General features: G+C 36.0%; 6 protein-coding genes across 8 annotated transcripts; 4 read left to right on the forward strand and 2 right to left on the reverse strand.

Moving 5' to 3' along the window:
* Positions 1-932: 932 nt before the first annotated feature.
* On the forward strand, positions 933-2,373 carry LOC111903980 (uncharacterized). Its single transcript, XM_023899756.3, has 4 exons — positions 933-1,283; positions 1,376-1,543; positions 1,626-1,861; positions 1,945-2,373. The coding sequence occupies exons 1-4, from the start codon at positions 996-998 to the stop codon at positions 2,192-2,194; spliced, it is 942 nt and encodes a 313-aa protein (XP_023755524.1). The 5' UTR covers positions 933-995; the 3' UTR covers positions 2,195-2,373.
* A 2,908-nt stretch (positions 2,374-5,281) lies between these two features.
* On the forward strand, positions 5,282-7,125 carry LOC111903981 (uncharacterized). The gene is made up of 4 exons (XM_023899757.3): positions 5,282-5,614; positions 5,902-6,069; positions 6,169-6,404; positions 6,767-7,125. The coding sequence occupies exons 1-4, from the start codon at positions 5,327-5,329 to the stop codon at positions 7,011-7,013; spliced, it is 939 nt and encodes a 312-aa protein (XP_023755525.1). The 5' UTR covers positions 5,282-5,326; the 3' UTR covers positions 7,014-7,125.
* Positions 7,126-8,961: 1,836 nt separating this feature from the next.
* On the reverse strand, positions 8,962-14,746 carry LOC111903982 (wings apart-like protein 1). The gene is made up of 13 exons (XM_023899758.3): positions 14,028-14,746; positions 13,703-13,802; positions 12,641-12,977; positions 12,422-12,534; positions 11,849-11,965; positions 11,685-11,769; positions 11,385-11,495; positions 10,840-11,294; positions 10,436-10,728; positions 10,174-10,321; positions 9,818-9,915; positions 9,653-9,734; positions 8,962-9,451 (listed from the first exon to the last, which is right to left on the reverse strand). Exons 1-13 carry the CDS (start codon positions 14,558-14,560, stop codon positions 9,368-9,370), a joined length of 2,556 nt encoding a protein of 851 aa, XP_023755526.1. The 5' UTR covers positions 14,561-14,746; the 3' UTR covers positions 8,962-9,367.
* Positions 14,747-31,576: 16,830 nt separating this feature from the next.
* Positions 31,577-38,385, forward strand: LOC111903983 (RNA polymerase II C-terminal domain phosphatase-like 1). 2 transcript variants are annotated; one of them, XM_023899760.3, is made up of 17 exons: positions 31,577-32,487; positions 33,493-33,966; positions 34,056-34,266; positions 34,545-34,702; positions 34,833-34,903; positions 35,056-35,158; positions 35,247-35,330; positions 35,425-36,009; positions 36,100-36,163; positions 36,242-36,372; positions 36,495-36,548; positions 36,654-36,750; positions 36,902-37,134; positions 37,218-37,304; positions 37,388-37,453; positions 37,564-37,640; positions 37,716-38,385. In XM_023899760.3, exons 1-17 carry the CDS (start codon positions 32,203-32,205, stop codon positions 37,822-37,824), a joined length of 2,889 nt encoding a protein of 962 aa, XP_023755528.1. In that variant the 5' UTR covers positions 31,577-32,202; the 3' UTR covers positions 37,825-38,385. The 2 variants fall into 2 exon arrangements, with proteins under 2 accessions (XP_023755528.1, XP_023755529.1); XM_023899761.3 differs by having other exon boundaries at positions 31,578-32,487; positions 36,917-37,134.
* A 2,875-nt stretch (positions 38,386-41,260) lies between these two features.
* Positions 41,261-43,653, forward strand: LOC111903984 (clathrin light chain 1). The gene is made up of 3 exons (XM_023899762.2): positions 41,261-41,749; positions 42,756-42,909; positions 43,045-43,653. Exons 1-3 carry the CDS (start codon positions 41,343-41,345, stop codon positions 43,459-43,461), a joined length of 978 nt encoding a protein of 325 aa, XP_023755530.1. The 5' UTR covers positions 41,261-41,342; the 3' UTR covers positions 43,462-43,653.
* A 7,617-nt stretch (positions 43,654-51,270) lies between these two features.
* Positions 51,271-54,130, reverse strand: LOC111903985 (cold-responsive protein kinase 1). Of its 2 annotated transcripts, XM_052765436.1 has the most exons (8): positions 53,877-54,130; positions 53,371-53,570; positions 53,143-53,251; positions 52,943-53,055; positions 52,631-52,841; positions 52,318-52,555; positions 52,034-52,184; positions 51,271-51,939 (listed from the first exon to the last, which is right to left on the reverse strand). In XM_052765436.1, the coding sequence occupies exons 3-8, from the start codon at positions 53,210-53,212 to the stop codon at positions 51,628-51,630; spliced, it is 1,095 nt and encodes a 364-aa protein (XP_052621396.1). In that variant the 5' UTR covers positions 53,213-53,251; positions 53,371-53,570; positions 53,877-54,130; the 3' UTR covers positions 51,271-51,627. The 2 variants fall into 2 exon arrangements, with proteins under 2 accessions (XP_052621396.1, XP_023755531.1); XM_023899763.3 differs by lacking the exon at positions 53,371-53,570.
* Between the last annotated feature and the right edge of the window lie 17,315 nt (positions 54,131-71,445).

Raw genomic sequence — 71,445 nt, forward strand, 5'->3', positions numbered from 1 at the left:
GTTGATGGCATTGATTTTGAATGAAAGTTTGTGAAGAATGTGAGACGTTTGGGTTTAGAGTGTTTCATTTTGTATTTTTTTTTTTTTTTGAGCTTTTGGGTTTGAGGAGGAAGCCATTTTTTTTAAAAAAAAAATGGTTTGAGTGATAATTTGAAGGTGGTGAAGTGGAATAAAATATGAATAGAAAAAAAAATTAAAAATGATATTTATATAAGGTAAAAAGGAGAATTTTTTGAATTTTTGATTTTTTTTTTTGAAAAAACGGTAACAAAACTCTCCTAACGTTCACATTTCCGTAACCCAATACACCCTCTCTCCTCAGTGAAAGCTAGTCAAGTTACTGAGCCGAACTCGGCAAGCTGAAGGGTCAGTGCGATGTTTGCCGAGTACGTTGAGGTGATTGCCGAGCTAGCCGAGTTCCATACCATCCATCCTAAGTATTTTCAAACAATTTCTTTCTGCTCTCCACATAAGAATAACTCACAAACATTTCTTCTTCAACAATAATTTTCAAAGAATATGTTTTCATGTTTTTATAATTTTACTAATTTCGAAGAATTTTTCATCACTTGTTCTATTGTTCTACGACTACAAGTTATAAATCCAAGACAATAAACCATCACTTATGTCTCTTATGTTACAACTTTTACCATTTGAAAGGTGAATGATCCATTTTTTATTATGATTTAATGCACGATTTACAAACACATGAAACAACTATATAATAATTATTACTGAATATATAAATAATAATATTATCAATATAACAATAAATAACTAAATAATATAATAATAAAACAAATAGTTATATTAATTTTAAAAAATAATAACTAAATACCTTAAACAACATGTAAAATATAAAAGTAATAAAACATTACACACATGTTATGGGTGTCAATATCGGTGGATAGGCTGTGCGATCAACGCCCGCCACTGTTGACTTTTTCTTGTTAAAATCGTCTACAAGTTCACCAACAGAACTCGAGCGAGCAACCATGGATCAGATAGTCCACAAGTCCGTGGAAGTCAACGGAGTGAAGCTCCACTTAGCCGAGATCGGAAGCCAGTCGTCGCCGGTGGTGGTGTTCCTCCACGGTTTCCCGGAGATATGGTACAGTTGGCGCCACCAGATGGTTGCCGTCGCCAATGCCGGATATAGAGCTATTGCTCCCGATTGTCGAGGCTACGGACTTTCAGATCCACCTCCAGACACCGAGAAATTCGGATTCTCCGATCTCGTCGACGATCTTCTCGCAATCCTTGATTCCCTTGGAATTGACAAGGTACATCAACTAATCAAATAAGTAGGTTATGAAATCGTACATTCACTGCTTTTGGATTTCAGCAATTTCAATGACAGTTTTTTTTTTTAAAGATTTCCATAATTGCTAAAGATGCCGGAACTAGACCTGCTAACCTGTTTACGCTGCGGTATCCTACAAGGGTAACCGGAATCATATCACTTGGAATACCACATTCGCCCTTCGGACCCCCTGCATTCCTCAAAGAGTTGCCGGAAGGTTTCTACATCAATAGATGGAGGGTACGTTATCACAAAACGATTCTCTAATAAGTATACATCCCAGAAGAGTTCTGGTGTTAAGCAACATTACTTTTTCTTTTAGGAATCAGGAAGAGCGGAAGCTGATTTTGGGCGTTTTGATGCAAAAACAGTTGTACGAAACATTTATATCTTGTTTTCCAGGACTGAAATTCCAATCGCCGATGAGAGCCAAGAGATTATGGATATAGTTGGCCCATCGACACCTCTGCCGCCGTGGTTCACGGAGGAGGATCTTTCGGTCTACGGAGCTCTGTATGAGAAATCCGGTTTTCTTAATCCACTCAAAGTTCCCTACAGGTAATTAATTTCCTATATAATACATGGATTATTTATAAAGTTGAAAAATAATGACAAAATATTATCGGGTTGTGTTTTTACAGGTCAATGGATGAAGAATATGACATAGCAGACCCGGTAATCAAGAATCCGATGTTGCTGATTGTAGGGGAGAAAGACTATTTCTTTAAGTTTCCAGGAGTGGAAGGCTTTGTGAAGAGTGGAATGGTTCAACATTTTGCGACGAATTTGGAGATAGAATATGTGCCTGAAGGAAGCCATTTTGTTCAAGAACAGTTTCCCGACAAGATTAATCAACTAATTCTCGCATTCCTGCATAAACATAGCTCGTGATAATCATGTGGGGTCTTCAGAGTTCAGATGCTAGATGTTTTAAACCCTATTTAAATAAAATGTATGATTAAATATCAATGTCTCATATGGAGTTATTGTTGGTTCATCAATCCAAGTATCTTGTATCATGTTATGTTGATACGTTCCACTTTGATAATTATGGGAAATTTTTCAGAAAAGCTCTTATATTTAACCTTTTATCTGAAAAGCCATTACCTTTTTTTCCAGAAAATTAATTCATTCATGTTTCTAAAAGGTTTCATAAAAAATTCATATTTAACAAAATTTTAAAAAACCATAATTTTTAAGAAAAAGAAACATTTTTTCCATAATGCAACCTTCTTTCTTTCCATGACCATGGAAAAAGTTTGTTACTAAGGTTATGTGTTGATTGTTAATTATACTCTTCAAAAATCTTTCACCCATTTTGTGCCATGTAACTTCCTCCTCCATTTTCACTTTCATTTTTCAACCATGCTATACATTTCTTTCAGCAATGTACAAATCCTAATGTATGGTATACAAGTTGAAAAGAAGAGAAAGGAGAGAGACGACAGTAGAGAAGAGGGGAAGTGAGAGGATAGTGACCATGGAGTCTCAACCATTGGTTCGTTTTTTTTACTAAAACTGAAAGCAAACCAAAATTCGGTTTTTGATTTTAGAAAAAACAAACTGTCGGTTTTTTAGTTTTGGTTGTTGGGAAAGTTGTTCAATATAAATGATTATTACATATGTCCAAAGTGATAACAAAATTACAATTACAATATCCAAGGAAAAAACAACAAAGAAACGGCAGAAACATTATATGTAAACCTGGTTACCCAAGGCCTGTTTTGACAAAATTTCTCTTAAAACAATTCTACCTATATACGTCTGTTTCCCTAGATACAAAAGTTGGGAGCAATTTGTACTATTAGACTTGACGAACCTTAACATAAATTCACCTCAAAAGAATGGTTCTTGAAGTTATATATAATGTGGGAAAAGGCTCTCAAATTTGTGTAAGATTTTTGGCCGTGTGTCTTGGAATGAGACTAAGGTTGTCTTTGGCGCGTCACAGTTAACTGATAAGCTAGCTTAGGGGTGTTTGGGATTATTTTTTAAGGTTAAAAGTCTTTTTTGTAAAATGATTTTTTGATTAATGACTTTTTCCAAAAGAAAATTTTTAAAATGTTTTTGTATTTGTTTTCCCAAAAGTTACAAAAAAACAGGATTTATAGTTTTTGGAAACTTTTTATTCTATACAAAAAGTTATTTTAAAACATCTTTTTCATTAGCCAAACATCTTTTGGCCATTTTTTGACTTTTTGAAAAAGTTAAAAGTCAAAAGTTGTTTTAAAAGCAATCTCAAACACCCTTTTATCTTTTGAACTTTTTTATGTTGTCGTGTTTAACAAGTCAAAAAGTAGCTTATAAGCTAACTTTTTGAAAAACTACTTAGACTAGCTTTTTATAAGCTTTTTTATAATTTTAAAAAATAACCTTTAATTAATTATAAAAACAAATACTCTTAAATGTCATTTCATATAATTATATATATTTCAGCTACCTTTTCAGCTAATTTTATCAAACATCATTTTTTATCATTTAGTTTTTCAACTATCAGTTAATCTTTCAACTAACAATTAGTTTCTCAGCTAGCTAGTACGTCAAACATCTTAACTCTCAATTTGTAGTGATTTACCCAAAATCGCCAAAAATTAATGGAAGTAAATACTTGTAATTCTACCTAATAAATAAAGAACTTGTCATATGTTATTTTCTTTTTTATTTGGACACATGGTATTTTTCTAAGCATTTTTTATTTAATGTATTTTCCACATGTTTATTTTTTATTTGATCCAGCAGATTTTATATATATATATATATATATATATATATATATATATATATATATATATATATATGACCCGATAAAACGAGTCTAAAATGTGCATTCAAAAGCTTTTTTGTGTTTGAAAAAAATTTTACCATAGGAAAAAAAAGACGTCTAAAAGTCACTCAAAATATTTATTATTTGAAAAAATTTCCTTTATAAAAAGATTTATAAAATTATATTTTGGTGGTTTTATAACATTAATTAACATTTCCTTCATTTGTTTGTCAAATTTGATCTCTATATTAATTAGCATTATATTTATACTTCAATGATATTTAGATATTGTTTTTTTATTAGTTAACAATTGGTTTAAAAAAAATAGTATATACTTTATAAAAGAATTATATAGTTTAAAAGTAGATGTCAAAAATTTTAAACATGAAAAATATTAAATATTATAAAACATTTCGGTTGCATAATATTTTATCATGTTGGTGGTTTTATAATTTTATATAGTTCGGGAAAAATATACTAGACAATGACAAATTATAAATTATATGAGGGAGTTTGCTATGTTTGACGTTGTAGTTGAAAAGTTAGTTTTTACCGCTAAAAACCTAATAAAAATGATGTTTTGTAAAACATTGTTGAAATATATAAAATAACATAAAAAAAATTTAAAAGCTAGATGTGGTATGGGAGCCTAAAAAAATATTTAATGTCATGGTTCTAAAAAACGTGTCATAGCACGCCTCAAGGCATGTCATGGTGCGAGACATGGTGTAGCCGTTACGAGAACATCCAAGTCGGGTTTGTTAAGCGTGACACTCAAATAACGTGTCAAGACGCGCCGTATCGCGTTATGATGCGAATTTTTTTTCAAGACACGGCTTTTTTTGTTTTTTCCTGATCGAACTTAAAATAATTGAGTTTTTGATAATTTTTTAAGATTAAATATTAATATAACACTTCTAAAAACTTGACATATTTGATCAAATTCAATAATTACATAATTTATTTTTTTTAATCTATATAAAAGAGTCATGTCTTGAAAAACTTCATGGTTCGTCATTGCTTAACTTTGACCTTACTGACAAATTTACGCCTCACGTTATTTAAAACTCTTTTTAATATAGATAAAAGATAAATTAATTAAATTTAAAAAAACTTTAAAAAATTTTAACAATTAATAAAACTTCAAAAAATTTTAACCATTAAAAAATATATCATTACCCACGGTGGTTAGCGACTTATGCTGACCTTTTTCTTGCTAAAGTCACCATTGAAGTTCACCAACAAAAAATCAATCAACAATGGATCAGATAGTGCACATGTTCGTGGAAGTCAACGGAGTGAAGCTTCACTTAGCCGAGATCGGAAACGAGTCGTCGCCAGTGGTGGTGTTCCTCCACGGTTTCCCAGAGATATGGTACAGTTGGCGCAACCAAATGATCGCCGTCGCCAATGCCGGTTATAGAGCTATTGCACCCGATTGGCGAGGCTATGGACTATCAGATCCACCTCCCGATACCGAGAAATTTGTATTCTCCGATCTCGTCGACGATCTTCTCGCAATCCTTGATTCGCTCAGAATTGATAAGGTGCGTCAATTAATTAATACATCTCACAGTAGGTTTTGAGCTTTTTACAAAACTTCATTGATTAATTTTTTATTCCAACGGGTTATATATCTCATCGTTGCACTTTCCTGCAAACGGCTGTGGTTCCATTGGGATAACTATTTCGTGCACTAATTACATATAAACTTTAGAGAGTTTTACTGTGATATAACTATTTCGTGCTCGATTTAGGTTATTGTTACAGACTTTTGCTCAAATACTCCCATAGATAATAAATTCGATGACAGTTCCTTTGGTGTTGCATATAGATTTTCTTAATCGCGAAAGACTTCGGGTTGAGACCAGCTTTTCTTTTTACACTGCGATACTCCACGAGGGTGACAGGACTTATATCACTTGGAGCACCACATAGGCCCTTCAGACCCCCTACGTTCCTCAAACAGATGCCCGAAGGTTTCTATATCAATAGATGGAGGGTATGTAATGTGTTACAAAATGATCTTATTTGTCACTTCAAATTTCTGTTTCTTATGTTATCATCACTGGTGTTGGAAACAATATTTTCTTTCTCGTAGGAACCAGGAAGAGCTGAAGCTGATTTTGGGCGTTTTGATGCAAAAACAGTGGTGCGAAACATATATATCTTGTTTTCTAGGAGTGAAATACCAATCGCCGATGAGAGCCAAGAAATTATGGATATAGTCGGCCCATCGACACCTCTGCCGCCGTGGTTCACGGAGGAGGATCTTTCGGTCTATGGAGCTCTGTATGAGAAATCTGGATTTCTTAATCCACTCAAAGTTCCTTACAGGTAATTAAAAATTTAACACAATGTCGTAACTCCTAGAGGAGAAAGGTAAATGGTATTTCTTTAACGATATATTTTCAATATTTTAGTGTAATAACATAACTTTTTTTTTATTTTATTTAATAAAACACAAATATGACTTAAATATCGATAATAGAAGTGTCAAGCAAAGTAAAGTAAAGGTATAAGCTTTTGAAACATGTAAAATTAACTACAACATAAAAGTCAAAAGTTTCAAAATCGGTTGCCAAACAAGCCGTTTGTTTTTTAATGTCTAAAACATGTATTATTTTAAAAAAATACCTGCATTATCTAGTTTTTGTAATTATATTTAATATATTAGTTTTTTTTTTTAAATAATTCAGGTCATTGGATGAAGTATACGACATAGCAGACGATGTAATCAAGAATCCCATGTTGTTGATAACAGGGGAGAAGGATTACTTTTTAAAGTTTCCAGGAATGAAAGATCTCATACAGAGTGAAATGGTTAGAGAATTTGCAACAGATTTAGAAATAGAATATGTGCCCGAAGGAAGCCATTTTCTTCAAGAACAATTTCCCGACAAGGTAAACCCGCTAATTCTCGGGTTCCTCCGTAAACATATGTAACTGTCCCATGAGATTGCTTCCTTTGTGTTGAATAAGAAAGTCCGTAACAGCAAGACAAATGTTTAATTTACTCGATATATTTTCAACAAAATTGTCCTAGTTTTGATAAGAATCATGTAAGGCGAGGTAATAAGTTGTCCCCTTCTACTCGAAGAGATGGTGTTTGCTTACGCAAGTGACCCCAAACATAAAAAAGAGAAAACAAGGATGTGAGTCGATACTGATAGAGTGTATAAAAACGGTATCTCACAATGGAAAAAAAAAAAAAAAAAAAAAAAAAAAGTTATTTACTAAAATGACTATAAAGGCTCGGATCATATTTGTAGGTAACCACCAAAATCTTACTTGTGCATAAACAACCACAATCATTGCAAAACAAACAAGGTTTGCTAACTCGGGAATATATGTTTGCCATGTAAATTTTCAAAATTGTTTTATGAGCGGAATTTACTCTTCATGTAGCACTTATACGTTTAATCGGTTACTTTTCGCGGTATTCATCTAAGCTAGTATATATAGACGATGGGATGAGGGAGAAAAAACCACTATAAAACAACACCACAAAATTTTGTAATGTTCATAAACGATGTCTTTTGATGAAGACAATGGAGACAATGCAGAGGAAGATGATGATATAACTTACTATAACTGGAAAAAAAATGATTTTTTTTAAATATATTGTGCACCCCAGGACAAAAAAAAATGCAACTATTAGCTCAAATAAATTAATCTATCTAATGAATATAAGTCCATTTAGTAGCCCAACGTATTCGATTAGTCCAATATGTAAATTAAGAAGGAGCTGGTGGAAACTTTAAATTTAAAGCCATTCTGGTACGGCAACAATTTAAAAAAAAAAGACCTTATTATTGATTCTTTTACCACATGTCGATTTTACTAGTTTGTTATATTTAAGGAAAGTGTATTATTAAAAAAAAAATCATATTATTTTTATCGGGAACTTTTTTATGTCATCCTTTGCAAAAGTTTCTACCTCTCTCTAATATATATGATTGATTATATCCAAGTAAGTTGACGACTGATCTTCACTTTTGTAGTGTTTCGTTGAATCACTAATAATCTAGTTGGTTTTGTATTAATAACCGAATTGAACCGGATCTGTATTGATTTAATCGGTCCGGTTTTCAGTTTGTTGTCTGTATAACATCCCTACTTAAAGATACACACTTTTATATGGACTGAAATAGGATCTTTGAGAGTTTTTAGCAATATAATTTGACTGTATGTTTGCATGGTTGAACGTTATGTCCGGAACAATAGTTATTATGATCCTTGGGTCTAAATGAGCTATGTACGATCTTAACAACAAAAAACACACAAATATGGTGGGTAATTTTTTATTTTTCTACCAAAGTCACACAAAAACATCAAATCAGAAAACATATTATCAATGTTTTAGTAACTTATGTTTTATTATTAGGCTGTTTAATTTAAAACTAAATAATTACACTATATAATTACTTACTCCTTTGTAAAATATTTTATGTTATAAAATTTGCTGAAATAAAACGAGAAACGTTTAATGTATTAACAACAATTTTAAATATCGTTTTTAATATTCGACTCATTTTAAAGCGCTCGATATATATCATTATCATGTACATAATTGCTTTTGAAATTTCCATCATAAAAAGATAATAAAAATGTTGGAGGGCTTGACTGAAAATGGACGTTGTCCCTTTTGGAAAAACACTATATATGTAGTTGAAACATTATAATAATATTAAAATACTACTTAATGTAGCCTTTTGTTTAATAATTTGATTAACCACTATTGCGCCATCATAACATTGGGATAACTCGGCGTTCAAAAAGAATACAACAAAATGAAATATACAAACATCAAATCATGTCTTGGTGACATAATATAAATAGAGAGGGGAATAAACTATAAATACACCTACAGAATAAGTATTATCATCAAGGGTTGGCTTTGAAAGGAGCTTCCTTTACATTAAACAGCACCACCACAGTTCACTAAATAAAGTGTAGATTAACAACAAACTACAATATGCAAAAACGCTTAAAAAATCTGTCTTAAATTCGACCCTTACAAGTATAACCCATGCATACAACACCACCAAGTTGGTGAAAACGCAGCTTACAAGAAAAAGAGGAAAAATATAAAAAAGACCCACGTAAAATGAATATTAGCAAAAAAAAAAATATGAAATAAAATAGAAGGAAAATATGTCAATGTGGTCAATAAGACTATAACATGATCCTATTCGTTTTCCTCTTGAAGAAGAGGAAGGTTGAAGCTGTACAAGATGTCCATCAATCAACATCTATTGTTCCTTCCCTACATGACTCAAATTACCTTTTCGACCTTTTCATAGCATCCTACATGATTCAATTACCTCAAGCACCGTTGAATGTGTCTCTTCTGAAATCATGTTCAATGACATGTGAAATTCCTAGCAAAAGAGAAGTGAAGTTAGTTCACAAGTTCATATTTTTGTCCATTAAGGGTATTTCTGTCCATGAAATAGTTCTTGTTTTTGGGTTTTTGAATTTGACAAAAGGCTTCCAGAAGATCATGCCAATTAAGGGTATTTTTGTCGATAAAAAGTTTCTTGTTTTTGAGCTTCTTGGTTATAAGGGCAAAAATGGCATACCACAAATCTCTCCAAGACAGGCACAAGGATAGCCAGCTTGCGGTTTGGAAGACATTCAGCAATGGCATTACGTATGCTTTTACTGTCACAAGTCAACAACAAGTGAGACAAAAAGTCAATGCTATTTATTTACTATAATAAAAGTAACTCATAAAGTCAACCAACCTTTCCGTTGATAGAAAGGCAAGAAGAAGGGCCGAGTATGCTTCCACAATCATTTTCTCTGCTTCTTTCTCTCCCTCCAGAACAGGATCCTCAACATTCTGAACAAAAATCAAATCAAGGGCATCTTAGTCATTTAGCTACTAAAAGTCAGTTTCAAACAGATTTTAAAGTATTTTTGTCCAGCTCATCTGCTTTAACTCAAGGGTATATTAGTATATATCAGTCGCTCTAGCTGAATATCAACATTTCCATTTTGGAGAATATTTCAAGTGCTAAAAGATTTTCTTTGATTCAAGGGTATTATGGTCATTTAGCTAAAAGCCAGAAACGAGAACCACAATAGCAATTGCACTCACCAAATTCGATTGTCTTCCTTCTTCAGCTGCCTCACCAGCCCCTTGATTGGCCAAAAAGATGGAACAAATCAGTGGAATTACATCCGTAATTTCATTTTCTTGACCATTTAACCCAGGCATCGATATACTCGCAGCTGCAAGTCGTGATCTGCACAAACATGCAAGGGTATTTCAGGCATTTTACCCACAATTACCGATATGGGTAAGAAAATGTTGCGCTATTATGCGAGTAAAGAAAAAAAAAATTAATTGAAATGAAGACCTGTTATGACCATCCTTCTCCACCAAATTAACAAGCAATCCAAGAATAGCAACAAGAAAATCCAATTCTTGATCAGTAAGTCGTTTATTTTTCTCCTCCTCCTCCTCATCATCATCATCATCATCATCAACCTCAACAAGAATCGACTTGTCTCTTGGATCACTCAAAGTGGGCAAAAACGACCCGAATGATGGAAAATGACCCGCTATCAAACCACACAATGTCTCCAATCCTCCACACCCTGCAATTTGCTGACACCCCACAGAGTTGTCGTTTGTTAGATTCATCAAAACCTGCAAAAAAAAAAAAGGTATTTTGGTCATTTAAATGCAAGAAATAGCAAAATCTACTTTCATTGATTTTTTTTATTTATTTAAGGGTTAAAATAGAAAAAGGAAATTTACCTTCACAGCAGTGAGAAGACAATCAGACAAAAGGTTAAATTTTTCCTCATCATCCAGTGGTGAACAAGAAACTTGAGGAGAGTCATCACGTTCCACATTGCTGGATTCTTGCTGACTCACCACCATAAGATCTTCATCTCCTTCAACAGCCGAACCACTTTTCTGACTTTGAGACACGTTTTTCTTCCCAGACATTATGTCCCATTTAGAAGGTTTATCTTCATCTTCAAAAAAGGCAAAAGGATCTTCTCCACCAAACCCAAACGGATCTTGGCTATCCTCAGATTCAATCATGATGGGCTTTGACTTTTTACCACTTGATGTAGAAGTCGAACCCGATTGTTTTTTATCTGGTTTTTGGTTTTTCTGGGATCTTGTAGAAATCTTTTGGGAAGGAAGATCCATACTGCAATTCTCTATGGAGGAACTGATATGTATGATCTCATTGCTGTCATCTGTGGATTAGAGAAACAAGTTCATACATGGGTATTTTGGTCATTTACTTAAAAGTTATCGGAGTCAAATGTCACAACAATGCAGAGTACCTTTGTCGTCAGCTACTGAAGGAAGATCAGAGCTATGGTCAGTGCCATTTGAGACACCAAGGTCGTTTTTAGCATCAGAATTAGAAGAAGAATTTTTTAGTAGAGAAACACCTGCAAATCAATGACAGAAGTGAAAGAAAAATGATTACAAGTTTACAACAATAATACCAAGCAAGATACAAAATGCTGTTTGTATGTATTAGTTTCATCAGTCAAGTGTCTAAATCGAGAAAATGGATAAAAAATAAATAAGGAAAGAAAAACAAGATTTGATCATTTGATCTATAGAAGGATAGATACCTGAAAGGATCTTAATGACGCTAAGAATAAGTTTTGTGAAAGAATGCTGATAACCCAAGTCTTCTTCTATATCAAGCAAATGTTTCTGTAACGTGAAAGAGCATGAATTCCAATTAATTATTTTCATAATTAAAGACTCGGGGAACACGTGTTATAAGAGTTACCTGATTATCATTACTAAGAAATGTAGCATTTTCCATAATTTTCAAACACTTCAATAGAAGCATCGGGCTTTCTAGGTTAAGAATATTTTGTGATTCTGAATATCGTTCTAGCCATTTCTGCAAATAATTATGAGATCATAAAGCATTAGTCTTCTCTTTTAATATGAAATACAAATAAAAATATCACTCTCTCCAAATATCCAAAATACCCTTCAATAATTATGAGATCCTGACTAATTATAAAATCTCCAAACTACCCTCAAATAATGAATAATATCGTGTTGACTACAAATCAATTTCAATGTTTTTCGTAACAGCAACCTGGGCAAATAGGTAATTTTACCATAAGGACTTTTAGGAAATGGAAACTTTTCAAATTTCATTGGACATCACATCCCAAAGTAGAAATTATTCCAAGTTGTTTTAAAAAATTGTTCCAAAATACCCTTTGCTAATGAAGTAAACCATCTGGACCTAAATCAATTTCTTTATAACACTGACTAAAACGGGCAAATTGGTAAAATTCTATCTTGATTCTTGAAAACTTTTGAAAAATGGCATACAAGATCATACCTCCATTACACCATGACATTCCCTTATGATGTCAATTACAGCATCAAGTCCTCCATATTCTCTTAACTTTTCCTTAAAGTTGCCCCCTGATTTTCTAACAGTTCCAGTTGTCTCTGAAAGAATACAAACAAGCATATAAGAAGAAAACAAATTATTTAGATAAACAGAAAATTACCATCCTATCCTTCGCTTCAATCAACTAATTCGTTTGCAAAATACCTTCAAGAGAAATAGTTGACAAACAAGCTTTCTCCATGGTTAATAAAGCAATCCATTTTGGATTCAACTCGGCCCTTTTTGCATCATTATCACTTCCCTCTCTTGGCTTCAACTCTTTGCAATTCACAAGGACTTCTTGAACTTTGTTCAAAATAGAAGAAGATGAAGATTCTTCCCCCTTATTGTCATTAAAATTAGAAGCATCCTTGCTTAAGGCTACAAGTTTGCTACCAAGAGTTGTAACTTTACTTTTAGTAGCATGTGCTGTAACTGGTTTCAGTAGTTTTAACAAAAAGCGGATGGAACTAGGTGAATCCAAAAGGTATTCATCTTGACCCTGAAATGAAATAAAGATTAGATACTCGGGGCTAATTTGGTAAATTATGTTTTAGTGTTGATCCATAATAGGATATAACTGAAGATAGTTAGATACCCACTATCGATGGAGGCCAACTTCTTGTTTTTGTGCTCAAATTATAGCATTGTATTTTCAATCTTTTTCTTATCCTTACATTTATACTTTGTAAAATCTTTATCTACTTATAGCAGTGAATATTGCTTTGTATATAGATGGCATTGCTATAATCGGGTAGGTTTTTCAAAGTACATGATGTTATAGGATATATATATAGAAGTAGGATGCTAAAATAAACAAATCAATGGAAGTAGATAGCTATTTCTTGTAATATGAAAAAAAAAAAATGAAAGCATAATGCTATAATAAAAATAGATTGCTATTTCTAGCATTTAACCCAACCTATAAGGAAAGAAAATATATCATAAGTTATACACTAAATATATACAAATCAATTACAGGCTTAAGCTTAAGTTTTCTCTTGCTTTACTTTTACTTAGGGTGCATATATTTATGTAAGAGGATGTTCAATGTTTATACACTAAATAAATATATTCAGATCAAAAGTTGCATCCCATTTTTAAGTTGAACCCCTAAAGAACCCAATACGGAGATTATGCACACAACTTACAGAAAAGTTACTATATTGAAAATAAAAATGGCAATTCATTAATTCATTAAAAAAAAGAGCATTATAAGCAGCTTACATCACTTGTCAAAACAAAAAATAAAGCCGCAGCAGCCAGGTTGCTAGGGGTATCATCAAAATTGAGCCCCAATACAGCATCAATAATTGTTTTTGCAGTCCTGTAATCAAAATTACTAAAATGTTAATTACGCACTACAAGTACAACTTAACAAAAGCATATATATATAATTTGAGAATCATCCAAGATTTGGCCTTAGTTGGATATATAAGCCATCAAGTATCAAATTTGCATAAATGTATCGTAATGTAAAGAGTTTTTAAACTAAAACACACACATCTGATTCTCAAATGGAGTTTCTTGATAAGAAAAAATAATTAATTACCCATGGGTTCTCAAGAGCCTCCGCTGCTGTATAGTACCACAAACCATCAACAAAGACAACAAACTCGCACGACGAATCCTCACCGGCTGCCCTCTTCTCAACCCATCTAAAGCAAAATTCACCTCGTCATCATGCTCCATCATCTCTCCAAATTCTTGTGTCTCCATTAACGTAGTTGTTTCGGTCAACATCATCAATGGTTTCTTCGCTTTTTTGCCCTTATCTTTCCTCTTTTCGTTCGCTTCAGTTTTTGGTTTCTTCGATCTTGGAGGTAGAACAGCCAATTTACGCGAATCCTGGGACGAATCGAAATTATATGGGTCGGAATCAAAAGACCAAGGATTCTTGATGGATTCTTGAGATGGAAACGCGAAACTGAAAATATCGCCGTTACTGTTGTCTAATTCTTGGGGGCTATCTTGAGATAAAGAATCGTCGAATCCGTCTACGTCGTCGAAAGTTAAACTGTTACTGCTTCTGCTGTTACTGTTGCTGTTGCTGCTGGTCCGGCGACCGTAGGTCCTCACGATCATCTTTTCTATTTCAATTCGAAACTCTCATGTGAAATTGGGAAGGATAGAAAGGCTGTAAATTGGAATTTTGAGGAAAGTGAGATGTGGGTTTATTTGAATTTGGGTTTTTCTGTTGGATTTTTGAACGATTTGTTCGGAGAAGGGAAGATCCCCTCTGGGTATGAGCTAAATCCTCTCAATTTGGGAGCTTTTGAAGGTTTACACGAAAGTTGTTCGTGGGTCGGCCCCTGATAGTTCTTGGGTCGGATCCTGACCGTCGGATAGTTTCGATAGTTTCTTGGTTACCGTTGATAGCCCACAAACATACTACCGGTCATAATTTGGTAACCGACCCGTTTCTAATCGGGTTGAAATTTGAAATATTTTAGGGTTTGAGGGATTGTTCGATGAAAAAGTATTGAAGACTGAAAGAGTAGATAGACATAGACTGGTCATTGACTCATTGTATTTTGATGAAATTCGCTTGTTCAATTTTAATGGGGATGTCTTAATAAATTATTAATAATGTTTTTTTCTTTATCGTTTATATTAAACTTAGATTAAAGTTGAAAGAAAATTATATAATTAATATAATTATTAAAAAATAAAAATATCATCTATACAAACAATTCGTCAAATATAAAACAAAAACACAATAAAAGTTTAACATCCCTATTCAAATAAAATAATAGTTTTATTTTTCTTTTGAAATATGACATCTTATTAGACCTCTTAATTAATACATATTTTATTATTCTTTTGTCATTTGTCACCATATTATGTCTTTTAATTAATAATGTCACTTGTCAACCTATTGATTTTTCATTTCAATTTTTAAATTTTCCACTTTAATTACATTAAAATAAAAATTATTAAATGGTATAATTTTACATATTTATTTAAATCAATTATTATAATTTTATATAACTAAAAAAATCTATTAATTAATAATTTATTTAAAATAACTGATTAATAATTTTGAGTTTTTTACTATAAAAATTTAATTAATTTTGTAGCTGTAATTTCCACGGGTTATAAACTAATATACTAATACAATCACATGTTGAAAATGAAAGACCTCGTCTTGACTATCAAGACAATGATAATCCATAAGTTTTAGTCTTGACAAAAAAAGGACCAAGGGTTGTTTAGTCAAAATTTATAGACTATGTTTATGTTTTTTTCCTTAACATCCTGATTATCTTTCATGCCAATGCATTTTATGGCAGCAAGACACGTCTCTAACGTCACACCTTAGAGAACGCCATCTCTTAAGTTTTTAGAACCTAAAGATAATCACAAAAATAATCATTCAAATGTTCAAATACTCCTTTTTACTCGACCATCGTGTTGCATTGTATTTTTTGTGAATAATATGGTACATATTAATACTTCTGGTTTACTTTAATGTTACATCATGTAAATATAGTCTAATACGTCATCGCAAGTGAATGGCGTGGAATAACTTACTTTAATGTTACATCATGTGAATATAGGGGCTGTTTGGTAGGATCTGAATTTTTAAGTGGTCTGAATTTCTAAGAGGGTCTAAATTTCTAAGATCTAAATTTTTAAATGTTGTTTGTTTAGAACCTCTGAATTGCAGTGTTGAATTATAAAAATGACCATTTATGTTATTTTTTGCTAAATTCAATATTTTTGCTTATAAAATAACCAAATCAAACATAACACTATCATTTTGTGATTATACCCCAACCAACTAATTGCAATAATACAAGAAAATCAAGATTTTATATCACAAATGACAAACCTGTTTCTTAATTGTCGCACCCAAAACAATCAAAACCTCCAATTCAAGAGCTTCAAAGATCTTCACAATTCTTTCAGCTATAAAAAGGGTACAATAGAGACTTGGGAGCTGATCCTTGACTGGTTTGACCTTTTATGGCTTTAAAGGAACTATTAGAGTTGTGGTTGGCAATGGGAGGGTAGTAGTTGAACCATATATTGTTTTAATGGCAGATAGTATTGGATTACTCTCTTCAACCTATCGAGGCACAATATAGCCAATTCCTGATGACAAGTTAATAGACAATGTATCAGAACAATAAGGAGTCATGATTTTTGATAAATTGAAGATGAATGAATGAAGTGAAAACAGAATATGGAAGCAATTTCAATAATTTCATAATGTAAAGAATAATAAATGAACTAACATCACATTATCTAAATGGTAGGAGTAACTTAAATAAAGTACAACTTCAGTTCATATATTCAGGAAAAAACAAGCTAATGTCGTGTGTATCCCTGTACAAACATTGAAGAAAACATCAGCTTACATCTAATTCTAGTTTCTTTTCTTGCAATTGTGCTGAAAAGACAACAATATCAAATTTTCAATTGATACCCTGATTTCAAAAAAAAAGGAAAAAAGGAAAACAATGGTCTGATTTCAGGAATGATACTCTAATTTCAAGGGAAAAACTATGAGACTCAATTTTCAAGAATTAAACTCGGATTCCAGAGCAAGAGAAAAAGAAAAACTTTACCTATACAAGATGTCGGAGGCGAAGTCGACGGCGTTGAAGATTGGATGCAGGCAACGAAATCAATTTTCAGAAGAAGAGAAACATACCTGCTGGGCAGCATTCGAAAACGAGTTCGAGTCGGAGGACGTGCGTCGGCGTTGGCGTTGCAGGGTGCAGCATCGTCGACGTTTTGGGTGGACGTGAGCCTCGTCGGAATCTTGGTGGTTAAGAGAAGCAGGCGTGAATGGGAGCACACACGAAGGGAAGGAAAGGCGATGAAGCGTTTGTCGGTCTTTCTTTAGGGCAAATTAGGTACACGTCATTTTTTTTTATTTTTCAGACCTTGTTCAATATCTGCAAAAAATAAGAGGTAATTATAACTTTAAAATGTAAAAAATAAGATGCAAACAACCGATCTGAATCTAAAATTTTAAGACATTGCCTCTTAATTTTGCAATTAAGAGGTAAACAAACGGGCCGATAGTCTAATACGTCATCGCAAGTGAATGGTGAAAATTTCTAAAATTCCAAATGCACCAAAACACTGTCATCACCACAGCATCCAAAGCTTTGCGGTGCCCTCGAGAGAAACGGATAGAATCTGCCCAAGTGATTCAAGTCTTGGTAGAAACTGAATTAGAAAGTTGAACCCCCCACCAAATCGCAACCCGATGCCAAATGACCATAAGATATGTGTATCCTATGAAAAGGTGATCGATCATCTTTATTGTCGTTGAACACACTTGGCACAAGATGGAATCTAAGGTAATATTCCTATGAGAAAGCATATCTCTAGTCAGAATAATATTCTAAAAAACCTCCATTAGAGAATATTACCCATAATTGGAATCTAGTTATTCCATTGTGTCTCCAAAACTCCCATTCATAACTAAGCGGTTGTCTAAAACATGTAGTTGACAGCACCGAGAACGTATCTACAAGATCAAGTAACCAACCCATCATGTCTGTAGTATCTCCCAACTGAACATCATGTATAGTAGCCATTATAGTATCCCATTGAGTCTACTCAATCCCCCCCCCCTCAGGGGGTAACATAAGGTGTCCAAATCCCATCCTTGATGTAACACCCGATTTCCTGATCATATCGATTTAAGGCTTCGATGAGTCAAAGGAATGGTTTTGGGGTAAAACCATGACTCACGACGTGACCATAAAGAGGTCACGACGTGAGTAGTGATCAACGAAGAGTTTGATTTAAACTGAGCTCACCACAACATAGGAGAAGTCGTCCCCAAAAATGGTGAAATTTCTAAAAATTCAAATGCACCAAAACATTGTCATCGCCATAACATCCAAAGCTTTGCGATGCCCTCGAGAGAAACAGATAGAATCTGCCCAAGCGATTCAAGTCTTGGTAGAAACTGAATTATAAATTTAAATCCCCTCAAAAGGCAAGTCAGACTTATGATGTGGGTTCGGGAGTAAGCTAAACATGCGTTGTGGGCTAGGAGGTAAGTCAGACTCATGTTGTGGACTCAGGGGTAATCCAGTATGTTAGTTGTGGACTCAGTATGCATGTTGTTATATGTTTGTGTGGTGGTACCTTAGGGGAACTCACTAAGTTTCGTGTTTACCGTTTCAATTTATTGTTTCAGGTACTTTAGATGATCGTGGCAAGCGAATACGTGATCGTCCACATCCCTCAGATTTTATGTTATCGAATTTTGAGACACTCTGATTTATGAATTCTATTTTGAGAACAATGTTTTGTAAACAAATGGTTTGATTTGGATGGTATCTGAAAACAATGATTTTACTTGGTTTAAAATGAAAAATCTTATCGGGATTTAGGGATGTTACAAGTTGGTATTAGAGCCCTGGTTTGAGTGAATTGGATGAACACTAGTGTGAATCCATACGCAAACTAAGGATATGGGAAATTTTTCGAATTACTTTTAGATTCTTTCAAATTATTTTCAAAATTAAATTCACATTGTTTTCAATATTAACCCATGAAGGATGAGATGTGTACGACCAGTCGGAGCAAGAAAGGATACCCTAAGTTACCACACTTTTACTTGTTTATGATGATTTTGATAGAATTGTATGCTAGTGATCGGCTATGGATCTTCAGGAATTGCATGATATAATTGTCTGATGTATGATTCCTGATATCCTAGGAAGACTTCTTATATGTTAGATGAAATTAACATCATTATTTTAACACCCGAATCTTGGTACATTTCGCTTTTGCCCTTCATTAATTAAAAGTTGCAAATTAGCCCTTGGAGTAATACGTGGGCGTACCACTTGGTTCGCTTAACGTACTATCTAAGAAGCCAGTATGCAGGGTGTACCACCTGGTACGCTTAGCGTACTAATACAAGATGGACTGGGACTTCGGGCGCATACACGGGGCGTATGCTTATGTATGTTGGGCGTACGTGCAGTTTCTAGAAACCCTAATTTAGGGTGTTACACCCTATATAAACATCTTTAACCCTTAGGGTCGACCTCGCTACTTATCCCTAAACCTCCATAAAACCCTAAAGCGTCCCTTGGCCTCCATTATTGTATTTTTGAGCTTTTAAAGAGAAATTGGTGTTATTTTGCTCATTCTTGAAGAAACTAGAAGAAAGTGGAAGTTCCTAACTTGGTGGGGAAACTTGAGATACAAGATCATTCATTACTTTGCAATATTCTAAAGGTATCAAGCATGAGTTTGGGCCCAATTTGGAAAATTGGGCCAAATATGGGACTTGAGTGATTACTTGGTTTTGGGCCTTTTGTATCAAATTTTTGGGCATGGGCCTTGGCCTAAACTAGGTAAAGGGTAGAGTGGCCTTTTACCCTGACTTTTGGGCTGATAGATAAGGATTGGAATCCAATTATTAATTGGATGATTATTTTGATTGTGATGGCGTGGAGATTATAGTGGGCCAGCAGTCAGAGACTTTCAGTGTGATTCAGTAGTGTGAGGTGAGTTTTCCTCACTGTACTTACGGGTCGATGGTACCAAGGCCAACCCTTTGGATTATATTTCTTGTTATGTGATTGTATGTTATCGTATTGTAGTGATATGTTAGATCAGTATCATGACATATAAGATGATGATATGCTTAGTGATCTATACATATGTTTGACTGGCTGTAGGTTGTTATATGATTATCTATTATATGTGTACATGTTTGGTTGGTGGCTGAAGCTTCACTGCTTTGTGTGTAGGCCAATAGGTCAGGGTATACCAACCCGATGGTTGAATGGGCCCGACGGTATTCCGCCCCGAGGATGATTGGACCCATAATATGTTGACATTCCAACCCCGATGGTTGAGGTCCCAAGGGTATTCGATCCCGAAGATGATTGGACTCATAGTATGTTGGCATTCCAACCCAATGGTTGATTGGAACCATAGTATGTTGGCATTCCAACCCGATGGTTGAGTGGTATGGGGTATTCCAACCCGATGGTTGATTGGACCTATAGTATGTTGTTATTGTATATGTGTTATTTTTTTGTGTGTTGGTACTTTGGGGTAACTCACTAAGCTTTGGGCTTACAATTTTGGGTTATGTTTATGGTACCTTAGATGATCGCGGGAAGGCGAAGGCGTGATTGTACACCTCTTCGTGTTTTGATTTATGATTTTGGGAAAACTCTGATGTTAAATATGCTTTGAAAACTAAATTGTAAACAATGATGTTTTGTGGAATAGTTTTAAAAAGTTTAAATTTTTCATGAATTTTGTGGATGTTACAATTATTATAGTTGCTTAGTGTATGCATGTTGTACACAGCAAATACTTTATAGCTTGAGAATGTTTTATTTAGCTTTATTTATTGTTCTTGTTTGATTAAGGGCTTAGGGTTGAGTCAAGTATTCGATTGTCTATGGGATCCAGCGTTATTGTAACATACACGTTCAGTTATCGTGTTTTGTTAGTTTAAAAATGAATATTATTAAACAGTATATGGTTTTGAGCATTGAGTTCTAACAAGATAGTTTTATGAGATTTGAAGTAAAACTATGTTTAGAAACATTCGGGAAGTATTGGAAGTCTTATGACATTCTGATCAAAAGTCAATTATCAGAATTAACGAAAATATAACATTTAAATTAGAAATAAGTAAAACTAATGTTATTGATAATTTTAAATTGTCTTGTTGGAAACGTTTCAACGAAAACCCCATCGAAATCTGAGTTATAACGAAGAAGTTATGACTTATTGAAGCTTCGCGGCAGAACGGGCACGACGCCCTATGACATAAAAAGTGAGTTTACGATAAACTACTTTTTTAGCATTTGTGATCTAAATGAAATTTGTAGTATTCGTTAAACTGAGAACTTTCATAAAACGAACATCCAAACATGGCTTTGTATGAGGAAGTTATGATTTTTCTAAAATTCGGCATAGCAATGTACAGCTCGAAATTCGAATTATAGATCGAGCAATTTTTAGCTGACACAACCTAAACGAGAATCGAAGATCTCGTCAATATTAGTACAACGGTAAAAGGACAGATGAAAACGAATGTCGGATGAAGAAGATATGAATTTTTAACGGACTTTTCCGGTCCCTGCCCGTTAAAAATATAACTTTAAAAATAAAGTCAAAATTAGCCGACGGAGTCTAAATGAAAGTTCTAGGGTATAATCTCGCCTATGCGTGGATATAAAAAACGTCAAAAACGGAGTCCGTATGCTAAAGATATGAATTTTTGAAGTTTTAAAAATAAAATTCGAGACTTATCCGAAGCCGTACGCCCCACGTACTCAGACTAGGTAAGAAGTTGACCACGTCGCCTCTTTCTTCGAACGGATGACACGTATCTTGCATGCAGACACGTAGGAAGCTCAAAGTCTGAACATGCACCACGTAGCTCCTTACGCCTCGCGTACCAGGGTACGCCCTGCGTACCGTGTACGCCCAACGTATCGAAGTTACGCCCCGCGTAATGCGAAGCTTCAGCCCACTATAAAGGGAATGCGAGGTTATCCGGGTTTAGGTTACAAATTCTCATACTTTTTCACTCTCTACTCCTTCTCTAGCTACTCTAAACCACCCTGAAGCCTAGAAAATCACCCCAACACCCGAAGCAAGTCCCGATGCACCGAAGACCCGAGAAAATAATCTTTTCAAGTTGAAACTCTGCCTGCACAAAGCCCAATTTTCAACTAAAATCCTCGAATTCATCAAAGAAAGTCATATCTAGAAACAAAGTGTTGCCCAAATCAGTATTTTATCATTCGGTTATTTCACAGTGAGTTCAATATAGGGACAATTGTATGTCATGTGTTATATGTGCAATGTGCTTTCCCGTGTTATTATGATAATGAAGTTATACCTTTGACCATGAAGTGAATGACTAAGCATCACTTTGGTATTGGTATGAAGCCTTTGGCCATGTAGAGCATGTCTCGTATCACTTTGGTATTCGCTTTGTGCCTTTGGCTATATAGAAAATGACCTGTATCACTTTGGTATTGGCAGAATGCTAGGTAGGGCTAAAAGCCTGTATATTTTAGCAAAATGATAATTCGAAATTGTATTTTCTATGCCACTTGGGCTGAAGTATTATTGATGTATATCATGTTGAAATTGATGCATTTCATTGATTGTAAATATTTGAATCAGATTATTGGTTGATATGGAAAGTCAGTCATATGATACTCATCTGCTTTATTGTTCTTTGTCCATCTTTGTTTGTCATATTGATATATATATATATATATATATATATATATATATATATATATATATATATATATATATATGGCATAACGTTATATTCTAACTGTTATTGAACTCACTAAGCGTCACCCGCTTATCCCTCTCAATGTTTAATTATTGCAGGTGATAAGCATCCAGAATAGTTATGTGCTGTTAGAAGATGTAGAATAGATAATATTATAACTTTTGTATTTAGTTATGTGTTGTTAGAAGATGTAGAATAGATAATATTATAACTTTTGTGTTTAGTGTATAAATTCCTAGGAAATTATGTAATATATAAAACTCTGTAAAAATTCTTAATAGTTGGTTTGTATCCAATCTTTTAGTAAATATCCAAACTTTTGTAAATCATATTATGAATATGCATGTAGCATGTTTGGAGTAATAATATAGTAAAGGTATTAGAGAAGTAGTGGTTCTTTCAGTCATGGTATCAGAGCAGTAGTTTAAGTGAACTAAATACTACGTATTGGTATTTAGACTTAAACCGTTGGAAGTTCAATATATGAACAGATTCATTGTAAGTATATGGATACAAACCATAGGAAAGAATTAAGTGGGGTATTGGGTAATGATAAGTCTTAATATTCTAAAGTACTAAGTTACTTCAAAAAATTTAGAGCATTAGTTTAAACAAGTTATGGATTTTGAGGATTTCTAGACTTAAACTTGGATTACTAAGTGATGATGGTACGATGTATGTCTAGTATACTATAGGTTGAATACCTAGATTAATATTAAAGAAGACACAAGCACTAGAATATTTTAGGAGATATGCCTTATATTCTAATATGTGCTAAATGATAAATAATGTAACACGCTTTAGGTAGCTTACATATATTGCTATTACTTGAAGAAGTTTAAGGTATGTTGCCGACCTTGGTTTGTAAGAGGAAATTTGATGTGTTTGAAGTACATTTGGACGCGATGAATGTTTTGGTGTAACCCGTGAAGTTGTTCCACCGCTGACCACATTGAAGCAGTGATTACTTACAAAGTTAGAAGAACTGAAGATAGTGATAAATACTTCGATGATATCGAGACTGGTATTGTGCAAGATTAAGAAGAATTAAATGGAGATCAAAGAAAAGGCTAACAAAGTTTTCAGACTCAATAGGCCAAGACCCTGCCAAACATTGTAATGTAGTATGCAGTACGAGTGGTATGGTAAAAGTTGATATGTAACCCTATACAAGATGCTCAAATTTAGTATTTAATAATACTGAGTGACAATTGACTTCTATCACATCCTTATGAAAGTTTCATAGTGTGTTAATCCGACTTTAACATACTTAATTAGGATGGTGAAATGATCCATTTAGTTAGGCTAGATAACTTACTAGTTAGAGTAAGGTAGAGTACATAGTTGAAGAAGATATACACTCATAGTGTTATATGAGAAGCGATATTGTTGTTAGGAATGACAGAGAACCAATTCGAAGCTTGTAGAATATGTTGAGATGCAGTTAAAATGCATACTTCCTAGGATAGATTCCTATTAAGTAGACTTAAAAGATACACCCATAAGAAGAAAATTTTCTCATATAAAGGAATGACGATGTCATGAAAGGATAATGAAATGAATAAATGTGCATGTTGACTTGCATGAGTTGGAAGATGATGCAGATAGTTAGAGACCATTTATCTCCACACTACTAGAGTAAATTATGGTATAGTGTGTCTTGTAGAGTAGACACTACCCGAGAAAGAATTTATATGAAGAATTTGGAAGTAAAATTCCTATCGACCTAGGAAAAGTATTAGGATATGATAGATTGAGCTTATGCATAAAAAATATTATAGAATGTGAATTTAAGAAATCCAAGATATGTTTGATAGAAACGTGAAATCCCTAGTTGAGTCTAGGAGAAATTGTTGTATGTACTTGTTTAAACACACTCATGTGTGAAAAGTTGCTTTGTGAAAACTTTTGAATGGTGACTTGGAAAACTACGAGACAATACTTGGGACGAGTATGAGTAGATGTGAATAGTAGTAGAGACATATACTAATGGAAGCACAAGACTCACACTTGGATCAGGGAAAGTCACAAGGCTACCAAGAAACTAGTAATTGATTCCGTTTTTGTTCGAGTATGTCATTGCCTTCGTTTCGGTGATGACTAAGAAAATGATTTTTGTTCGTACCTTGGTGGTCGTAAAGAATTGAGTCCGAATAATATAGATCTGCGAAGTGAATTGATTGGTTCAGAGAACCATGTCTTGTGTACATAGTGACGAAACTTCAGTCGAAAGATTGAAGAAGGAGATGGTCGAGGCAGTCGATAAAAGTATAACAACCTTCATTAAAGGATTAAGCAACCATTAGCTAGAAATGTTGCTAGTTATGAAGATATCATATCACATTAGAACATGAAGGGAGGTTTCTTCTATGATGGTGTTTGACTAATAGAAATAATAGTATGGTTCGTTGTGTGTCTTTTGCGTTATGAAATCAAAGATCATTAGAATATGACCATTCGAGTTTTTGTTGTAGCAAAAGTGAAGACCTTATCTTGGGTTGAGTCTATAAACCAAATTTAAGAAGGAGCGAGAGTCTGCAATGAGAATTGAGTTTTTTAACCTGGAGATTAGGACCGAAGGCTCAATAGGAAATGAAGAGCGAGTGTAGATTTGAGCACCGCCGTCAATTAAGAATTTTGAAGAGTTTCACCTATAGGATGCTCCATGGAGTTAACCCATGGATCGTGGAAATGAAGAATCATGTTACATTAGGGTTTACATGGTGTAACCCTAATGCAACACACTATATAAAGCTCATGTTCTCCCAAAAATCAACACACATGCATACTTGAGGGCTAGAGCCGATTTTTGAGTGTTAAGATTCTCTCCAAGTTTACTCCATAGCATTTGGTGTTGTGTGAAGAATTTGAGGCATCACACTTGGGGTGCTAGGCTCACAAGGTTTCAAGGAATCAAAAGCAACAACAAGCTATGTTATTTTATCTTACATTTAAGTTATAAATGTTCCCCATGTATGCTAGATAGGATCAAGAACATTGGAAATCAACTTTGCATGAATTTTAAACAAGCATAGATCCAAGGTTATTAGGGTTGCATGTACACTTAGGAAGTGTTAGAATGCTCAAAACCCATCAGTGGTATCAGAGCCTAGGTTTGTTTGTTTGTTATTTGTGCAAAAATTGTGTTAAAAATCGAAACAACTTGTTGTCTGATCAGTGAACTCGCCGAGTCCATGGGGGGGGGGGGGGGACTCGACGAGTCCAAGTGATAATTCATCCTACTCGTTGAGTAGGTTCATGAACTCGACGAGTAGGAGGCCCTGGCAGCAGATTTTCGACTTATGTTGCTGGAAATGGACTAGAAACATTACCCGAAACTGTTTTGGTACTTGAAAACCTGTTTTAAATGGTGTAATGTTTATGCTAATCCATTTACAATGACAATTATCAAATAATTACAAGTTTTAAGAGTAATTTATGATTCTTTAAATGTTCATATTCATGTTCTTGAACTTATGAAGATTAGATGATCATAGGAATTGTTTGTAACCTAATTGGTAGTTTAATTCATGATCATAATGTGTTTTAATGGAGTTCATAACCTGTCCTCAAGTTATGGAAAACCAAAGGTTACACTTTAATAAAATCCATTAAAAGAACACAAGAGTTATAAAATGAAGATTCTTCATTTTTAATGCTCAAATCAATCATAAGTTATGAGAAATGAAAAGTTTTGAAAGTTATCAAAACTTGCCCTCAAGTTTTGGAACAAGTAAAGTAATGATTAACACTTTAGTTCCAACCCTTAGAATTTTAAAAAGAATAAAATTCAACCATTATACTTTATAATATTATAATTTAATAATATATATATATATATATATATATGTATGTATGTATGTATGTATGTATGTATGTATGTATAAGATCAAGTCGTCTTACCGCTAGTACGCCTCATTCACGAAGCCGGTCTATAAGGGGGGAATAAGGTTGTTGCCTATAAAATGGCAACTTAATGGGTGTCCACTCTCACCCACCGCTTCCTTGATCGGTGGAGGGTCGTTAGCCGAACGGGTAGGACAAGGACTTATAAACTTTCATTAAAAGTATAATGAATATTATAAAGTAACTAAATGTTTTAATTATATTCTCAATCTTAGTTACTTTAGGAAAATGTGAATAAGGTGCTAATCCATGAAATTACACTTTACACTTTGTTTAAGTCGTTAGTGGAGCGTGTGTGGTTAACCGACACACTAACTTGGACTTAACAAGGTAGGTAAAGGGTGACTTAAGGTTTATCATAGTATCGATGGAACGTGTGTGCTTAACCGACACATCGATTGAGTGATAAACATTAAGGGTACCAAGTGATTTGCATGGTTACTTCACACCTCGTTTTGTGATCCTCGGTATCCCAGTCACAAAACTTTGAGGGCACACTCGAGATTGAAACATGCCTTTGAAAAGTTCATTGAATCTCAAAAGAATCTAGGAATTTCTAAGAACCAAATTAAAAACTTAATATTTTAATATTTCGTTTTTGGTGGAAATTGGTGAATCATCATTCACCTACCTTTCAAATATGTTATTACTTAGATTACGGCATACCTCTTCTAAGTATAATATATTGTGATTGGGTCCTAGCCTTAATATTACATTTGGGTGTTTTATTAAGGACTATATCTATATCTAAACTAATCTATTCTTTCTTCTCACTCAGATGTCTTCAAACAATGCTGCTTCTGGCTCTAATCCTAATGGCTCCTTTACCTTTATGAACTTGTGTGGGAAAGTCACTTTTGATGAATCCAACTTTAATGAATGGATCAGAAACATCGGGATGATTACCCGCTACTAGGACACAGAATATGTCCTCGATAAGGAGCTTAAGGAGATTGATGAGACCACTGCAACCCCCCAGGAAATCGCTGACTTCCAGGCACATGAAAGGGATGCTACCAAAGTGGCATGCATCATGTTAGCCACCATGGAAGCAGAACTCCAAAAGTCCTATGAGGACTTCTACCCTTCTGAAATGCACCAAGATTTGATGGAAATATACCATCAAAGTGCACGACAAGAGAGGTATGAAAACGTTTTAGCATGGAGAATTCCAAGAAAGGAGAGTTACCAATCCAAAGCAATACCAAGTTGAGTAAGACTCAAAGCTCGAGTACCAAAGCCGAGATAGCAGAGAGGAGCCAAGTACCTTATTCTTCCGCAATTGGCTCAATCATGTATGTTATGACGTGTACTCGCCCTGATGTGGCCTTTGCTTTGAGCATGGTCAGTCAAATATCAAGGGAACCCTGGTATAGCACATTGGACGACAGTAAAGAACATTCTTAAGTACCTACGAAGGACTAAGGAATGGTTCCTTATCCTCGGTGGGAGTGATGACTTAAGAGTGCAAGGGTACAGTGACGCTATTTTTCAGACCGACCGGGATAATTTCTGCTCGCAGTCGGGCTCGGTCTTTACTCTGAATGGAGGAGCAGTGACTTGGAAAAGTTCCAAGCAAGAGACCATAGCTAATTCAACATGCGAATAAGAGTACATAGCAACGAGCGAAGCGTCAAAAAAGGCAATGTGGCTAAAGAACTTCATTGGAGACCTTGGAGTTGTGCCTGCCATAAAAGATCCTATGGAGATTTTCTGCGATAACAAAGGTGCGTTTGCCTTGACCAAGGAACCAAGGGATCATGGCAGATCCAGACATATCGACATAAAATATCATTTTATTAGACATCGGGTATAAGAGGGACTTCTCGTAGTAAAGAAGGTATCGTCATAAGAGAACCCAGTAGATCCCCTTACGAAGGGACTAAGTAGGGTTAAACACTTGCAACACGCTAGGAGCATTGGGCTGAAGGATGATATTAGTTTTAGTGATTAGATGGCCTTTAGAAACTTATAATAGATAAATTGTAATTAGCATTTGATGATTAAATAAAGGAGTTTTATTTATAAGTAGAGTTACTGTCTTGTGTTAATTATTTACTATTGTTTCACTTTGCATGTTTTGATTTCCTAAATAATAAGATTATTTAAACTATCCACAACTGATCATACGTTGGAAGTAAGTATGAAATAAGATTGTCATGAATTGGCTTGTAGACTGTCTAAGCGTTTAGACATAACAAAGGTATGCTGCAACGTTCATGAGTGCTCTTGAAATATGATTTGAGTATTGGATTAAACCCGCTCTCACATGAATCGCTTCATGGAATTTAATCACGAGTGATTGTGAGACGATAATATCATATAATCTTTAAACCTAGATATATGAGTTGTTGTTTACGAGTTGGTTGTGCATTGATAATGCGTAAACGCATCAATAACTTGATGTTATAAAATGTATTGTTGTGTATGATTTGATGAGTAAATAGTATAAGCATATAAGTCAAAGTTTATTTGTTCCTTTTATCCTATGAGGTTAAAAGCGATATCTTGGGCCCTTCGATGATTTTGTTTTGACTTATGTGCCGGTCTTGGTCAGGACAAAGTTGATGTGTTCAATTAAGTTCTATATCAGACAAATCGGAAATTGGGAAACAAACTGATGGACAATAAGTATGACTGTGTTCCATGTAATTGTCCGCACGATATCTTGAGAACGGAGGATGATACGAACCCATCTCATACTAGGCCCGTATCATGCCATAAGCCCAAGTGTATAACTCACTCCCAAAATCCAGCTCGTAGGAGGAGGGGACACTTAGACTTATAAGCCACCAACTTATAATACTTTCGGCCGATGTGGGATCATAACAATACCCCACGCTTTGAAGAGCCAACGTACGCGTTGGTCATGGTTGGCACCCCCTTTTGGTCCAAGCCACCACTCCGAGTCATTGTTGGTCACAGCTACATTGGTCATGGTTGGCACCCCTCTTTTCAGGTCCAAGCCACCACTCCGTAGGCCACCACTCCAAGTGTTGGCACCCTGAAAGATGGGGAAGGCTCTGATACCAATTGATACGAACCCATCCCATACTAGGCCCGTATCATGCCATAAGCCCAAGTGTAAAACTCACTCCTAAAAGCCAGCTTGTAGGAGGAGGGGACACTTAAACTTATAAGCCACCAACTTATAGTACTTTTGGCCGATGTGGGATCATAACAGAGGACTATACGATCCCTTATTTAAAGGACGTGTCAGAGTTCGACAACGGATTTTGAGAGCTACGATTGCTAATCGGATTTTGAATTCGTACTTGCATTTATAGTTATTAGACTTATCCAATTGGGAGACTTTTGGATTAGGTGTCTAAGCCCATAACTATATTTGGTATGTATTTGACCCGATAGTAACATGATCATTTTGGGTTGCCTTCACCAAAGCACTTGACTGGATGAATAATGGAGAAAGAGGATAAATGTGATTGATTAATATATTATGTGAATAGTATATTAAAAGATAAATCATATTATTTAATTAATATTGGTCAATAATTAATTTTGTGGTCAAAAGAGATTAATTAAATTAAGGGGATTGATAATGTAATTACAAGATAATTGCAAAGTAGGCTGAAGATCTCTTGGATAAGAGGTGGATGAAATCTTCTGGAAGCCCATAAGGATTTCGTCCAAGGCTGGGTATTCTGGAAGATTCCTTCGGGCTGCTTACGGCCTAAGCAACCGGATTAGGTATCTGACTGAAACCCTAATTCCTCATCTATATAAGGACCCCCTTGGCATATGATTTTCGGCTACACTTGAAACCCTAGAAGGATCACCAACCGATTTTTATTATGTTGATTTCAATTTTGTATACTAAATTTAGGGTTTACAAGCTTTGGATGATTATTGCATGTACAATTAGAATAACCTAGATTCAAAGCTTTAGGGTTTGCATATGCACCATAGTATTGTTGTTTTGCTCAAAACCCAACAACAATACACAAATGAAATTAAAAAAATACACAAAACTCCTTTAATAGTTATATTTATGATTCATGATTCAAATAATCTATAATTTTGAAAAATAGATGATGCAACCTACCAAACTTTGCTAAACTCAGACGAAGAAAAAACCAAGATGAATAAAGAACTCCTATTGTTCAACACACTAACAAAAAACATCATATTTATAGCGAACACCATGGGATTCAAAAATTAGACCTAAATCAATTCGACATAGGAGATTGACATCTGATTCGTGATAATTAGCACATGACCTTGTCGTCGCCTCTGTTGGTCGTGGCTGTGTCCACTTTTGCTTGAATTTTCCTTTGCTGTGTACTTCTTCGACTTATCTTTTTCTGTCACTGTAGTTTGTTAGCATAAATGAAGATAGTAAGATGAAAAAGGGAAGCAGACAGTCATAAGAAATTGAAACACGAACATGTGATGAAAGCTAGTTGGTAGCCTTTAAACCTAATAAAAGATGGATGAGAAGTGTATGTGACTCTGCGAGAAATGTTTGATTTGCAGGTGAATGTGTGAGGTAGGAGAAGGGCGAAAACATCAAATAGAGAGAAAGAAAGTTAAAGAAGGAGAAAAGGGGGAGGGCCCGAGTAAAGGTATCAGTGCGGTAACATAATTTTATTTATATTTAAACTAAAAAAATATTAATATAAATAAAAAAATAATAAAAAGAAAATAAAAAGATAAAATATTATTTTCAAATAATTCAAAGATTAAAATCATAATTTTTTTTTGATTTTGGATATTCTATGAAAGTTTAAATTTTTTTCGATATTATTTTTTCATATGAATCAAATTTAAATTTTTGTCTATTTATATATATAAAAAAAAATTGGATAACAGCGCAGATATGTTCGTTGGGAGTCATTTATGAGTTTTACCCTTTCGTATTGATTTTTATAAATATTTATTTGAGTGAAGGGAGGTAACCTAAATGAACGGCGCATATTGGAAGTGGCCGTAAATTGGTAACCCTAAACCTACGCCTCTCGATGAAACACCTAATCACACCATATATATGACATCACCCAAACCCAACATATCAAGCGCACGATACACCAAAGCTTTCATAGAGAGAGAAAGTTTTAGAGGTAGACGAACCTTCCCGTTCTCTTCATCGTACATCTAATCTAGGGTTTTGTTCATCGATCATCATCATCATCATCGTCTCCATCTAAAATTCCCCCAAATGGATGTAAAAATCCAAATCTAAAATTCGCCTGACGCACAGATCGGTTCATCACCGCCTCCGTTACAGATCTAAAAAATCTTGCCCTAATTTTTCCTTTTTTTTTCAAACAACGGATCAAGATCAGTTATAATTTGTGTTGTTTTTGTGCATAAATTGAGACGCATAAGATGAATTCAATCAATCGAACGGATAAACTTGATGATTGATTACTGATCTGTATGTATATGACTCTGTACACTGAAAAACAAGAACAAATCGAAGAAGACGAAGGGGAAAAGAGAGAGAGAAATTATCTCTGAGGATTCTGATAATTTTTCTTTTTCCTTTTTCTTTTATTTTATTAAAGAAAATTGATTTTGAAGGAAAAACAGAATGTATAAATCGGTGGTGGCTGTTTATGATGGTGAAAAAGTCATCGGTGATGTTGAGGTTTATTTTAATCCTCATCTGATGAATCTGAATATGAGAGAGAAACTCAAGGACAAAATCAGGATTTCGTACTATTCGACACCGAGTGAGAGGTGCTCGCCACTTGCTGTTCTTCACACAATTACTTCACCAACAACTGGGGTTTGCTTGAAAATGGAGTGCAGCAAAACCATCAACTCGAACTCGCAGCTCAACCTGTTGCACTCTACATGTCTCAGGGAGAACAAGGTATATTTGCCCAACCTCAGAATAAACAGATTAACTAAAAAAAAGAAGATAAACAACAATCTATTGAAATTGTAAAATTGTAATCGGAGTTTAAACTCAAACCCTAATTTGAGCTGCAAACTTTTTATTACGAGGACTTTGTTGGACAAAGATAAGACACTTAAAAGAAAACCTAAAATTGGAACTTTGAACACTTTTTCATTCTACCTTTTAACTTCGGATTGAACCTAATGAACAAATCACAAAGTAAAATTAGGGTGGCTGATTTTCTCTGAATTTTGGACTGTCTTGTGTTGCTAACGAAAGCTACAAATAAAAGCATATTTTTTCCGAGACTAAAATCTGCCCTTCTGGGAATTTATATCCACGAAGAATAAAATGAAGAACCATTTTATAATTCCTTAGCGGACTTACAATTTGCAGTTTTGCCACAAATAATGACCAACGGATGTTACTCTCTTCAGAGAACTCTTGACTGGAAATTGTACTGGAGTACCTAAACTTATAATCTGAATGATTCTTGCTGGAATATTTTGGTGCTGAAGAATAAACCATACCTGTGTAAAACGCTCTTGCCTTTATAACTTAACGTAGTGGACTGGAAACCTGTACACAAATTTTCTTCATACTATACTATCAGTCAAAAGAAACTCTTAAATCAAAAGAAAACATCTGCTTCTCATGTCATAATTCTTCGTTGAAGCTGAACAAAGACATGCTAAAACAAAATAAAGTACAGATTTCTTTGAATAAATGTTTTTCTCATTTAGCCCATTTTGACCGAAGGTCGCGACAATACTACAATAGAGATCTATATTTAAAGCGACGCAGAGCTGTAATGACTTATTGACTTTTTGATAAGACCAGTCATAATTAGCATTTATATAAGTTGACCTTTGCATTTTTGGTCACTTCTGCATATGGGGTTTGATCTTATTTCATGGTAGTCACAGAATTATAACTTGTATTTAGTTTCTTGTTCTAATCGCATACATACTTTTGCAGACTGCTGTTGTCCCACTTGGTGGAGAGGAGCTCCATTTAGTAGCCATGCGTTCTAGAAGAAATGACATGTTTCCATGCTTTTGGGGGTTTAGTGTTGCACCAGGTCTTTATGAGTCATGCCTTGTGATGCTAAATCTTAGATGTCTTGGCATTGTATTTGATCTTGATGAGACACTGATTGTGGCCAATACATTGCGATCATTTGAGGATAGAATTGAAGCCCTACAACGAAAAGTAAGCTGTGAAGCTGATCCGCAACGTGTTGCTGGTATGATTGGAGAGATTAAACGCTATCAAGATGACAGAAACATTTTGAAACAATATGCAGATAGTGATCAAGTTGTTGACAATGGCAAGCTACTTAAGGCACAGTCTGAGGTTGTCCCACCATTGTCAGACAATCATCAACCTCTTGTCAGACCACTTATACGATTACAAGACAAGAACATCATCCTCACCCGTATCAATCCACTGGTATGATGATTCTACTTACTTGACCATTATATTATGCCCCTTCACATTTGTTTATTGAACATCTTACATAAACCTTCATTTTTTTGCAGATTCGTGATACAAGTGTTCTTGTGAGACTGAGACCTGCATGGGAGGATCTTAGAAGCTACTTGATTGCAAGAGGACGAAAACGTTTTGAGGTTTATGTTTGTACAATGGCTGAAAGAGATTATGCTTTGGAAATGTGGAGGCTTCTTGATCCAGATTCAAATCTAATAACCACAAAAGAGTTATTGAACCGCATTGTTTGTGTGAAATCTGGTAAACTAATGTGAAAATTACTCATTTCAGTCATTTACCTTGCACTGTTTGTGTAACCATACAATATTCACTTGTTTACCCTTGCTTGGATATTGTTGTTGTGTCATTATCTTTCTTGTTGCACACTTTATGCTTGTCCACATGAATGGAAAAAGTGTTGGGAAATATGACTGCCTAGCGTGTGTTTCTTCACTTGTATAATTTAGTTGTTACTATTTTTTTTAACTCATAAAGGGTATATGAGTAATTTATGGTCAAACTTGTTTCCAATCTACCAGGGTTGAAGAAATCACTCTTTAATGTTTTCCAAGATGGAAACTGTCATCCCAAGATGTCCTTAGTTATTGATGATCGTTTAAAAGTGTGGGATGAGAAAGATCAACCTCGTGTTCATGTTGTTCCTGCTTTTGCTCCATATTATGCTCCTCAAGCTGAAGTAATAATTACCTTCATCAATCTTTTTGTCTCACTTTTCCTAATGTAAATATAGAATTCATTGTTGTACACTTGTACTACCCCTTTTTGTGCTATAGTACTCATTTATATATATATCCTTGTCCTTTTAGGCAAACAGTCCTGTTCCTATCCTTTGTGTTGCACGAAACGTTGCTTGTAATGTCAGAGGTGGTTTTTTCAAGTAAGAATGTGTCTTCACTTTCTAAAGTTTACATCTTTATCCACATACACGCATTCCCACACAAGTGTGCTTTTTAATTCCATCTATTAGCGTTTTTGCATTATGCTTCAATCTTCATTATAAAATATTAAAATGCTGTATCTATGAAACAGAGACTTTGATGATGGTCTTCTTCAACGAATCAATGAAGTCGCACATGAAGATGAAATTAAAGACATTCTTCCTCCAGATGTGAGCAACTATTTGATTTCTGAGGTTAGTGATATATAAAGTTTCAATTTTTATCCCTTCCCCTTTTTCTTTTTCTTTATATGATGGCTTCTAATTCCATAATGTTTACCAGGATGATGCTTCTGCTTTAAATGGGAGTAAAGAGCCACTTGGTTTTGATGGAATGGCAGATGTTGAAGTAGAAAGAAGGCTAAAGGTAACTAATCCTTTTCAGTTTTCACAACGCTATTCGTTACATGATTACATCATACTCAATTGATTTACATGTTTTGTCTTTTGATGATATTCAGGAAGCTATGGCTTCTTCAACCATCCCTACAGTGATACCTCCCACTCTTGATCCAGTTATTAAGACAACCTTTCAGTACAACACTCCACCTACATCTATACCAATTATCCCACCAGCAATCCCAGGACCAATTGTTCAATATCCCAATAAGTCAACCCCTGTTCTTGAACCATTTACTCAAGTCAATCTTGCAGAAACAAGCTTGCATGGTTCACCTGCAAGGGAAGAAGGTGAGGTGCCTGAATCTGAACTAGATCCTGATACAAGAAGAAGACTTCTCATTTTGCAACATGGTATGGACATGAGAGATCAAACCACGAGTGAACCTCAGTTTCCTGTGAGACCTCCAATGCAAGTTTCAGCTCCTAGGGTTGAGCCGCCACGTGGCGGCTGGTTCCCAATGGGGGAAGAGATGGGTCCCAGACAATTAAACCGGATAGTACCACCTCCTAAAGAATTTCCTTTACATTCCGAGCCTTTACATATTGACAAAAAACACCCTCTTCGTGCACCACCCTTTGTTCATAAGGTGGAAACTCCAATACTGCCTGATAGAGTTCTTGAAAGTCAGAGGCTTCCTAAAGAGGTAATTGAGGTTATATTATGCTATAAAAGAATTGGATATTGTTAATAATGTAACTTTAAGGATGAATATGTATTTTTATTTTTTATGCAGGTGTTTCAAAGGGATGATCGGTTGAGGTTAAGCCATTCATCGTCTGTTTTCCCTCCATTTTCAGGTAAGCTGCTACATTTATTTTGAAATTTAAACCATATTGAATATGAATAAAGAAACATTATGGAATTGTATTTTAAAGGGGAGGAGAGTTCTTTGGGTCACTCATTATCAAGCAACAGAGATATGGAGATTGAAGCTGGAAACAATGAGAATTTTGCTGAATCCCCTGCTGAATATCTGCATTTCATTGCCTACAAATGTGGAACTAAGGTATGATTATGAAACAATAATTCCTTTTCATTTACCAAATGTGTATTGAGGATTTATTATATTAAGTTTTTTTTTTTTGGTTATGTTATGCTAACTCGCTATTTATGTATAAATATATATAGGTGGAGTTCAGGCAGGCTCTGGTTCCTAGTGTTGAACTACAGTTCTCTTTCGAGGTAGTGAAAAGTCCTTTAAACTACACGACACATCACTTATGAGTTATAAGATAATCTGTGTGAATGATATTAAGAGGATTTTGGGTGAAAATTGTGTTTTTACAGGTATGGTTTGCTGGAGAGAAAATTGGTGAAGGAAGTGGGAGAACACGAAGGGAAGCTCAACATCAGGCTGCCGAGGCATCTCTTATGAATTTGGCTGGTAAAAAAATATATTTGATGTTTTTGTCTTTTAAATAATATATAGAAATGAATTCCTTCCAGCCTTCCCTAGCCCTTAGGATTTGATAAGATCCATCAAGGATTCGAATGGAATTGAATTGCAAAATGATAATGATTCTGACCCTTTTTAGGCAATGTTTTTGCAGATAAGTATTTGTCTCGTGCCAAGTCTGGTGGTGGGCATGGAGAGGAGGGAAGGTTTACAAATGATGGAAATTCTTTCGGACATCAGTCTTTGCCTTTGCTGAGGGAGGAGTCTATGTCTATGGCATTTTCAACTGCATCGGGACCCACAAGGTCTTTAGATTCTAAGTTAGAGGGTCCAGGTCCCAAGAAAGGGTCAATTGCAGCACTTAATGAACTAGTAAGATCTTAATCAGTTCCTTTTGGCAATTGGCAAATTATTCTATGTATTATAGCTTACCTTTTCCTTTTCGATTATTTCAGTGTATGATGGAAGGTTTGGGCATGAGTTTCCAACCTCAACCACAAGTTTCAAATAACATGGGCCAGAACAACGAGTTATATGCACAGGTAGGTAGTGTACTTATTCTAATGTTTTCTAGTCATTTTTGAAACTTGACATGTTAATTAGTTTTAGTCAATGTCTCCTTCAGGTTGAAATAGATGGGGAAGTGTGGGGTAAAGGAGTTGGTTTAACATGGGATGAAGCTAAGATGCAGGTAGGTGTAGTATTTATCTCTTCATTCTTTCTATTCACTTGTTTCTTCAATCCCAATTTTTTTAATTCTTCGCTCTCTCTCTCTCTCTCTCTCATGTTATACTTTATCAGGCTGCTGAAACTGCTTTTGTAAATTTGAAAGCAAGGATCGGGCAATACCCTCCTCAAAAACGCCAACCTTCTCCCAGGTAGGCGGTCACTTTAATCTTTCTTTATTAATAATCTGAAATGTTAATTGGCATATCTTGATCTTGATGCTACAGATCATTTCAAGGAATGGGAGCCAAACGATTTAGACCAGAGTACCCAAGAGTTGTACAACGAATGCCATCATCAGCAAGATACCCGAAGAACGCATCATCGGTTCCTTGACAAGAAACAAAATTACTGACATAAACATAACCTAACTATGAAGAACAGAAATGGACGGTTTGTTTGTTTGTCTGTGTGAACAAAGTAAATACACAACACGAGAATGAAAGAAACCATGAAGATGGATTTGACATTTGACAGACACCAAGAGCTTGTTGCCCTACCTACTACTACTACTACTACTACTTGTTTTGATGATGGTGTACAAAGATGGAGAAAAGCAGATTTTGATTTTCATTATATCTGATGACTCATGGTACAAAACCCAAACTGTTGATGGTTTTTTTGCCCCATTCTTTGTTTATTGCCGCCGAGATGGGGGTGCCGCCAATAGCTCCGCCAGCTAGCATTTTTGGGAAACAATATGGTTTTCTTGATTTGGCGTGATCAATGATTGGTGTTTGCAGGACCGTTGCTGCGCCAAAGACGATTTTGCCCCTACTCCTTAACTCTTAAGATGTGATGATGTCTGTAATTTTGTAATTTGTAGTTGTCCAAAGTCTAGGTTCTTTCAATATTTTATTTAATGCATCACGGGCCACGAGTCCTTTTCAACAGCAATGCCATCGTTTCTTTTGCCTTTGCTAAAATCATCAACTTCCATGAATGAGGGAGGGAGGGAGGGAGGGGTTCGGATAGGAACAATTAAAAGGCTTGGAACCAATGTACTAATTTTAGCCCAAAAAAATGGACGGATCTCATACAGTTTTAAAATCCTGTTTCTTGTATTTTTGGTAAATAATGACCAAAATGTCATTTTCATGTTTCAAACAATACGATATTCACATTTTGATTACCATTTAGTACATTTATTCATACATGACGATGACGATTATGAAAAATATTACATTCATAAACACTTATGCAACACAAAAAATTCCATCAAACAATCTATGTATTGTTTGCGTCTTGCCTTAACTACATGTCAGAGACTAATTTGGAATGGATTGCAAACTATTATACATCTTTCATTTTCAACAAATTTCATTCATTGAGCTGCTTATGGACATTTATCCATTTGTTTTCACAAATACCAATCGTCCATTCATAAAGAAACTCAAATCGATTTTTAAATAAGGAATGTATCAACCAATGTCATGTTAGTAATTATTATACCATGTCACCAATAGTTATGCTAAGTCATCCTTTAAAGTTTAACCTACAATAGCTGGTTACTAATGGGTAACATTTGAACAAAATGTATAATTTGTTGGTGTTTTATTACATAAACTTTATTTGGATGATGTTTTTTTGAACAATTTCGAAACATAATTACATCCTGGGTCATTTTTCCAAAAACCTGTGTCGTGGTACGTTCACGACAGTAGGTGGTGCGACAACGACTGAAAGGGGCCTGCTAGGTTTTCCAGATCTTGTGTCGGCTAGAGTTTCAGATCTTGCAACAGAAGGTGCTGATGACAATAGGGGGTGTCGGCGAACAATTGTGGTTCTAGTGCGAGGAGTGGCGACTAGGGTTTAGGATTTCATATCTTGTAGCAGAGGAGGATGAATGCAGTAGGGGTGGCATCGAATAGTTGTGGTTCACGATGATATGATGTACGACAATAACATAGGCCACAACGACGACGATGCTTTGACGGTTCAACAATGAATAAACTTTTTCAAAAAACATTAGTCAAAATATTTAATTTTTAGTTTGATACACCCACCGTCCTAAATTGATAGTCTACTTTTGACTTTTGAAGTTTTTTTCTTCAACTTTGACCTTAAATATTTTTATTTGTGTTATATATTACTTGATAAAACTTATAATAATGAAAAAACATTTAAAATACAATCCATTCATATATTTAGCATCAAATATTATCTTTCAAACACAAAAATATTTAAGGTCAAAGTTGAAAAAAAAAGACTTCAAAAGTCAAAAGTAGACTATCAATTTGGGACGAAGGTAATATAAAATATACATTTACAATTGGTTTTTTATGGTTTTATAAATCTTGTTAGTTTAAAGTTATTTCATAAGTTACAAATCAATTATAGTTTTGTAGAGAGGTTTTCATAAATATATATCAAAATTTTTTTGATTTATATATATATATATATATATATATATATATATATATATATATATATATATATATATATATATATATATATATATATATATAGGGTGAGGTTCAATAGATAACCATAATTAACCAAAGAACCAATCTTTTTTCTCAAATTTTATAACTTATTTTTTATCAAAAAAAAAAAAAAAAACTAAAAATACAAAAATTCATAACTTTTTATCCTTTCTCCAATGATATAAAATTTGACTTTTTTTTACGTAAAATTCACAATGTGAATCTTTGAAAATTCACAACGTGAATCCGGATTCACACATTGAATTCGAAAAATATTTTTCACATTCACAATGTTAAATATGAATTTATATGTTTTTAGATATTTTTTTCGATATAGAATAAGCTCTAGAAATTAAAAAAAAGATTTGATTCCTTGAAGAACCAATAATTATGGTTCTCTATTGAACTTTTATATATATATATATATATATATATATATATATATATATATATATATATATATCCTTTTGAGAATCACCACTATGGTGTGAATGTAAGACACAACAATCTGGAACGGAGGGTGTATCCAACTGAAAATTAAATATTTTGAAGTCATATAGGGACCAAACATACAACAAAAACAAAAAGTAGGTATCATCAAAGTTAAAAAATAAGTTAGGGACCAAACGCACAAATTACCCAAACCGTAAGGACCATTCATGTAATTTACTCTTATATTTTCGGTTTGTTCAGGGTAACTATTATTTATTTATTTATTTTTGTAAACATTTAGGTAACAAACTGTTTAGAGTGTTTACATATGAACATTATGACCAGATGTAACCTGCTACAACCGATTATAATGGTCATATGTGAACACTTAAAAAAAATTCGTTTTTTAACGACTTGATTTGATCTAAAATGACATTTGAGAAACTATTGCATCATATATATATATATCATATATAGTAATAATCGTTCATATCAATTGAATCATAAGACAATCAATATGTTTTATTTGAATAACTAAAGTGAAACACGTTTTGTTATACTTTGTTAACAAGTTGATTCGATCTAAAATGACAATTTAGAAATTATTGCACCATACATATTAATAATTATTCATATTATCGAACTACAAAACGATACATATAATGATCATTCATATTAACTAAACCGAAAACGAATTATAAGATACCTTTTTATTATTGATTTTCATAATTTAATTTAAATGCGAGTAGAATATTGATCTTTAACATAATAGTCTTAATTGTGAATTTTACACGATGCTCATATTCTTTATAAAATAAGAAATTTTAGTAATAATATAGAATTTTGATAAGCTGTTAACACTAAAAAGAAAGGGCTAGAAAGGAGAAAAAGGGGATATAAAAAGGCAGCCATGAAAACAGGCTAAGAAGCCAGAGATATACCGAGATAGAAAGGAGCAAATCTAGAGAGAGAAAGAAGGAGCAAATCTAGAGAGAGATGTCGTCGTTTGATACGTTCAGCGTCGACGGCGAAGAATCGACAACGATTCCATCTTCCGGTCAATTTGATGAAGGTTACTTTGACAACAACGATTCATACTCCAACTTTTCCACCGCCGATACTCCGGCGTATCAATTCCCTGCTGACGGTGAGCATGTCTCTCACCAATCTGTAGACAGTGCAGATCCGTTTGGATTCGGTTCGAATCCAGATGCGGATCAGTACTCCCAGCCGCCTCAGACCTCTTCACCGTTTGATTCTTCCTCGATCCCGATTTCGAATGGTGTAAGTCAGGATTACGATGTTGGAGAGGATGCTGATGGACTTTTTAGTTCTGATGGACCAGTGCTCCCGCCTCCGAGTGAGATGCGGGAGGAGGGGTTTGCTCTTCGCGAATGGAGGAGGTGAGGTTTTAATTCTCTGGATCTGGAGCACTTTCATATTGATTATATTACATTTCGTTTCCGATTTATCATAGATCTTAGAGTATTCACTTGATCAGCTATAATTACACTAGATCTAATCATAATTACGTTGCTAAACCTGCTTGATCGAGATTTAGTACTCACGTTACCATTCTAATCTCCTGAAAACCATCGAGATTTGATGGCCTTGAGGCTGCTAATATGTTATATGATTCTCTTGTATCATATTGAAGTGTTTTCATCGGTGTTTTATCTAGCTTGACAAATGAATCATATCAAAAACTAAGATTCCTTGCAAGCATGTGAGACATACCACCTAGGTCCAGGATGAATTCTATGTTCCTTGTTATAAGAACACTAACATTCACCATTTAATTTAAATTATCTTAAGAATATGTGTAGCTGGTCTTGATATCAATTTTTGAGCAGCGCATAGATCTGCAGATGACTAAAACGACAATTTTTTGCAAATTAAAGACTAAAATTTTATCTATTGAGTTTATTTCTTGCTCAAGTTTACCTAAATGTATATATCAGGTAATTAGAGGCTAGTATATTGTTGGGATCTTTTAAATGGAGTTATAGTACTTGCTAGTTGCTGCTTGCACTATCTAAATGTGTATGTATATCATGCAATTGATGTGAGATCTATATTGATCAAATTTAGACTTGAGTGACATGTGCAGTAGTCACTGTAAATGTGTAGCTTGTAGGATGCTTTTGTAAGTTACATTTGAAACACACAAAATTGAGAAATTGAAATTCTACCAGAACCTAGGTTATAGTAGTTTCAGCACCAAGTCAGCGTATGCAATATAAGAATGAAAGATTGACATTTTGCCATGAATGGGTAAACACATTAGTATTCCACAGATCTCTTGAGCATCATGCCAGATTTATATAAAAGTTAAATTGATGATACTAATTCAGGCCATGGAATTCAGTCCTTTCATATGTTTAAGCATACATGGCTTTCAATGTGCAGGCTGAATGCAATTCGATTGGAGGAGAAGGAGAATCAAGAGAAGGAATTACGCGCCCAGATCATCCAAGAAGGTGAAGATTATATAAAAGCTTTCCATGAAAAGAGACTACGCAACATTGAGACAAACAAACTCACCAATAGAGAAGGCGAGAAGGTAATTTTCCTCTAAACCACCATTCATATCATATCATCATAAAATTCATTCTTTAATGTTATGAAATTATTATGTTATTGAAGTTGGTATGTTATGAATTTATTACAAGAAGAAAGTTTTGGAATTGTAATGTAGATGTATGTGGCGAAGCAAGAGACATTCCACAAAGAAGCTGATAAACAATACTGGAAAGCAATAGCAGAGCTGATCCCACGTGAAGTTCCCAACATTGAAAAGAGAGGCAAAAAGGACAAGGACAAGAAACCATCAATCACAATTGTCCAAGGACCCAAACCTGGAAAACCCACTGATCTTTCAAGGTTGCGTCACATCCTTGTCAAACTCAAACACACACCACCCGCCCATATGGTCCCACCACCACCACCACCACCTGCCGCCACCAAAGACGGAAAGGAAGGAGCCAAAGATGAGAAAACGGTTGCTGCTGCTGCTAAAGACGGAAAGGATGCGGCGGCAGCTACTGAAACAGTGGCGGCGGTTTCAAATGGTACTACTGAAGCTCCTCCGGCTGCTGCACCGGTGGTTGCTTAAATCATTTCTTTTCTGATATAAAAAGATTACAGGTTAGTTTTTGGACCATTCTGTCTATGATATGAACTCGTATAATTTGGTGCTTCTGTGTTATGATTAGTCTGTTATGTTTCTGTGTTTCCCGGAGAACTGTTACTGTTACTACTTGTTTAAAGTTTGTTATTACTGTGGTGTAAGAGCTTTTTCTTTTTCTTTTGCTTTTGCTTATATGATGTTAATGGTTTTGACTTTTGAGATATTATTTGATTTTTTTTTTCTTTTTTCTTTTTTGCTATGTGTGAATGTGATGCAAAAGGTGATATTTGCAATTTTGAATCCTGATAGTTGAACTTCACAGTATTTCGTTTTTTGGTTTCTGACTTACATGATTACCTTGGCGTTCAAAATTCGGATTTAGAACTTGGTCAAAAAATATTGTCCTTGAATGTAATTTGAAATCACTTAAAGTTTTTGTAATGAACATGGATTTGGGTTTTATACTCTACCAAAAGTTCTAAACAGACATGTATTGATTGCAAAATTGGAGGTGAGTATTAGAGGTGCACATCTCAAGCCAGTTTTTTCATTTTTGAGAACCAATGGAAAAAAACTTGACCGATTAAGTTAAAACCAACTGCTGGTTTGGAATAGGTTTTATTGTATAACTAAAACCGGTTTTTTTTCATGGTTTTTCTTCTATAACCAAACCGAACTGTTTTTTTTTTTTTTTTATGTAATTTCACTTCCAAAAAACTTCAACTGATTATAACCTAAATTGGTCTAGAGAAAAACTGGTTTCTAAAAAACCAAAACCCGTTTGAAAGCAGTATCTGTGAGCCTCTAGTTAGTACTGAACTGGCGAACAAAACCGAGTTTTTTAAGGGTCCAAAACCAGTTTTGGGCCGAACCAAAATACATCAATGGGCCCAAGAGCAACCGATCTTGGGTTTCCTCCTGCTGTCGTCCCATAACTCCAAACGGATTTATCTCATTAAGTGAGTGTTTGATTTAGCTTTTTACAGCCAAAAGTCTTTTTTGGAAAAGAAAAAAAAGCAAAAGATGTTTGGCAAACTAGTTTTAAAAGTCACTTTTAAAGTTTTTTACACAAGAAAAAAGAACTTTTTAGAAAAGTCAGAAAATCCTGACTTTTTGTAACTTTTCTAAAAAGGATTTTTGGGGTTTGAAAAGCTAAGCCAAACACCCCCTAAGTGTGTAAATGTGTGATCTGTTGACAGGCATATTTGGGTTGGATACAAACTGGTAAATCGGATAATCCAAATGCTCTACCTTTTATTTTGAAAAATAAAGTTAACTTCAATCAAATCGATATTTATATTATAAATTTTGGTATTTACCAGATCTATTTACCGATCCGCTAGATGATTCCCTTGTGAAAACATCATTTATTTTAAGAAATCATGAAAACTGTTGCGATCGGTTCAAGCACCGGTTCCAACATTCCGTCAACTTGTTAGTTCCATTTTCAGGACAATTTCTGTAATTTTTGCACTGGTACTTGTTGATGTTCACTCCATTTGTCAAATAAAAACAATGAAGTTAATGTGATAGAACATAAATATTTATGTTGAACAATATTTATGAAATATTGTTACTTGACAATTGAGACGAAAATACAAATAAAAGAACCAAGAACACGAAATCACAAAATTGAAAATCCAAGAACGGAAAATTTATGGAAAATACAAGATTAGTGAATTTTTTTAGTTGTCTTGAGAGTAAACCAGCCCATCTTTGTTTACACACAGAGTAGATGAACAAAATGGTAAAAAAAGTGAAAAATGGCCTCACAATTCCTCACAATGGCTGGTGGACTGACGGGCCTCCAACTGATCTTCCATAACCGCTCAATTTTTTTAACTTATCTCGGGGAATCAGCCCAAATTGGATATCCATGAATCTGTGTCTATAATGAGATACCCATGTTCAATAGAGTTAGATTTATCTAATTCGACTTTGAATGACAAATAATGAATCAAAACTTTGTTTTATACATTTTTGAGTTGATCTTAGGGAAATTGATATTGTAGTACAACAAAGTTTTAAGCTTGTCCCAGATTGATCACCCAAGTTATTATTTTTTTTTTCTTTTTGGATAATAGTCTCTTAACTTTCAAATTACATGTCAATTATGCCATTTTGAGCAAGAGAACTGGACGACCCGGTTATATTGCTTACGTGTTAATTATAAATACGAATAAAAAGAAAATCGAAGGCCACATTGGCAATTCCATGTAATTATCAAGTTAAATGAGACGAGTGTAAAAGAGAGGAACTTAAGTTCAACTTTTCTTTGTCGTTTTCATTAGCAATACTCCAAAACCTCGACCAAGAGCTAGGGTTTACAAGTACTCCATAGAATGAAGTAAAGTAGGAGGAAACCGAAGTTATGTCAACCTCGAACCCCCATGCGATATGTCCAATAATGGAACTGAACTTTAACGGGGTGTTTATTCGTTGTCCTTTATCTTACACTAACGATATGAAATTCACCTTCACAGATCATGATTTTTTTGGTATGACACACTTAGAATGTATTATTTTTCTTGAATGTTTCATGCAATTAGATTGTAAGAAGCTATACTACTATGAACCATGTGCTGCCCTTTTGATTGGCCCTATGACTATCTCAAATGAATGGAATATGCAAGTGTCATATTTGATGCATATGGAACTGATGATCAAATATCCCTTTATGTTGACCATATTGGTGATGGAATAGATGATATGTTTGAGTCAAAAGGACGAGATGACGACCATGATTCTTGTATTAGTGGTGGGGATGATGACATAGGTACCCTTAAAGATGTGATAATGGATTTTAACGAGGAAATAGTTACTATGAATAGAACATGTAATGATGAATTCTTGACTAAATTGTGTGCCCAAGAAGAGGGGGAGCAAGAGGATACCAACTATAATGTAAAAGATATGGATGAAAGTGAACCCACAAGTCAAGTTCAAGACATTTTTAATGAGTCAACACACTGGAAGAAACAAAAGCCCATACTTGGTATGCGATTTAAAGATTCGGCTCAAGTAAAAACAATGTTGTGCAACTATGTCGTAGATAAAAAGTACCAATCATGCTTTGTTAAAAATGATAGGAAAAGGTTGTTGGCACATTGTTGCAAGGGTGAGTGTACCTTCAGGTTATGAGCATCATCGATGAGTGACGAAGACAACTTCCAGATTATATCATTGAACTTAGAACATAATTATGATAGGAACTTTAAGTTAGGTTCATTGGTTTCATATTCATGGATAGGAAGTCATTATACCAAACAAATCTTACACAGACAAAAGATGAGCGTGAGAAAATTAAGATTATAAGTTATTAGGAAGTTTGGTATTCATATGACTCTTGGTCAATGCAATAGGGCTAAGAAATATGCTTTGCAACTAATATATGGAACTCTTGTGGAACATTATGCAAAGTTATGGTAATATGAAGAAGCGATTAGGAAACGAAATTCAGGTTCAACTGTCAAAATTGATATTAACAACATGCCAGATGGGAAGAAGTAATTTAGTAAAATTTATGTTTTTTTTGATGGAGTGAAAAAAGGATGGGTATAGGGATGCATGAGGATAATAGAATTTGATGGTTGTTTTTTGAAAGACATTTGTAAATGAGAATTACTATGTGCTATTGGAAGAGATGCAAACAATCATATTTATCACATTGCATGGGCAGTAGTATGTGTTGAGAACAAAGAGATTTGGAAGTGGTTTTTGGATAATCTGATTGATGATTTGCAATTAAATTTAGGAAGTGGATACAACTTAATGTCCGATCATCACAAGGTATTTACTAATTTTTTATTATAGTATTATGAATTGTATATGATTTGTTTTTTGGTATCTGATCTTATTAAGGTTTGATAGAAGTTGTGAAAGAAATGCTACCCTTTTCAGAGCATAGACAATATGCTTGATGCATTAGTAAAAATTTGCATAAAAGGTATAGTGGTGCCCACTACAATACCTTATTTTGAAGAGTTGCAAGATCAACAATTAGACAATCATTCAATCTGCAATGAGAGAGCTTGAGATGATAAATCCAGAAGCTCATAAGTACTTGATGGACAAATACCTAAAGACTTGGTCATTGGCATTTTACCAAACTAGAAGATGTTGTGCTGATGTAGAGAATGGTATGTATGAAAGCTTCAAAGCCCTCATAATGGATGCTAGAAAAAGCCAATTATCACAATGTTAGAGGAATTAAGATATTGTATATGATGGAAAGATTAGGCAAGTTAAAGTTGGAGGGACAAGCATAGGGAAATCAAGTATGCTCATAGATAAGAGAGCTACTCAATAAACTAAAGATTTATCAGAGGAATTACATTGTACTAACAAGTGGCTTGAATCAGTATGAGGTGAGAGGAATTGGAGATACATATGAGGTTAATATGGAGAAGAGAACCTGCTCATGTAGGTTATGGCAACTCAATGAATATGGTTATGTCCATTATGTTGCTATTGTAGTATATCTCAATAGGAATATAGAGGATTATGTGGACAAACTATTTAGTAGCATACCTACATGAAATCATATAGGTATAGAATTGCAGGGATGAATGGGCCTAACATGTGGCCAAAAATTGAATACATACCACCTCTACCCCTATGAATAGAAGGACGCATAGAAGACCAACTGTTAAAAGGAAGAGGGATGTCGCGAAAAATAATGGCAGAACACAGAAAAGAAGAATAAGGCTTTAACAGTTACTAATGACACCAAGAAGGTTTCCAAAACTGGAAAGGGGGTGAATTGCAACATTTGCAAGGAACCAGGTCACAAAAAGCTACTTGTTCTGTGGGAAGACCCCAAAAACGTATTGTATTGTAAAAAAGACAAGGAAAATGTTAATGTAATACACTAGTTACACTTTAATTGTATTGTACATTAAATTAAGGTTTTCATGAATTACATAACAATCTTATACCTTGCTATATAGGTAACTGCAAATGAAGGTCAAGAACAAGAAGAAATTCAAGTCACTCCATTTGATATGCAAGTGACTCCAACATAGGTTTAGGAGGATGTCCAAGTTAAGGTTCAAGTTGAAGAGGGGGTAGGTGGGGTGCAAGTTGAAGAGGGATTAGATGATGATGTTATTGATATTGAAGATTTGTTTAATGAGGTGCAATATGAAGAGGATAATGTTGGAAATGTACAAGTTCAAGAGCTTAATGGTGCTAATGTTCCAGTTTAAGAGCTTAATGGTGCTAATGTTCAAGTTTAAGAGGTCCCACTAGTACCACACATATCTGAATTATTAAGGACGATCAGGAAAAGAAAGTCAGAAAGAATCTTGAAGTTGAAGTTAGGTAAGAGAGTGGGTGATGAGCATGCTCCTTAGAACTCAAAGGAAAAAGCTCTTGATATAGAGTAGGATAGTGTTTAGGGATGGCAAAAAAACCCGAACCCCGAAGATTTTGGGGCGAGTCGGGTCACTCTTATCGGGTTTCGGGTCGGGTTTCGGGTCATTATCGGGTTTTTAGTTCGGGTTCGGGTCAGGGAGTGGGGTATGCATGCCCCGACCCGCCCCGACCCGAAAAATATATATATATATATATATATATATATATATATATATATATATATATATAATGAGATTTCATCCCTCTTACCCATTTCAGCCACCCGAAGACTCTAACCTTCAATCCCATCACGTATTCCCAATTTCTCACTATTGTGATGAATTTAGTTACGATATTAGACTTTAGTAATTTCTATTTGGTTCACTTATGTTAAGAACTTATTTGTATTTTAAGCATTTGTAAGGTTTTAATTTCTCAATTGTTTCATTGTAGTTTTCCTAATTTTTTCTGCCACTATTTTCGGGTCGGGTTTCGGGTCTATATCGGGTTTCGGGTTTCGGGTCGGGTTCGGGGATATTTTTAGCCCCGACGGGGCGCCCCGATAAGAAACCCGTCGGGTTTCGGGTCGGGTTCGGGGACAAATATAAATATCGGGTTCGGGTATGGGATATGCCGCCCCGCCCCGAACCTGCCCCGTTGCCATTCCTAATAGTGTTGGTAATCTTGTTTTAATATGGTAATGTTTTTAATTTTGATACTTGGTAGTTGTAGATTATGTTTGAAGTTGGGTAAGACAGTCTGGTAATGTTGTTTTAATTTGGATCCCTTGATACTTGATTGTCTAAGTTATGTTTGAATTTAAGATGTATGAAAGTAGGTTGCCTTATTATTGCATGATACTATGTTGGTTGCCTTATTATTGCATGCATGCATACAAATGGGTAATATGGTACATTATACTAAAATGTGGATGATATACATGGACCAAAACAACATGGTCCTCATTTTTTTTATTAATATGTCAATTCCTACACATAAAAAGGGAAACAAAGTGGTCCACTCCTGGATAATCCAACCTTTCTGGTCCCATGTTATTAAAGTAATATGGCCCATTCATGTACATGCAATGCACTCAGTTTCTTGTAAACAACACAAACAATGTATTTTTATAAGGTCAAAGAATCTAATACACACACCCACTTTCCAATTGACAATAATATAAGGGCACATTTCATTACAATATGATATTAATGTCAATAGACTTCACAAAAGCATGCATTTCTAGTACAAAAGTCCCTATCATTCAGTCTTGACAGTATTTATGAGCTGCATACACTACTACAATGATCCTAAAAGTTGGTTGGAATTGTTATCATCAACCAATGATATACCAAAGCCCCCAAAAGTAGGTTGGAATTTTCATCATCAACCAAAGCCTAAGACATACACAAAACCCCAACCCTTGACTGACTAACTTCACTTTCATGACATCCAAAGGAAAATCATAACCATTAAAAGATCCACAATCACAAGCTTCAACCTACCAGCTACCTTGTTTGACTGATCTGGGAGCTTCTGCAGCCTCTCAACCTCAGCCTTCTTTGATAAGAGAAACTCTAACTCTACCACTTTAGTCCTGCACTTATGCAATTTAGACTGATCCTCTATACTATCTAACATTCACTTTTTTGAGTAAATCAGTGTTTTGTAGTAACCATCTTCCAACTCATCATTTATCCACTCAAAGAAGTTGCATTTCGTAAGCTTGGTCTGTTAATCAATTAAACAAGCATGAACATTGTTGTTAATCAAACAAACAAAGAATGCAAGGTTCGTGTTTATGTCAGACAAATTAGGGTTTCGAAACCCTAATTTCTAGAAAAAAGCTTAGTTTAAGTAAACGATCATCAAAATAGAAATAAATGTGGGTAGATCGGAAGCTCGCCATGCTATTTCGACAGCTAAAGAACCTCCTCCCAGAATTCCCAATATGCCACAAAGTTCGTTGCAATGAGAGGGTTTGTCATAGTCATAATCGGGAAGGTTGTGCGCGTCGCCAGCGCTCCGAGCTTGTAGCCTCAATGTTCGACTGGTGGAGGAGAATGAGGAAACCATCGGGAGATCTCTTAACTTGAAAATCTTTGGTCGAATGGTCGGATTCAGGAAACAATGTAACCGAGAGTATGCTATATGAGGTTATCATTTATTAGGTAATTGATGACCGGGTTGTGACGTGGTTAAATAGCTACAGTGACGCCTTAACTTCTATCGCATGTCCGACTGCCATGTAAGCTTCATAACTAGACAACCGACTAAAATCGATCAACATGACCTAATTGATAGGTAATTTGAAAGTTGAGAGACCAATTGTGCAAAAAAATAACTTGAGGGACCAATCCGGAACAAAACCAAAACTTTATTGTGCTACCGTGTCAATTTCATTTCTTAAAAGATGGAACCTGTTTTATTGAACATAAGTTTGATCTGTATTTTCCAACTTCAACTTGTAATTTGCAAATACCTTCATAAATTTGTTTAATCAATCCAATATATTTTAGTTTAATCAAGTGTTAACCATATACAAATTAACCCATAATTACTTTAATATTTCAATTTTCGACCACAAAAAATAAAAAACTGGCATCCCTCGACATATACGATGAAAAGAAAGCCGTCCCTGGGCCCCGTCAGGTTTGTCTGTTGCAGGTTCGCCGTCACCGACTGAGATCAACATTAGCCGTCGGCTACAAATGACAGCTAAGCGAAGACAGCCACACGAATATGGCGGCTTATAAATAAATCATCAACTATGTATGTTCTCTTCTTATTCTTAATTCATCGAGGGGTTACTTGTGTAATTGTGGTGGGAAAAGAAGTTATCTGGCGGCTGGTGGAAGCGTCAGAAGATACCTTTTTATTCCCACTAGAATCTTGGAAAAAACCTGGCGGCGTCAGTTGTTTTTCGTTTAGTCGAATGTTTCTTGACAACATGTCGACAACCTGGCTCATAATTGGCCTACGGCTGGCGGTCGCTTGAGTACAAAAAAAAGCTACTTTTATGTACTTTATCACTTCCTCCGAATCATATGTTTTTAGCTCTGGATCCACTAGCTCCAACAGCTTCTCCTCTTCATACAGCTCCCACGCCTATTGTTATATAACAAGAAAAAAAAAATTCAAAAATAGACCATTAAGCCCTAATTTTTTTCAAATTACAAATTTGCCCTCGTTGACAGCATACCCATTCCAATAGAAGTTTCTGTGATGGACCCCAACCTGACGTTGAACTGCCTCTACCGCTAATTATCTCAAGAACGAGGACCCCAAAGCTATAAACGTCCGCTTTCAATGTCAACTGCCCGCCCAATACGTATTCAGGAGCCAAATAACCACTGAAAAGGAACAACAATTGGGAATTTTATACCAACATACTTTTATTTATTTACTTTCATTTCATTTTATTACATCATTGCTGTTTCTTGCATTTGACACTTTGATTAAAGTAATACTATAATAGAAACTCACGTAGTTCCGGCTATTTTGGTGCTTATATGAGTGATGGTATCTGGAAAAAGTTTAGCCAATCCAAAATCTCCAATTTTTGGTGTGAAATGTTTGTCTAGAAGTATATTACTAGCTTTAATGTCTCTATGCACAATATGTGGCTCAAGTTCTTCATGAAGATATGCAAGACCACGTGCTGTTCCAATGCAGATCTCAGATCTTCGCTTCCAATCCAGCTCTGCAATATGCATCTTTTTACCTGTACATTGTAATCAACTAACATCACACACACACACACAAAAAAAAAAAGACTCATTTTCACTTTGTTGATTACCTAAAAGCGCAGAGTCAAGGCTGTTATTTTCCAAAAATTCATACACTAAAATACGATGAGTTCCTTCAACGCAACACCCGATCAACTCGACTAGGTTTCGATGTCTCACATTTGCTATCGCATTTATTTCTGCTAAAAATTCACGAACTCCCTGCTTTGATTCAGCACTAAGCGCTTTTACAGCAATTTGTGTTCCATTGTTGAGGATTCCCTAACATTTTTTTATCAAGCATATATGTTCAGTTCATATGTATGTATGTATGTATGTATAAGTGTGTGTGTGTGTGAGAGAGAGAGAGAGAGTGTGTGTACCTTGTAAACGACTCCAAAACCACCTCGCCCGATCTTTGCACTTCGATCAAAGTTATCAGTTGCTAATCTTAATTCTCTATATGAAAAATTCCTTATGTTATCAAGAGGAAAACCTGTGTGATAATGTAAAGGTTAGATTTTTTTTTGGATAAGAGTGAAGTTATTGATTTGTAAATGAAAAGTTGAGATTATGAGCATACCTTCTAATTCTGGATGAGTGTTTATCTCTTTCTTTTGTACACGTTTGGAACCAAAGCAGCTCCAACCCATGTCTGTTTGATTCACAAACACTTTCTTGTGATGCTCAACCTTGTAACACAGAAAAAATGATGTGTGAAAAGTCATATTTGTAGCAGCTACCAAGCTCAATTATTCAGCAATGTTCATTAATTCTTGAAGGACAATAGTCGATTACACATCATTTATACCTCATGAGGTACAAGTTGTCGTTTGCCCTAGAATTGTCGGTGTTTCACCATCTACAAAAGGACTACCACTTTTCTTAAAGTCACAAGAAGTTACAAAGTCACAGGCTGGAAAAAGCTAGATTACTCTCTGCTTCAATTTCGTTGTCAATTGAAAGTACCTCTTTATGTCTTAAGAAAAGCAACAAATCCGTACAATTGAGCTGAATCAAATCGAAAGATAAGCCTGAGTTTTCTTTCATCTGTTGCTAACCGAAGAACAGTCTTAACTCTTAAGTTTCTAACTAATCAATACAAGTGGAGCACTCGAGGAAGTCTATTCAGCTTAATCAGTTCAAAGCAAAGCTAGATTTCAATCGTTTAACTCTAGAATCATATGATAAATTAAGCAAATCACTAAAACTCATCAACAGCAGCTCCTCAAAGCAAAATCAAGCTCAGATCCACAACCATTAACCGAAACAACTTCTTAACGAGAATGATAATCATAAAAAAGATGCAGAAATTACCTTTTATGCACGAATTGACCGGAGCATACTGGAACCACGAATGCGATGATTTGAAAGATCAAACGAGAATATCAGCGATTATAGTTGACTTGCTTAAATTAACGAGAGAGTTTAAGAGAATTCGACCACTGATTCAGGATAAATCCGTCAATACCTCCTCCGATTTTTTCAATATATTGATTGTTGTTCCACTGCGCGTGGTAGAAAATAGAAATGGTCATACGGTGGCACAGATAGTCTTTCTCCACTGTCTCTGTTCCCACCAAATTTCTAACAAATATTGTTTTTTTTCGATATTTAATAAAAAAACAACAGAATATTACAAAGTCAGATTATATAAAAACCATTATAATTTACCATTTTTAAGATTTAATCATTACATTTTAATATATCGATCATTTTGATTTGACATGTTATAGCAGATTAAAATAACAATATTAAAAAAATATTGTATTTAAGAGTTTTATTGAAACATTTCACACTAAATACTGAAATAAAACCATTAAACTATGACAATTTTTATAAAGACAATTTCAATATATCATGTCATGTAAAAATAGTTCGACCAAAAATATGTCATTCTTGAATGACTGTTGTTAGGAAAAACAAAAAAAAATGATTAAATCACAAAATAACATCAAACTTTTATTTGATTTTGGAGTTTATATTTTAAACATCCTTGATCATATAATTTTTGTGTCAAATAAAAACATCACTGTATACATATATTTAGTTATTTGGGCAAAAAAAATCTCTAATAAAGTCTTAATATTTTTGGTCAATTTACGGTTTAATCTCAACTTTTATTTTTTAAACAGAAAAGTTCTGATTGTTTTATATTTTGCTAAAATTAACGAAATAGTCCTTATTTCTTTTCGATAGAAAATGACATATTATCGTATAAAATTAAATAATCATAACTTTTTTGTTTAAAAAATAAATGTCTGGATTAAACCGTAAACCGATCCAAAATATTGAGACTTTATCGGAGATTTCCCTTCAGGCAAGTACCATAAAAATCCCAAATTTTACACGCATAGTTGGAAAAAGTCATAACTTTTTTTTTTGGTTGGTTAAAATGACAAATTTTCGGATGACCTTCCAATTTTAACCCTATCCGGTCATCCATATTTGTTTTTTAAAATGAAAGTTTTAGAAAACTTATGGTTTTTACCTAAAATAAAAGTTTAGGTTTTTTCCAACCGATTGTGTAAAACTTGAGATTTTTTTTATTTGTCATTTCTTTCATCAAACGAATTTATAAACACAAATGGTATTCATATATCTATAAAAAAAACTTATTCAATGTTTAATATCAATATCGTAATATAAGTATAAAATATGTATTGTATGTACTTTATATGTATAAAATACATACTTTACTTAATTTTATATGTAAAAACATATTTTTTTTAACAACAATATTATCAAAAACCCAAAAGAACAGCTAGCTAGAAGCTAGCTAAAAGTACAACTTAAGGCATGACTGAGTTTTACATCCAATCTACCCAATACATCCTGGCCTTAGAGTTTCTAAACACAAACCAACGATAAGAGTTATCAAGGATACAATAAAAAATAAAATGTTTCTTAAAATTAGACTTCCGAAATAAAACCGTATTTCGGTAAGTCCAAAGAACCCAAATGTTTCTTAAATATGAAATCAATGATTACCCTTTCCATGCGCACCACCGGTCTCGAGTCAATCCACTCTACCATATTCACCGCCGAGGAAAAAGTCGGAATATCTGATGCTAACCAATTAGCCACCCGATTCCAAACTTGAACTGCTAAAGAGCACTGGAAGAAAATATGAGGAGTAGTCTCTAAATTGCCATGACAAATAGGACAAAGAGTCGAATCCAAGTCTAACCTTCTTTCTTCCAACTTTGTTCTGATCGGAAGGCGATCCAACAACACACGCCACATAAAAAATCAATCTTGATGGGGAAGAATCTATTCCATCAAGTAGGCATTCCACCTTGAGGTAAATGATGAGCATCAATAACCCTCCTAGCAGATCTAATAGAAAAATGGTCTGAAAGATCAAAAGACCAAGCCCACTTATCCTTTTTAGAACCCATCGACACCGAACTTAAAACATCAAGATGATTATTAAGTTAATCAGTCTTCACTCCACTTCTAATTTGACATTGCTAAGAAAACACCCATCAACTGGAGGACCAAAAATCACTAACCTTAGAATCAGGAGAGTTAGACAAAGCAAACAACCTGTGAAGCTAAATACCAAACCATTGCACCAAATATCTTTCCAAAAACGTGTGTTTGCACCATTCCCAATATTCTTATACATAGAAAAAGTAGGAATGCAATCTCTATCATGAAGAGCATTAGTAGAATGAATAATTTCGCCCACACTCCCCCACCTGAAGGAACTCGAGAACCCTCCAACAAACATGCACCACTCCTAATATTCCTATACATAGAAGAAGTAAGAATGCACTCTCTATCATGATGAGCATTAATAGAACCAATAATTGTCGCCTACACTCCCCCACCTGAAGGAAATCGAGAACCCTCCAGCAAACTTGCACCATCACCGTATAACCATTTAATGCATCTTACCCATAAAGTGTCAGATTCATTTAAGAATCGCCATCTCCATTTGTAGAGAAGCGCCAAATCGAAAGCCTCCAAGCTCCCAATTTCAAGACCACCAAACTCTCTTGAATTAAGAGCAAGATCCCACAATGAATCCGCCTTTAATCCTGTTCAATTCCCCTTAAAAAACTGGGACCTATAAGCTTCCAAAATCTGACAAACTGCAAAAGACATCTTAAATAAAGAGAGAAAATAAATCCCTAGGCTCCCTAAAACTGACCTATTAAGAGCCAGTCTTCCATTAATGGAAAAGAGCTTAATTTTCCAAGAAGACAACCTTTTACGAAACCGATCAATAATTAACCGCCAACCTTTAACCCTCACCATAGATTCCTCAACAAGAATACCAAGATAAGAGAACGGAAAAAATATCCAAAAGAGCATCCAGTAAAAATGGCCATGGTAGAAACCTCGTGATCATTAACACCAACTCCAAACAAATTAGATTTAATAAGATTAATTCTTAAACCCAAAATCAAGTGGAAGCACCTCAAAATACGAATGATATTACGAATATTTAATTCATCCCATTCACCCAAAAAAGGTGTTTCTGCATAAAATAAATGAGAAGTAGATACATCATCATACACCACGAAAAACTCTAGCTGCCACAACATCTTTCATTGCCACGTGAAGACCCTCCATGACAATAATAAATAATAACGGAGAAATGGGACCGCCTTGAGGTAACCCTCTAAACAACTGAAATTTGTCAGTAGGATTCCCTTTTAAGAGAACCGAAGATCTAACATTTTAAAAAATACCACTAATCTAAAATATAGGTATATGAATAAGAGCAATCGAAATTCCTCAGAAGCATTTCCTTGAATATAATTTTTATGTATAAAAATATATTTTTATGTGTTTATGTATGTATAAAAATCGTATTTGATATATATAAATTGTCATTTGTATGTATTTTATGTTTTCTAAAATATAGGTATATAAATAAGAGCTTTATGTCTAATATGGTTTTTATACATGCACAAATAAATAAAAATTAATTTTTTATACATAAAAACGTCTTTTACATATAAAAATAAGTAAAAAAACATGTTTTACACGTATAAAATACATAAAATACGTATTTTTATTTACATAAAAAAAACTTATACTTGATTAGTTTTCCTTTAGATCTTGTTCTAGCTTAAAAGTTACACCTCTTTTGTCCCAAATCTTGATCATTGTGTGTATGGTATACTCCAGGACCTTTGAGTTGTCCTTTTAAATGTTTCAGGGTGTGGTAGGCCACAAAAATGTAGTCTTGGTCGTTAGTTTCCTTCTATGCATGAACTAGGATGTCTTAACGGGTTAAGAAGTTAGGGTTTTTGATATTTAACACTTAATAGTTGATGTGTGATTATATATATATATATATATATATATATATATATATATATATATATACACACACACACACACTAGACGTTTACCCACGCCAAATGACGGGTGCAAATTGGTTTTTCAGAAATTAATTAGTTTCTAGAGGTGATTAGTTTTTTTTGCGCAAATATTTTTCTACATGTAAACAATTATCAATAAGAGTCATGTTAGCAGAAACAACATCAATAAAAATAAAAAATTAAAAGTTAGGATTCTTTATTAATGTATATGAACACATGTTTGATTGTGTATTATTAATCGTGCAACACTTCTTTATATATCGAATTTGATGTATAGTTCATTGTCGTTGAATTTTTTCATCATGCGGTAAAGTCCTTTGCTCTCTGGTTTGGTTTGTGTTTCTGGTTAATGTCAAGCACGACTAACACAAAAATGATAAAAGTCAAATATATTAACTTTTGTATTTAATTTGATTTGTATAATTTTTGTTGTGAGTATGGACTTGAAAAAAAAATATTAAAATGGAAAGAGGCATCAAAAGTTATTTGTATAGATCTTCCAATACCTTATTATAACACATCATTTGATTATGATCTATAATCCCGACCCTAATATACTTTTAGTTTAAAATGTTTATCTTTAATTATTAATTCTTAAAAACAAATATAATTTACTTTCAAAAAATACAAAAAAATAGATGAGTTTACATTTTAATAGAAATTCAAAAAAAAAACAATACTTTACTTTTTTTCATAAAATTTGCACCAATACTTTTTTTAGTTAGGTTTATTGTCAAAAAAAGCACCATTGATTAATATTATTTTAAAAAACCATGGTTCCACTTTTTGTCGATGTTAATCAAAAAAATTAAATATATTTTTAACTATACGTCTTTACTGGTTTATGGCGTCATACAATTAATATATTTTAAAAAATTAATAACTTTAAGTTTACTTAACTTATGTTTAGGTAATTACTATTACTATTTATAATAAAAAATTAATTATATCAATTCTAACGGTTATAATGTTATTTTTGTTTTAAATTAAATACTATAGCTTCATATATTGAAGTTCACCGTTAAAAAAACAAGTTAATTTATGTTATTTATTTAATATAAAAATTGTTAACTATCAATAAAAACTAAACTACAACAAAATCATTTTTTTTTTAATTATCGGGTAGGTTTCATATACATAATTAATTAGAATCAACAATGAAATTGAATGGTCATTATATTGTTATTCTTTAGAACTCTTCAAATATCCTTTAACTTCCAACTGAAAATAGATTAAAATACAATTGGTAAGGCTCATTAACCCATGATAAGTAATTACTAAATTGCCACAAATAATCCTACTCAACACACACGCATAAATGCAAGTTCATGGAAAGAAACATAGTAAAAGTACAATGATATAATTTTTCCACACACTCATCTACTATTAGGACACCATACTTTAAAATAGCAACCAACTTTTAAAGTACAATGCTATAGTAAACAAAAATTAGAGTTGGTTGGTATTTTAGCATATTATTAGATGGCATTGCTATAATATGTTTTTCCAAAAAATGAAAGTGCAATGTTATATCAAATGCTGAAAAAAATAGTTAATTGAAAAAGGAGTTAAAGGGTAATTTTTGGGTAATTTAAGGGGGTAGGTTTAATAGTAAGTGGGTTGCCTATTGTATATAAGGAGTGTTGACCTAATAAGATATGAAGAATGAGATGTTGATCGAGAGTGGTGTTATAAGGGTGCCGTTGTAGTGTCTGGTTGGCACAAGGTTGGAATGGATGAGTGTAGTTAGCTAGGTAATCATGTGAGTGCAACTAGTAGTATGGTGGGATGGTGAGTAGATTTTACACGTCATTCTTGCTGCACACACATCACATTCACCTGATGTAAATGTTAACATGATTCCAATTTAATAATCTTTCTTTTTCTCTTTTGTATTGACAGAACACGTACTTTTGCAGGCCTATTTTTTTTCAATACTCAGTACACACAAAGAAAGGCAACCAATATTTATATATTTCTTTCTCATTCTCGGTAATCCCCCAAGTACACACATCGTGTTTGTGCACCATACCTTGTCAGACATAAATACTTTCAGATAGTTCTAGAATTGCCCCTAAACAGTGATACACAATCATCAATCCAAGGATATATCTGGTATTTCACAAACAGCGAAAACATGAAGAGGCATACCTGAAGAGCTATAAGTGTAATCAAGGGTGTTTTTTTCACTTACACGATTTGTCAAAAATGTGACATCCCCAATTTCTCGGCCAGAAAAGACCGATTTGTTTATGCTTTATTTTAAAATCAGAGTAATCGTTTAATGAAAATGGTTGCGGAATTTGTTCCCAAAACAAGATATGATAAAAACTTATCAAAACATTTCTCAAAGAGTATGTATTTTCATTAAATAAGAAAACCTCGGGATGTCATGTTCCGATACAGACACATAAGCATAAACAGAACATACATTCATTTACTCTAGTGATTTACATCTCCTTTAATCTCTCAATGCAAAACAGCTTCGTATCGATACCTGTGATACAATTAAACTGAGTGGGTCAGGTTTGGGAGCCTGGTGAGCATATAGGGTTTTCAACCCACAATAATATAATTATTATATTTAATCATCAAACAATCAACCCAATTACCCATCCCCGTTATCTTCTTTATTTCTTAAGGTTTTACCCTAACAATCACCTATCCTTTATTCATTCGTTCCTAAAATTTGACTTTAAGGAATAGACACAAATTCTACTATTATTTAATGCGCATCTACCAACTTTATCATTTAAGCGCCTCTTCCAGGATTATGACATTCACTATTAGGCGCATCTGCCGACCTTACCCTATAAGCGCATTTGCCAAGATTATCCTATAAGCGCATCTGCTAGTATTATGACATTCTCTATTTGGTGCATCTACCAATATTATTGTTAAGCGCATCTGCTAGTATTATGACATCTCTATTTGGTGCATCTACCAATATTATTATTAAGCACATCTGCTAGTATTATGACATCTCTATTTGGTGCATCTACCAATATTATTCTTAAGCGCATCTGCTAGTATTATGACATCTCTATTTGGTGCATCTGCCGACATTATCCTATAAGCGCATCTGCCAAGATTACGACATTCACTACTTGGTGCATCTACCGATATTATTCTTAAGCGCATCTGTTAATATCATTCTTAATCATCTTTCATACCTCATCATTTTATCACATACCAACTATCTCATCTATCCATGTTCTACGCAACATATTTGTAGATATAAAATACATATACAGTTTAACTCATTTAAAAACTATATAAAACATCCATTCCACACTCATCTCAAATAAGCAAACAATGTATAAACAGATAGCACGTATTTCATAGCAAATACTTAATATTTATGTGTTAGAAGAGAGTGACTACACACTTACCCAAAACATATACTTAATACATTCAAAAAATACTTGTATTAATATCGTGTTTATGAAAGGGACTATACACCCACGCATATAAACAACTTTATATTATACACATAATACGTATTTCATAGTAAATACTTAATATTTATGTGTTAGAAGAAAGTGACCACACACTCACACGTATAAACAACAATATATATATATACACATAACACGTATTTTATAAAATACTTCATATCTATGTGTAAGATGAAAGTGACTATACACTCACTTGATCAGAAGATGATCGGACAACACTACGGCTTGTAGAAGTAGTATTCTTCTGTGAAACCGGGATCACTTCACACACCGAGTTTCTCGCAGGCAGAGCTTCGGCTCGGAAACTCTTTTCTTCTCCGGATCTTCGGGCTTCGTGAAACGACCCAAAAATACGACCCAAAAATTTCATTTTTAATATAACCGAAAATCATAAATCTGAGTATCATATGATAAAACCATACACTATGTGTAACACCCAGGATTTTGAAAGCCAAGAAAGTAAAGGAAACCCTAAATTTAAGAGGGACTCGACGAGTCAAAGGAAGGACTCGGCGAGTCGGAGCGGGATCCGGGTCGATAAGAAAGTGATCAACTCGACGAGTCGGCCAAGTGGACTCGGCGAGTCTGGTCTGTGCGAGGAAAACCCTAAATCCGGGGCTTGGAGCCTATTTAAGCATCTTAATCTTCTTCCTAGGGCTCCTTTACAGCCTCTTGCACCCAGAACGCCGCACCTTAAGCCCCCATTGTGTTCATTCAAGCTTCTAGCCATTTTTGAGTGGGTTTAAGGAAGAAGAAGGAGTGGGAATCCTTGAAGCATCAGGGAGTGGCTTTGGATCTGAAGTTTGGGAAGCATTTCAGAGCATTGGAAGGTATCAATTCGTTTCTCTCCTCCATATTTTTCCTTGGTTATGAGTTTTGGGGCTTTTAAGCCATGTTTAAGACCAATCTTGAGCTTGAGGTCCAGATCTGAGGTTGCTACCTCAGATCCATGTTTATTTTGGTATGTAATCCCATAAAGTATCAGCCATTGGGTGGAAATTGGAGTCTCTTGGTCCTAAACCCTAGCTATGGATGTATTTTGCCTAGATCTCACTCTCTATACGTAAAGGTTGCAACTTTACGTGGGAAATAGGCTTGGGGAGGGTGGATCTATAGTTTGAAGCTCATGCATGACTCGGAAGTCCTCTGCATGTAAGTGGATCTTAGTGGACTCGACGAGTCCTTCGAGTGGACTCGGCGAGTAGTTTGGAGATGAGGAGGAACTCGACGAGTGGGATGAACAGCTCGTCGAGTCGGATGAAGATGGGCATGAACTCGGCGAGTTGGATGAACAACTCGTCGAGTTGGATGAAGTTTGTCGTGTGCTCGGCGAGTCTGTTCTTAGACTCAGCGAGTCAAGTCGAGTGGTCCTAAACCCTTCGAGTTAAGACTCGAGTCAGCGAGTCGAGCCAGGACTCAGTGAGTTGGTCAGGACAGGAATCGAGAACCAGTAAACTCGGCGAGTCAGGGGCTGACTCGGCGAGTAGAGTCGCGAGTGGAAGGACTTCGGATTTATGGACTCGGCGAGTCAGCAGGGTGACTCGGCGAGTAGGGTAGACCTGGAGGGTTGACTTTGACCAGGACATCGACTTTGACCAGAGTTGACTTGGTTAACCTTTGGAGGTCAGTTAGACTAAGTGTTGGGTTGTTGTTGGTAGCTCAGGGAGCTAGCGGGGCAGCAATTCGGAGTTAGCGGTCAGGTAGCGGTCGAAGGGGTTAGCAGCGGCAGTTCGGCAATATCAGGTGAGTTACCTTCCAGTAGCGGTGGGTCTAAGGCCACAATGCCGACCCACCAGTAGGAGTTGTATGATAGATGATTGTCTTTGTGATATCATCTAAGTTCGCTAGTACCTGATATGTTATATGCTAGCATGATATGTTGTATGTGTTAGTAGCCGAGTGTTCGGTTGTTAGGACCGAAGGGTAGTCAGACACCCCAGATACGTCTGACAGTATATGTTTGCATGCTGGCTTGTTATGTTATATGCGATAGAGGTAGTATGAGGGGACCAGTCCCCGTGTTCGGTTGTTAGGACCGAAGAGTAGTTCAGGCACCCCATATATGTCTGATAGTATGTTTATGTTATGATATATGTGATAGTAGCAGTAGGGGGTGGAATAGTCCCCGAGGGTCGGTTGTTAGGACCGACGGGTTGGTCAGCACCCCAGAATGGCTTGACATGGGTTGGTCAGCACCCCAGAATGGCTTGACATGGGTTGGTCAGCACCCCAGAATGGCTTGACACGGGTAGGTCAGCACCCCAGAATGGCTTGACACGGGTAGGTCGGGCACCCCAGAATTGCCCGACAGTATGTATGCTATGTGATTGTATGGTATATGGTATGATGGGGGAACTCACTAAGCTTCGTGCTTACGGTTTTCAGTTTTGGGTTTCAGGTACTCGGTTGCGAAAGAGGAGCTCGGGAAGATTGCAGAGCACACACCATAGTCAGTTAGCCTGGGAATGTTTGACTCTGATAATGATATTACGTTTTGAATTTAATACTCAAAGGTTATGTTTGACTTATGATACGTTGTTACAAATCTATTTTTAGTAATGTTTAAAAGAAATTTTTAGTCATGATTTTTGGGTCGTTACAAGTTGGTATCAGAGCCTTGGTTTGAGGGATTCGGGCATACTCTCGGGTGTGCCTGAACTCAAACTGAGGGGTCGGATAAAAAAAAAAAAAAAAAAGTTTTCAAAATGTGAAAAGACAGTTTTTGTAAAAAGAATTTTGGAGAATGAAAAACAGTTTTAGAAAAGCAAAAAGAATCCAGAAAGAAAAGAACTTTGAAAAGAGAAAAAGGTGTGGTGCATGCAATCAACCGAGCTCAAGTGAGTACTCCCAATTTACCCACACAAGTTATGTTATTATTTTCAATATCAGTTTCAGTTTCAGTTCAGTTTCAGTTCCAGCTCCAGTAGAACAGCATGCTAGAATAGGACTAAGGATCTAGGATGATGCCTTATGAGCCTGCTTTATGTGTTCCAGCTTGATGAGAATTGCATGCTAGTAATGAGTAGACGGTAATAGGATAGCCTGTGTAGGTTATGCCTGATAGTATGAGCTTAGCATTATGTGTTAGTGTAGTTTCTTGTTATAAGAATAGTTTTGCCTGAGTATGTTTCCTTTATCCGAATGTTGCTTGCTTTGTGCTTTGTGGGACTCTGAGTGATGGGAGTTAGCCATTAGGTGAATACGTCACATCACATGTGATCAGGGTTGAATAATCTCAGAGTGCTGGATTTGGCCCTACTGCGCAGCTCTCGTCTGAGTCTAACCGTTGTAGGGACGAGACTTTTACTCGAAGGATTATCCGAGCCTCATTGCATGTGATGGTATTCAGGTGGTGGCTAATTGGCATTACAAGGAGGCCTTCAGCAGCTGAGGACTGGGTTGGGGTGGAGTCAGAAGTTCCCTAGGGCAAGCCTAGGATGAGAGTAGCAGAGATCAGTAGTAGAGAAAAGGGGATTTGGTGGAGTTGAGGTAACTCTTGAGGAAAGTACGGATAGATGTGGAAGGTAGTAGGGGCCCATACTACTGAAAGCAGAGGATCCGTACTCGATTCAAGAGGGGCCAAGACGAAACCAGGGAATGGTAGAGTGTGCGAGAGGTCCCTCAGCAGTAGTATGTAAATTGATCAGGATTTTGTTATATTTTCAGCATGGTGACATTGCGCGAGCTACCAGTTAGCAGTTCAGGCGTCGATGAGGGATCTGGCTCAGGTTTTGGAGTTGGGCAGCTTGACGATCAGATGAGGGATTTCATTTCTGCAGAGATCATGCGTAATATCATCGATCAGACTCCAGTGATTTTCGGTTCAGTTAGAGAGGCCATTGTGGAGCTCATGGACAGTCATCTTGAGGCCTTTAGGGCCGGGATAGTTTCAGGGCAGTTTGGGGCTCGTCTAGAGCCCGGTTCTTATGGAGATCGGGGATCCATCAGAGAGGGGGATTCCATTTCTGACTTTTACCATCAGGGGTCAGGAGTGAGTGGGGCACCCTGCCTCCGGGAGAGACCCTTGCATGATTGGGTAGCTAATGAGGTTTCGCTAGTCATTCGTGAGGAGTTACCCAACATCATTGAGCGGGTCACTGATCGTTTGGCCGTTAAGTTCCAGGGACAACCAACTGCTCTTCATACGGTTGATGGAGTAGTCGGGGTCACTCAGGAGCAGGAGATTGGTTTGGATGGGCAACTCGGGAAAAGGAAGCGAGTATGTGTCGCAGGGAGATTGGGAAGAAGTGTGGAGTCCTACTCAGCTGACTCGGGCGCTGGAGGTCGGGAGGACCTAGAGGTGTGTGGTAAGTGTGGAGGAACTCATGGGTTTGCTTGTCACAAGTTCAGGTGTTTCAAGTGCGGGAAAAGGGGGCATGTGTATCGGGATTGTAAGCAGGATCAGAGATGTTTTCATTGTCATCAGCCAGGTCATTTCAGGTCTCGCTGTCCCGTCTTGGTGGTGGAGAGAGTTCAGGGTCAGACACCCATCGTTCCACAGGAAGTCAAGATTGAGCCGCACTAGATCTCAGGTATGTTGTTGAATTCCTTCCTTTGTAGTAACTTTATGGTTATGGTATTGCATCGATGTTAGTAAGCAAGTATCTATGAGTATTATGTTGCCTACTTGTGAATGAGTTATATGCCATTTGCATACCTTGGTTTTAGATTGATAGTCAGCGGTTGCTCCCCAATAGAGCAGGTTATCTAGGTTGCGGAAATTGTAGCATGCTTGGGAGGGATTTGGTGCGTCACGCTAGTTCGGAGTGGCATAGTGTTAAGAGATGGATTGGTTAGATCCCTAGCTATGGCAGGCTTGGGTTCCTTAGCAGAATGATTATGGAATGGCAGCAAAGATCGGGATCTCTTTTGAGTGTGAAGCAGCAAGGGGTAAGCAGGATCGAAGTGGGGGAGAACCCTCCGGGTGTATATGGATAAGAGTCTCGCAGACTCAGAATGAGTGTGCGACCTTTTAAAAAAAAAAAAAAAATGGTAGTAGCACAGTGATGGATGGATTGAGGAGTTCAGAATTAGGAGTTCGAGAATTTTTCCCAGCAGTTAGTTCATGTAATCGAGATGGTTAGAAGCTGGTTGGGAATCCAAGATTGGAGGACCACCTGTCGGACGCATGAGAGTCGGAATGAAGATCCTGAGAACGGGTAACAAGAGATGTTTTCGTATTAGTAGCCAGTGTCTGAGGCAGCATGCAGGTTGCGTAGATTCAGGACTTGGGAGGTTGGAAACTTCCCAACAATAGCTTCTTGTATCCGGATTAGTAGACGGTTGGTTTGGGAACCAAGCCGAAGGATTCCTCGACGAAGCGCTTAGTTTATCAAGGATATAAGATGTCGAGGATGATGCAGAATTCAAAGTCTAAGGACTGTTTTTTTAGAAATCGGGATGAGGAATCACTAGCGGGACTAGGGATAGTCAGGATGTTCTCGAGATAGTGGTAGTGTTGTAAGTCTGCGGGGGGGTAGCCGTAGCATTCACTAGCAGTCAGATGGTAGTGGTAGTGGTGTTGTAAGTCTGCGGGGGTAGCCGTAGCATCCACTAGCAGCCAGATAGTATTAGGGAGTTGTAAGTCCGCGAGCGTAGTCGCAACCTTTTATCAGATTGGTAGGTAGCATGAGCGCATGTTAGACGCGGGAAAGCAGTTGTACCCACCAGTTCGGGTGCAGCAGTGAGGATATGGGAATCCACGGGTTAGCTTTCGGATTTCCCAAAGGGATCAGTTATGGCTAAGTCAGCAATTTGGGCTATAGATCGTCACATCAGTTATGAGATCAGAGTCGCAGTGGACCGTTGGGGTTCGGGTATGTTGTGGGCTACCGTCAGTCTGGGAGCCACTATGTTGTTAGTCGTGGAACTGAGGATGTCAGGATGTGACATATGAACCCGATCGGTTGGATCGGAAGGTTGCTAGAGCCACAGTGACAGGATAACTAGTGGAAACTAGTCCTAGAGGAAGATTTCGTTCAGGAGTCGTGGAAGTGACTAAGTGAGGAGTCCCTTGACTCCACAGTTGGGTTGGAGTTCAGTGTTTCAGGCAGCTCAGTGTTTCAGTCAGTTCAGTGTTTCAGGCCGTTCAGCGTTTCAGGCAGTTTAGTGTTTCAGGCATGTTCATTATTGCAGGCAGTTCAGTGTTTGGAAGGTTTCAGGGTTTCGGGTCAGTATTAGTTTTGTGTTGGAATGCAAGTGCCGTCGGTATAGTTGGTTGATTTGGAAATGGCAAGTCTTTCTCAGCAGGATCAGTTGAACCTTCTGCCAAGTGTAAGTGATCTGTAAGGATAGCTAGGCAGGTAGCCTTTCTTTCAGGATGGAAGGCTCGAGTTAGTAGGAGTTGAGTAATCAGATGGGATATAAGCAAGCTGTTCCAGCAGCATCGTTTCAGTATGAGAGGCATAATAGATATAACAATTATAGATAGTCGAAGTATCTTCAGGAGTCGCTGGAAGAGACTAGGAGTTTGCGATGGAGTGTAGTGACCGGTGGGGGTCCGGTAACTCAGATATAGGGAGATTGGTTAGACCAGAGTAGTCTCAGTGCATCCGGTAGGCAAATGGGAGGCAGCAGGATTTTCAGTCGGAGGAAGTATCGTTGAGGAAATTATGGAAAAGAGAGGGATTCAGCATGTTCCAATGGTAATGATCGGCATGGTGAGTGGCTGGAGTGTCGGACAAAAGGGGTGTTAGTTTTCCAGACAGAGAATTGGGGGCAGTTCGCAGGCAGTTGATCATAGCAAACTTCGAGGACGAAGTTTAGTTTAAGTGGGGGAGAGTTGTAACACCCAGGATTTTGAAAGCCAAGAAAGTAAAGGAAACCCTAAATTTAAGAGGGACTCGACGAGTCAAAGGAAGGACTCGGCGAGTCGGAGCGGGATCCGGGTCGATAAGAAAGTGATCAACTCGACGAGTCGGCCAAGTGGACTCGGCGAGTCTGGTCTGTGCGAGGAAAACCCTAAATCCGGGGCTTGGAGCCTATTTAAGCATCTTAATCTTCTTCCTAGGGCTCCTTTACAGCCTCTTGCACCCAGAACGCCGCACCTTAAGCCCCCATTGTGTTCATTCAAGCTTCTAGCCATTTTTGAGTGGGTTTAAGGAAGAAGAAGGAGTGGGAATCCTTGAAGCATCAGGGAGTGGCTTTGGATCTGAAGTTTGGGAAGCATTTCAGAGCATTGGAAGGTATCAATTCGTTTCTCTCCTCCATATTTTTCCTTGGTTATGAGTTTTGGGGCTTTTAAGCCATGTTTAAGACCAATCTTGAGCTTGAGGTCCAGATCTGAGGTTGCTACCTCAGATCCATGTTTATTTTGGTATGTAATCCCATAAAGTATCAGCCATTGGGTGGAAATTGGAGTCTCTTGGTCCTAAACCCTAGCTATGGATGTATTTTGCCTAGATCTCACTCTCTATACGTAAAGGTTGCAACTTTACGTGGGAAATAGGCTTGGGGAGGGTGGATCTATAGTTTGAAGCTCATGCATGACTCGGAAGTCCTCTGCATGTAAGTGGATCTTAGTGGACTCGACGAGTCCTTCGAGTGGACTCGGCGAGTAGTTTGGAGATGAGGAGGAACTCGACGAGTGGGATGAACAGCTCGTCGAGTCGGATGAAGATGGGCATGAACTCGGCGAGTTGGATGAACAACTCGTCGAGTTGGATGAAGTTTGTCGTGTGCTCGGCGAGTCTGTTCTTAGACTCGGCGAGTCAAGTCGAGTGGTCCTAAACCCTTCGAGTTAAGACTCGAGTCAGCGAGTCGAGCCAGGACTCAGTGAGTTGGTCAGGACAGGAATCGAGAACCAGTAAACTCGGCGAGTCAGGGGCTGACTCGGCGAGTAGAGTCGCGAGTGGAAGGACTTCGGATTTATGGACTCGGCGAGTCAGCAGGGTGACTCGGCGAGTAGGGTAGACCTGGAGGGTTGACTTTGACCAGGACATCGACTTTGACCAGAGTTGACTTGGTTAACCTTTGGAGGTCAGTTAGACTAAGTGTTGGGTTGTTGTTGGTAGCTCAGGGAGCTAGCGGGGCAGCAATTCGGAGTTAGCGGTCAGGTAGCGGTCGAAGGGGTTAGCAGCGGCAGTTCGGCAATATCAGGTGAGTTACCTTCCAGTAGCGGTGGGTCTAAGGCCACAATGCCGACCCACCAGTAGGAGTTGTATGATAGATGATTGTCTTTGTGATATCATCTAAGTTCGCTAGTACCTGATATGTTATATGCTAGCATGATATGTTGTATGTGTTAGTAGCCGAGTGTTCGGTTGTTAGGACCGAAGGGTAGTCAGACACCCCAGATACGTCTGACAGTATATGTTTGCATGCTGGCTTGTTATGTTATATGCGATAGAGGTAGTATGAGGGGACCAGTCCCCGTGTTCGGTTGTTAGGACCGAAGAGTAGTTCAGGCACCCCATATATGTCTGATAGTATGTTTATGTTATGATATATGTGATAGTAGCAGTAGGGGGTGGAATAGTCCCCGAGGGTCGGTTGTTAGGACCGACGGGTTGGTCAGCACCCCAGAATGGCTTGACATGGGTTGGTCAGCACCCCAGAATGGCTTGACATGGGTTGGTCAGCACCCCAGAATGGCTTGACACGGGTAGGTCAGCACCCCAGAATGGCTTGACACGGGTAGGTCGGGCACCCCAGAATTGCCCGACAGTATGTATGCTATGTGATTGTATGGTATATGGTATGATGGGGGAACTCACTAAGCTTCGTGCTTACGGTTTTCAGTTTTGGGTTTCAGGTACTCGGTTGCGAAAGAGGAGCTCGGGAAGATTGCAGAGCACACACCATAGTCAGTTAGCCTGGGAATGTTTGACTCTGATAATGATATTACGTTTTGAATTTAATACTCAAAGGTTATGTTTGACTTATGATACGTTGTTACAAATCTATTTTTAGTAATGTTTAAAAGAAATTTTTAGTCATGATTTTTGGGTCGTTACACTATGTATCTCAAACCATACTCAAATACTGTGAGAAAACTGAGTCACAACTGTATCAAAACATATCTAAGAAAACTGTATCAACTCCCAGGACAAAAACTGAAGCTGTGGTGTGTGCGATGCCATCATCCCGAGCTCTTCCCTTTGCTTGCGGAAGTACCTGAAACCAAAACTGAAATTGTAACCACGAAGCTTAGTGAGCTCCCCCAAACTACCACATACCATGCAATAACATATAAAGCACATACTGGGCCTTGCCCCCTCCATCGGACCGAAGTCCGAAGCTGACTGTCTGGGACCTTGTCCCCTACATTGGACCGAAGTCCGAAGCTAACTGTCTGGGACCTTGTCCCCTCCATCGGACCGAAGTCCGAAGCTAACTGACTGGGACCTTGTCCCCTACATCGGACTGAAGCCCGAAGCTAACTGACTGGAGCCTTGCCCCCTACATCGGACCGAAGTCCGAAGCTAACTGACTGGGACCTTGTCCCCTACATCGGACCGAAGTCCGAAGCTAACTGACTGAACACAGCATAGCATAACATAACAACTAGCATCAACACATAAATCCTGTCTGAGCCACGGAGGCGTCAAACATACTAACAACTGCTTAGGACCGAAGTCCTGAAACTACTGCTAACTGAACGGGTCGGCATTGTGGCCTTAGACCCGTTCCTACTGGAAGGAAACTCACTTCGTGAACTGGCTGCTGTGTGTATGGCTCTGGAAGCTAACTGATGCTGCTCCGGTATCTCCCCGGCTACAAATCCATAACACACTTAATCAAATGCTAATCACTGCACTGGGGTAAAATGACTATTTTACCCTTGGTCAAAGTCAACTCTCCTGGTCAAAGTCAACCTACAGTTGACCTGACTCGCCGAGTTGGGCCGCCAACTCGCCGAGTCCCTATTCTCACTTCTCAACCCTACTCGCTGCTACTCGTCGAGTATGGCATCAACTCGACGAGTTCCTTTTCGAATCTAAAACTTCAGGCAATCTGCATCCGACTCGCCGAGTCGTATGAACAACTCGACGAGTTGTTCTTCAAGCTAAGAAGGTTGCCTTGGACTCGCCGAGTTGTATGAACAACTCGCCGAGTCCCTCCATTACTGAGTCTGACCTCAAACTC

Source organism: Lactuca sativa, chromosome 7 (genome assembly GCF_002870075.4).
Source record: "Lactuca sativa cultivar Salinas chromosome 7, Lsat_Salinas_v11, whole genome shotgun sequence".
Lineage (NCBI taxonomy): Eukaryota > Viridiplantae > Streptophyta > Magnoliopsida > Asterales > Asteraceae > Lactuca > Lactuca sativa.

Coding starts and splice junctions, on each gene's coding strand:
- LOC111903980 (XM_023899756.3), top strand. CDS start 996: ATGGATCAGATAGTCCACAAGTCCGTGGAAGTCAACGGAGTGAAGCTC. Junction 1,284..1,375: donor ATTCCCTTGGAATTGACAAG/GTACATCAACTA, acceptor TTTTTTTTAAAG/ATTTCCATAATTGCTAAAGA. Junction 1,544..1,625: donor TCTACATCAATAGATGGAGG/GTACGTTATCAC, acceptor TTTTTCTTTTAG/GAATCAGGAAGAGCGGAAGC.
- LOC111903981 (XM_023899757.3), top strand. CDS start 5,327: ATGGATCAGATAGTGCACATGTTCGTGGAAGTCAACGGAGTGAAGCTT. Junction 6,070..6,168: donor TCTATATCAATAGATGGAGG/GTATGTAATGTG, acceptor TCTTTCTCGTAG/GAACCAGGAAGAGCTGAAGC. Junction 6,405..6,766: donor CCACTCAAAGTTCCTTACAG/GTAATTAAAAAT, acceptor TAAATAATTCAG/GTCATTGGATGAAGTATACG.
- LOC111903982 (XM_023899758.3), bottom strand. CDS start 14,560: ATGATCGTGAGGACCTACGGTCGCCGGACCAGCAGCAACAGCAACAGT. Junction 12,978..13,702: donor TTTTTGTTTTGACAAGTGAT/GTAAGCTGCTTA, acceptor ATTTCATTTCAG/GGTCAAGATGAATACCTTTT. Junction 9,916..10,173: donor AAGGAAGACAATCGAATTTG/GTGAGTGCAATT, acceptor ATTTTTGTTCAG/AATGTTGAGGATCCTGTTCT.
- LOC111903983 (XM_023899760.3), top strand. CDS start 32,203: ATGTATAAATCGGTGGTGGCTGTTTATGATGGTGAAAAAGTCATCGGT. Junction 37,135..37,217: donor TTGCAGCACTTAATGAACTA/GTAAGATCTTAA, acceptor CGATTATTTCAG/TGTATGATGGAAGGTTTGGG. Junction 37,641..37,715: donor AAACGCCAACCTTCTCCCAG/GTAGGCGGTCAC, acceptor TTGATGCTACAG/ATCATTTCAAGGAATGGGAG.
- LOC111903984 (XM_023899762.2), top strand. CDS start 41,343: ATGTCGTCGTTTGATACGTTCAGCGTCGACGGCGAAGAATCGACAACG. Junction 41,750..42,755: donor GCTCTTCGCGAATGGAGGAG/GTGAGGTTTTAA, acceptor TTCAATGTGCAG/GCTGAATGCAATTCGATTGG. Junction 42,910..43,044: donor CCAATAGAGAAGGCGAGAAG/GTAATTTTCCTC, acceptor ATTGTAATGTAG/ATGTATGTGGCGAAGCAAGA.
- LOC111903985 (XM_023899763.3), bottom strand. CDS start 53,212: ATGGGTTGGAGCTGCTTTGGTTCCAAACGTGTACAAAAGAAAGAGATA. Junction 53,056..53,142: donor CACTCATCCAGAATTAGAAG/GTATGCTCATAA, acceptor ATTATCACACAG/GTTTTCCTCTTGATAACATA. Junction 52,185..52,317: donor ACCAAAATAGCCGGAACTAC/GTGAGTTTCTAT, acceptor GTTCCTTTTCAG/TGGTTATTTGGCTCCTGAAT.